Genomic DNA, 72,089 nt, shown 5'->3' with positions numbered 1-72,089 from the left:
TTGAATGAAATATTCTATCATTAGAATTATTGTGGTAAACGTTAATACCTATACCACAGTTAGGAGAGTCGGGAGATTTGGATCCATCAGTAAATAAAAGAGAAAAGTTGGGCCATTTAGATAAAATAATGTCATTGAACATATTATTGACAGTTCGGGCCGGGAGATTGGAATGACTTTTAAAGATTCCGATCCCTTCTAATATTGTTGGGGATAGGGTGACGTGACTATATTTTAGTTTGTATAAGGGAAGTAGATCATTTTGGATGATGTGGAGCTCTGAGAGAGACTTAAAATTTTTACAGATGTCAGGAATAGGTTTAGTTGAAGCTCTGATTGTAGATGAATGGTTTGAGTCAATGAACAACGAGACGCTGGGGATAACCTGATGACATTTAGAATTTAAACATTTAAGAACAAATTTGTCAGCAAATAGTTGACGCCTTAAATAAAGAGGAGGATCAGAACATTCTACTTGAAGGGAATTGATGGGTGACGATTGCATCGCTCCAGTTATTATTCGCAAAGATTTAGATTGAATTTTGTCTAATTTATTAAGTACATTTTTTGAGGCAGTACTAAAAAGTGGGCAGGCATAGTCGAGATGGCTTCGAATAAGTGCATTGTAAAGCAACTTAATGCAAGTAGGGTGAGCTCCCCACCAAACGCCAGATAATGATCTGATGATATTTAAATTTTTTTCGCATTTAGTAACTAAATTATTAATATGGGAAGACCATTTAAGTTTCCTATCAAATGTTACTCCCAAAAATTTTACTTCAGAAGCGTTGGAGATTGGAGAATTTTTAAATAAAATTTGAACGGGGGGGTTTTTATGGCGGTTTGAGAAGGTGACACACTGAGTCTTTTGGATTGAAAGTTCAAGACCATGTAACGTGAGCCATGTGCAAAGGGCATTCATGGCTTCGTTAAGATATTTGACGGCAAGAGGGATGATTTTGGATGATAAGAAGAAAGCTATGTCATCTGCGAACTCGATAATTTTTATTTGTGGGGGAATAGTGGCATGCATATCATATGTGTATATATTATACAGTAAGGGGGACAATACATCGCCTTGTGGTAAACCCTTCCAAATAGACCTACTTTGAGGAGAAATATCTGGAAGTTCAATGAAAATTTTTCTATCTAGAAATAGATTAATAATTGATTGGACAAACATGGGGGGAAGGCCAAGGCCTAGAAGTTTTTTTTTCAGGATTGGGATGGAAACATTGTCAAAGGCGCCTTCTATATCTATAAAGACGGCAAGACAAACTTCCTGTTTGGAAATTGATAAATTAATATCAGTGCTGATGATGGCAAGGTTATCCTGAGTGGATTTTTTTTTCCTAAACCCAAATTGAGATGGAGAGAGAAGCTGTTTACTCTCGACAAAAAATTCTAATCGGTTTTTAATTAATTTTTCATAAAGTTTACTGAGGGTGGATGAAAGAGCGATTGGCCTGTAGTTGGATCCAAAATTTGGAGATTTGTTTGTTTTTAAAATAGGGATGATTATTTGAGAACTCCAGTCATCAGGCATTATACCAGTCTGGAAGATTTTATTTAAGATGCTTAAGAAGTGGTTTAGAACATTATCATTACTATTTTTGATTATGCTGTAAGGTATACCATCTCTGCCTGGAGATGAGTCCTTGACTGTTGATAAACCATTTTTTAGCTCAATTAAGGTGAATGGAGAGTCTAGCCAATGATTAGACATGGGAGTATTATAGATGGGCGTTATTTCATCTAAGTTAGGAACAGAAGGGGGGGCAATTTTGTCCAAAAATTCATCTATCCATTTAGAATGGGACGCTCGAGGAGATGGTGAACTGAAGGAGGATCGAAATCTTCGGATCATAGACCAAACTTCCGAAATTGGAGTGTTCGGAGATACTGAACTGCAAAAGTTGTACCACCCGGATCTTTTTTTTGACCTCAATACCCTTTTGGCATTGGATTCAGCGTTTTTGTATATAAGATAGTTCTCCATAGTCATATTGTAACGATAGGAAAGAGATTTAGCTTTCCGAATTCTTACTACTTTGGAACATTCCTCATCCCACCAGGGAGTTGGAGGGAGTTTTTTGAGAGATTTAGTTTTAGGGGGAGGATTTGATTTATTTATTGCAGTTATGAGCATTGATTTGAAGTTATTATAATCATCTTTGACGGAAAATATATCGGTGGCGGGTGAATTTAGTAGGAACTTGTCCATATGAGAGTTAAATTCATCCCATTTGGTGTGTTTCGTTTTAATCTTTGTCGAAATATGAGACTTGTCCGATTGGAAAGAAGTTTGATAAGTAATGATGATCGGGAAATGATCACTGGAGCAAGGGTCGGGGGACACCACCCACGAGGAGAGAGAAGCCAGACTAGTAGAACATATCGATAGATCCACTGCACTGGGGTTTGTGCTGGGGCGTGAGATCCTAGTAGGAGATCCGTCATTCAAAAGGAAAAGGTTGGATTGATCTAGGAAATCCATCACACTTCGACCATCTCGGTCGGAGAAAGCAGAACCCCAGACGGGGGAATGGGCATTAAAATCGCCTAATATAAAGAAAGGAGGGCTTAGTTGACTTACAATTTGCAACCAAGTTTGTTTATTGAAGTGGGCTGTTGGGGGAAGATAGACTGAAATAAAGGATGTGTCCTTTATTTTAGCTGCAACCATTTGGAAGTCAGCATTGGGGGGTTTGATATTATTTATTGGGGAAAATGATATGGATTTTTTAATAAAAAGGGCAGCACCGCCGCCCGAACCTTCCGGGCGATCGTCGCGGAGACAGGAATACCCTCCCACATTAAAGTGGGTGGATGGAGTAAACCAAGTCTCCGAGATAGCAGCCAAAGAAATAAAGTTGGAATTTAATAGGTTAAGGAGATCAGATTTGTTAGAAATAGCACTTCGGCTATTCCACTGAAGTATTCTGACATCCTGAAGAGCCATTTTGAATAAATGATTTTAATGTGGAAATAATAGTAGCAGCGTTGGACGGTAGATTAGTTTGAGAAGATATAAGGTCAATTAGAAGAATAATAAGAGTTTGGATAAACGAAGAATTGTCTTGGGAGAGTTTTTCAGAAAGTTTAAGAGAGTTCATTGAGGACGGATTATAATTATTTGCACACCCATTTGTGGCATTTGAAAGAGGTGAACCATTGGGATTTAAGAGCAGTGAGTTGTGTTGTTGCTGATCGTATCCAGGAGCCGGTTTAGAGATAGCGTTTTTGTATGTGAATTTAGTTGAACGAGAAGAAGTTGTTGTAGTGGAGGGAAGAGGGTTGGATGAGGAGTTGCTGGATAAAGCCTCAGCAAATGATTTTTTGACAGGCGGGAATAATTTAGAAGCCTGCAGAAAAGACAAGTTCTGAGAGGCCATAGAAATTTTAATATTTTTTTGGCGAGATTGTTCTGGGCAAGATGTGTTGATAGCTGTATGTGAGCCTGAGCAGTTAAAACATTTAGGTGAGGAGGAAGAAGGACATTGGTCAGCTGCGTGGTTTTCTCCACATTTAAAACATCTGGGTTGAGATCTGCATGCAGCTTTGGTATGACCAAAACGGCAGCAATTGAAACATTGAGTGGTGGGATATGTATACATTTCAACTGGTAATGAGTTGAAGAATAAATATATATGGGAGGGAAGAGATTGACCTTCAAAGGTGATAACAACAGATTGGGAGGGCTTCCAGGTAATTATACCCTCAGAGGAGTCCTTGTAATTTAGCCTCCTGGCTTTTATGGGATTGCCAATGTGTTGGGGGGTTGAAAGTGAAGACAGAATTTCTTCGATGGACAGATCGGTCGAGATACCTCTGACCAGGCCCATGCGAGTGACATTGAAAGTAGGGATATATGCCTTGAACTTTGAATTAGATGAAATGAAGATATTTTTGATGAAACTGTTGGCAGCTGGCCCTGAGAGGAATTCGACGGAGATTCGGAAGCGACCCTCGGCTTTTACACCTCCAGGTTTGATTGAAAGATTCTTGCTATTTGATAGGAATTTGCCAAATTCAAGAGGGTGGATGGTTTTTCCTTGCTCAGTTTTTTGGGCGTATGCTATGAATGGGCCACGGGAATGAGGAGAATAAAAGTTTGTTGGAGGAAGTTGAGAAAGTGCTGGTGGGGACAGTGAAGTCGAAGGCGAGTCAAGTTTTATTGGGGAAGAAGGAGTAAATTTCCTTTTTTTGGTAGAAGTCAAGATGACAGAATCACTGTCAGAAATTTCTACATTTTCCCCGTCTGGGGGGTCTGGAGAGGGATCTGGGGGCTTTGTAGGGGGTCCAGGAGGGAAATCTTCCTCCATTATTCACAACAGTAAACAACTACAATAATAGTATGAAAAATGACAGAAGTAAAAAAGTTTATAAATATCTGGAAATCAGCAGCGAAAAGTGACTCCTGGAAGATCAGGAGGGAGAAGAAACCTCAAGGCACAACACACTACACTTTTTTTTGCCAGAAAACAAAAAAGAATGGTAAAAAATTAATTTTAGATGGAGCAAAACAAAACAACTGATGACAGCCAAATGTTATTGTTGCAATCTTGAAATGTTCTTGAATTACACAAAAATAAGTCAATATTATCATTAAAATTCTTATGATATTAGTTACACATTCTGATTATAAAAGCGATTTGTCAGTTATTAGTAGAGCAATTTATAAAGCTGAAAAATTGATTTATTTCTAGTTCTCGAGCCTGGGACTATGAAATTAATCTCAGACAAAAGGGGCGAACTATCAATAAAGCCATTAATAATTTTATGGAGATATATTATATCTGCGGAGTCACTTCTAGTTTTTAACGGCTTTAGTCCATCGGGCTGTTTATATCACGATTACCAATTGATGGACAAATTTTCTTTGGATGGCTTCAAAGCTTTCTATGTAAATATTATAATGAGGATTCCGTATGGGAGAAGCAAATTCAAGATGATTGCGAATATTAGAAAAATATTTTAAGTGTTTGAATATTATTGAATTCTTTTCCAACACGGAATAAGAATCCTAACATTCTAAGGGCTTTCTTTACAATCATATCAACATGCGCCTCATATGTAGGTTTACTGTCGAGCAGAATACCTAGGACACGAATTTGTGTAACCTTTTTAAGTAATTGACTGGCTATATGGTAGTTATGGTCAAATTTAATTTTGTTACTAGTGAAGGTAATCACATAACATTTAGAGGTGTTCATATTGAGATGATTGATGGTACAGTAGTCTGCACAGATCTTCTTGTAATTTATAGCAGTCAATAATAGAATTAATATGAAGGATTATTTTCATATCATCGGCGAAAAGTATTTGCATAGTTAAAAAATTTTATAATGTAATTTGAAATCACGAACGCCTCTATGTATCTTCGTTTTAACATACTTATTTTAGCTAGTCTTAAATCCTATATTTGTCTAGGATAACTTGAAACCTGTAAATTTGACTGTCCTGAAACGGGAATCATTCCTAGTTGGACAGTCAAAATCATAAAATGTAATCAATGTTATAAAAAATAAATAAATTGCCTAACTAAAAAAAAAAAAAAAAAAAAATTGTAAACAGCAATGGTCTCAGATGAGATCCTTGGGGCAAACCTGAAGGCATATTTACAATCTCAGAGATGAAGCCATTAATTGTTACTCCTTGAGCGAGGAGTCTGGTCATCGATACAATTCCTGTATGAATTCCTGGAGCTAGTAGATTGGATAAAAGAAGACTGATCAATTTTATCAAAAGCTTTCGAGAAGTCTGTATAGATTACGTCAACTTGGATTTGATCATCCATTGAATTAGAAATATTTTCAATTAAAACTGAAAGATTAGAGACAACCAATCTTTTTTTCATGAAGCCATGTTGGTTCGCAATTATTACACCCTGGGAGCAGTCATATAGTTGTTCACGAATGATTTTTTCAAATATCTTACCGAAAATCGGTAATCTAGATATTGGACGATAGTAAGAGCACACTTAAACACAAACCCCTCCACGAGTTACAATTTTCGTACCAGCCAGGCAAGTCGGTCGACACGGCACTGCACAGGTTAGTGTACAAACTGGCGCAGGCGCAGGCGACTGGGAAATTCGCGGTAGGATTCTTCCTGGATATAGAGGGAGCATTCAATTCCACCACTATTAAATCCATCGATGAAGCGGCAGAAAGACATGGACTCGACAAAACCACCAGAAGGTGGCTGAAGAACATGCTCTCAGGCCGGATACTTACGGTAAGAAGGGGTGAGGTGAATATCAGAGTACTGGTGACACGGGGGTGTCATACAGAGATCGGAACAAGACTGAGGGCAATTAGCCCTACAGCTGGAATGAAGCAGGACGGCAAACAGGCCGAATACTTCTTCAGACAGAAGTTTGGGGTGATCTACCCCACAAGGGAGGAATGGGACACGGTTCCAGATCCTACCTCCAAACAGGAACTAATCTGGTTCACAGATGGGTCCAAGATGGAGGAGGGAACAGGGCCCGGTGTCTGTCTGTCGGAACTCAGTATACCTCTAGGAACGCACTGTACTGTGTTTCAAGCTGAGATAGAAGCCATCTTGGCCTGCGCACAGGATAATATAGGTACAGGAATAAGAACATAAGTATATGTTCTGATAGCCAGGCAGCCCCAATGGCACTGGGAAGTAACCTGGACATAAAGGTATTGAGGGCAACGAGCGCGCTGACGAACTAGCAAAGAAAGGGTCGAAAGCACCACTTGTAGGATCCGAGCCGACCGTAGGAGTAGCAGCTTGCCACACAAAATTACATATTGATAGGTGGGTCAAATCCCAGGACTGCAAAGAATGGGAGAGGGCACCTGGAATGAGACAATCCAAAGTACTCATAAAAGGACCAGACCCTAGACGAACCAAGAAACTTTAATAACTTTTAGAAAATATTAAAATATAGCTGAGTAGGAGAGTTGTGTTTGAAGGGCGGCAATAAATTATTCAATTTCTGTAAGGTCTATTGAAACTATTCAATACATATTTTAAAAATTTTATTTGAACGTATCGATAGTAAAAGGAAGATGGAAAAATCTGTCTTTCTACTCGTAAAATAGTAAAAAAAATTTCTGTAGTCACTTCACATTCACACAACAAAAAATTATTTATTTTAAAATAATTATTTACCGTTCACAAAACTGTTCAGTTTAAATCATTTGTATTAATTTTAGCTCCGTCCTGACTTACAGAGGCGTGCGACGCATGACCTAGACAAGTGTGCAAGTATCAAGTAATCGTTGAACATTAGTTCAAAGGCCTGAAATATTATTAACATTTACATACGTGAAGGTAAAAATCACGTATCACCAGAAGGGGGTGACTAGGGTCCCCCATATATCGCGGAGTGATCATTTCTTTTAATATCCTTTTGCCCTTTCCATTCAACACTCAGATATAAGTTACTAATCACCGTATATGGCCCAGCAGTCAATCATTAAGTAATTAAATAAGGGGGCGTGGCTATCAAGTTTTTGATAACCTCACCTGAATTTCGAATTGAATACTGTTTTCTGGGATGGCCCCCGAAAGAAAACAACAATTTTGCCCGAAAAAGCTTGGTTCCGAAATTACAACTGCACTTCGAATTTCTACCTTGTACTGGACACCTACGCCAGTGACATCGACTGTAAATGCCGGTTTCTTCTGGGAGGTACCTTGGGTAAGGGTTTACAAAGAAACACAACTTGCGAATGTCGTCGGACAACTGACTGGTTGTGCCAGTTGTTTGCATATTTATTGAGTTCAAATCCAACACGTGTTAATGTACAGCAATTATATTACTTATCTCTAAACAGGATGCACGAGAGCATTAAGGAACCAAGAAAAATAACCAAATTTTAATTACTATGGTTAAATCCCATTTGACACATGATACGTGTCCGGTGATAAGCTTCAAAAGGGATTCGGCGTCGTTAAATGCGTGATAACAGTAAATATTCATTTCCTTAATTATTTTAATAATCATGTACATCCACCTGCTGTCCGGTACATACCTCATTCATTCGCCTAATTTATAAGATTTGCCACTATTTATTTACCACATACTGGTCCGATTGACGATTTAGTATTTTTGGTCATTTATCCACAGGCGACTTGCTTTCCGCAACATATATAAGAGCCAACCGCCGTCTGAGACGGTCGTTTCGTTCATTCGTACAACTCTGTCGGGCTTGTGTTTTATAACACGGCCGGGCGCCGTTACTTTGTGGGGGGTTTATACATGCCGGCAATAAAACTGCCCTTTATTTCTGGCGAAACACTCTTGAAAAATACAAATAATATCGAATTTAAACTGGCCCCACCGACTCTAAATATAAAAATTCGACTACTGCTGAAGAAAGGGCGTAACGGAATCCCCACCGGTGCCTATCAACTCTAGAGGAGGACCAAGCCCGGCACGGTGATATTCACAAAACCCGCAACCGGAACAACAGACAAAACAGGAGCCCGATGCGCCCACAACTCCAATGAACGCCCCCGAGATGCCCCAGCCGACAGCTGGGCCTAGTGGCTCCCCAGCAGGCCCAGCTTCGGCCTACAAGCCCCCCGTAAGACCCCAGCTGCATATTTTTTCAATACACTAAAATAAAACAAAAAAGAAAAGATCTAGAAAAAAAAGTAGTTTGCAGAAAAATGATTAAATTATGTTATACAATGTTATGTTTTCCATGGTTTACCCATATACCGTGAATGTGGTAATAATTTTTATTAATAAACTAGATAATAAATAAGAAACCACCAAACTTTAGTTTTTCTGATGCCTCCAGTTTTCTGATTGCTCTGAAAAGCTGCAAAATTAGTTACTTTCCAAACACATCTGTTACATGAACTTCAAACTACTTTCTCCGGGGTATGAACCTCTGATGACCTAAATGATTTTAACGCTATTTTGGGTACGTAAGTAGTTTGCTTATTACTTATTTTTACCATTTTGTATTGAATGGGGGATAGGGATACCAAATGTTTCGCAATCTTATGACATACTCTAGTTGGGATGCCATACTCCAATTGGCTTTGGGAGTCATACTTCAATACATTTACCAAATACTGGTCCGGATGTCATTCCGCCCATATGTCTCGGCGGAGTCAATCTCAAAATCTGCAGCAAAACAAAATATTTGGGGCATGTCGTCACTGATGACCTAAATGATAAAAATGACATAGAACGCCAAAGAAGGGTACTAAGAGTGCGAGCTAACATGCTCGCCAGGAGATTCAACAAGTGCAGTCTGGTGAAGAAGCAACTATTCCAAAGATACTGCATGAGCTTTTACACTAGCGAACTATGGACAAGGCGTCATGAACACACTCCGAGTACAGTATAACCACGCATGCATTTCGTTGTTCGGTCTCCCTTGGCGATGCAGTGCCTCACAGATGTTCGCAGAGGGAAGGGTGCATGGGTATGCTGCCTTAATGCACCAGAGTAGCCGGGACAAGTTAGCGCTATCGGAGATCGGAATACACTATTGTCCAGGCTGTCGCCCAGTGGTAGGGTGCACCCCTGCACCATAGATGGAGAATTTCCCTCAAGCCACCATAGTACAAGTGCTAAATATGTTTTATTTTTAACTTAATATCATATAATTTATTTATATTGCAGACAGAGTGCTGACCTCACCTCTCTGTTCATGAAATAAACAAATAATATTATTATTTCAAAACCTAAAAAAAAATTTTATGTCAAATAGTTTTCAATATCAGGGTTTTCCAATAAGAGGTGTTATTTTGAATAGCCCGCTATTTCGGTAGATGTTACTTTTGAAGCTGTCATTTTTTGACATTTGACAAGTAGAAACTACGCCATTAATAAAAATGGAACGATACACGCTTCAACAACGCATTGAAATTATTAAAATTCACTTGAGTGAATCAAATGCAAATCATCTTGAGTGATGAGGCCCATTTCCCGCTCGGTGGCTTCGTCAACAAGCAAAATTGTCGCATCTGGGGCTCGGAAAACCCAAGAGTTATTGTTAAAAAGCCTCTCTATCCTCAACGTGTGACTGTTTGGTGCGGTTTATGGTCCGGCGGAGTCATTGGACCTTACTTTTTCGAAAATGAGGCTGGAGCAACAGTTATGGTGAATGGATTGCGCTATCGCGAGATGATTAATGATTTTTTTATGGCCGGAATTGGATGGTATTGATCTGGACAACGTTTACTTTCAACAAGACGGCGCTACGTGCCACACAAGCAATGAAACCATTGATCTCTTACGTTTGAATATCAAAATAACACCTCTTATTGGAAAACCCTAGAAACAAAGATAATTTAACATAACTACCAGATGCATAAACGCGTAAGGCAATGCAGACTTCAGGGTGGTAGTACCTGGAAATTAGAACATTAGGAACAACAAAATCGACTGGAGTTCCTTGTAATTTTTGCAAATAATCATGTATTAGTGTATAACAATAATAATAATGTATCTATTAATGTATAAAAAAATATAAATATAGTTATAAAAAATGATTATAAATACTTATCTATTTTTAAGTGTAAAATAAAGCATTTTTTTACCATAATTGCAGTGGGCAAGCAATGCTTACATGGAGTGATCGTCCAAGTCGTGTTTTTGGGCTTAATATTAAAAATAAACATGTACTTTAGCAGAAAGTATCTAAAATCAGATTCATTTAATTTAATATGCTGAATATCTATCACTTATCATTATCACTGCCCCCCGTTGCCGGTTGTACCCCATTATCACTGCCCCCCGTTGCCGGTTGTGCGACATTATCACTGCCTCCTGTTGCCCATTGTAAGCCATTAATATATAAAATAAAGGAATGCCGGTAATTCAATAAATAAATATACATAATACAGTTTCATACTTTTCCTTCTCGTGTACTTTCTGGTGTTGCCACTCATCATGTACGAGTAGATCGGATTGGGACAGAGGGAGAAAGCTTTATTGAAAGGTCTATTTGTGGAATTGTATTAACATACTTATTAATTTGGTAACATACTTACAGAAATCATAACACATTCACAGACAAAACGTCTATTGAAGTCGTTTTAGATGTCATGACAACGTAGATATTATATACAGTGTCTGAAAGCTCGTAGTACAAGCAGGAAACTGGAGAATCTACATCATATTTGGAGTCGATTTTGTGGTATAACTTTTTTGATTTGAGCTTTCTTTTTCGAGTAAATCAAGTTTGGAGTTGGAATTTTTTAAATCAAATTTTTTAGGTCAAATTTGAAAAGTCCGTTGTAGGGGATCAATATCAGCTATAATGTCTTTTAAAACACGTTGGAAGCGTAGACCTAGCTCTAAAAGTTTTTTAATGCTTTAGTTGCCGATAAAATGGAAAAAAGTATAAAAAAAAATTTACTGCTCAAATTTGCTCGAGTTTCCAGACACTGTATACGTCTGTGTACGTCTTTTAGTTAGAGATGCGATACGACACAATGAAAAGGGAAATTTCGTATTGTATGTAGTGTCTACTCATATCAGACCCAAAATTTTTATTGCTAACTGACCATATTTTCATTGACCATATGTGACAATAAAACATATGTGACTGCGTGAGTTGGATCACAAAACCATGTTTTCCAGTCAATGTATTAATTATACTTTCTAGACCAGTCATTCACAAAGTGGTCTATAGCGACCCCAGGGGTCCGAACTGCAGGGGGTCGATGAAAGAAAAAATTGTTGGTGCACGAGATGTAAATGGGGGTTCACGAGAGTGTTACTTGCGCATTTAATACCAGTAGTAATGCATTGCGCCCATACGCTCAATAGCAATGTTTTATTAAACTTGTATAATTCTCTATTCATAAATGAATGCACAATACGAAAATACTGTTCCTCAAAATTATCCACGGATTGAAAATTATTGTGGGAAATCAAGTACTGAGCAATCAAGATACCTCATACAAACCCATCCTTAAATCTAAAGAAATTTTGGCCTGAAATCGACGGAAATAAAAAAAAATTATCACAGGGGTCTACCCAAAACAGAAAAAATCAGCATGTGGTCTACGAAACAAAAAAGTTTTGTGACCTCTGTTAGACCTTCCTTTTAATCTTATTAATATTAGTAAAAAATAATTATAAGATTGAGAAATATGAAACTTAATTTTTTTTGGCAGATTTCATATTGTAAATAAACTAAACTAGAATTATGCAAAAAAATCCGAAACATATTCCGAAAAATTTAAATAAAATTAATACTTAGATAATTTAAACACATTTTTTATTGTTCTTTATTAACAAATAATTTAATATTTCAACATTCACCTATTTAATCATCAAATTGTGGAATTATTATCTATATTTTTATTTCTCAAGGAATAAATAGATCAATTTTTAAAAAGTTATAATTAAGAGATATTTTTGAAAATAGAATTACATTCAAATCTCTTTATAAAACTGTTCAGTTGAAAAATACAAATCAAATTAATGACAATAGTAAAAGTGCACCATTATTAAACTTGTGCATTCACAATCAGCATGTAAGTAGTTATTTTAAAGAAAGCTTTTGGGGCTCCTCTGATCACAAGTGCAATCGCACATCTTACGATTCATTGATTTATGGCTACGACTAGGCCTTTGGAAACTGGCACTTATCTTGTATCATGAATTTTAATTCAAATATGAACGTCAGATTATATCAACTATGTGCGAGATACAAGAAACTTAAGCTAATGAGATACATATTACACTAGTGTTTACAACTAAAGTTTGGTTTGTACTTTTGAGGGACCAGTTAAATTCTTCAAGTGATTACTATTTTATACAATTATTAGAAAGCTAGGACACATTTAAGACTGTTTATCGTATTCATTTAAGTCAGTTGTATAATATAAAAATACAGGCAGAGTAAGAAAGAATTTGTTCAAAGACACAGATTGGATATTTAAATTAAATTGTTTCCTGAAACCATTCAATAAGGAAACAACATATTGAAACTTAGTTTATATTTATTTATTATACAAAATAATAATCAAGGATCTTATCTAATAAATAATTTAATAAACTAAACCAAAAGTTATGTAGTTCGAATACTTGTTTCCGAACAAACTCTGTGACCGTTTAGCCATAATTTTGGTCTAAGCCACATCCAAATATGTATACAACTTCACCGTTTCCATAGTGGCCTAAAGTAACTTACGCCAGTAGGTAACATGTAAGTTACAGAATCTATTGGCAATGACCCATGTATAATTTACAAAAACTGAATGTGAGATGTCAGGGAAAATGAATTTGTTTCGTATTGTAATAAAAATCATTTGACTACATTCAGGAGAAACGGGCGACACTTTCATCCATTTGAAGAGGAAACGGAGGTTTGTGGTGATACTATATTGCTGTAGGAACATTCCTATACTTTACAGAAATCATACTTCTATGGATGTAGAACTATGTATTACCACAGTCAAATGGCATTTCATTAGGATGACAATTTGGAGCAATATTATGAACATCATTATTTGTACCAATGACCGGGATTAAAAATATCAATATAGAATACAGTAGAAATAAGTCAAAATATTTCATCCATTACTTTGAACTTATAATAATGTTAGGAATAATTTTTTTATAGATAAAAAAAAGCATATACTTGTAATCACTTCTTTTCTGTGCTTTTGGAAAAATAATTCAGCAGGGTGGTGCTGACTTTGCATCTTACTGGCGTTTTGGTCGGATCGGGATTACTCTTAGAAAGGGAATTTCTTCTATTGGGAATGGCGGCTCCCTGATGATTACCTGTCGGAGAATAAATGGTACTTGGTTTGACATTCTTCTCAATGCTGAGCCGCGTCAGCCAGTCTATATTCTTACATATCTTCTTTGGAGGAGACATCAGCCCCAGGTGGGGGGCATCCCCGCTCATTACGTAGTTGGGGAAGTCAAAGCATATGCCGGGGGAAGGCATCTTCCTCTTCCTGGGACTAGGAGATATAACTAGTTTCTTAGGGGACTTGGTGGGAGTTCTCATTCCGTTGTATTTAGTCATGTTACTGCGGGAGGATTGCTGCTGCTCTTCGTCACTGAACATCCCCGCATCCAACTTCATGCATCCCTCGACCAGATCATTGGAAAAGTGGCTTTTGGATGTGGAAGCCTCGCAAGGAAAAGAAATAGGAGTGTCTTCACTGTAGACGTTCAGTTGATTTGGTTCATTCTCCACATTCTCCTCCTTAACTGTGGGGAGAGTACCATTTAACATGTCAATGAGGCTTCTTTTAGAATTTCTTTTAACTGACAAAGATCCAGATCGCGGGCTAGGAGAAGGAGTTTGCCCCAAACATTTTTTCTTAGAGGACAATTGAAGTAAATCGGTTGCCTTTCTCTTGATGGATTGCGGTGTTTGATCTAAGGTTCTTCTAATTTTTCCCGACGGAGGAAATCGCTTAGCAGAACCGCGCATATTCTGTATATCATCAGAATCAGGCCACTCTTTTCCTATTCTCCATATCTTGTGTCTAGCATCGTCACTGCAAGTTATTAGTTTAATGTCTCCAGTTTGGCACCAGCTGGCGCAGGTCACTTCGGCGGAGTGCCCCTCGAGCTGCAGAATGGGTTCGGAGTACTTTGTATTCCAAATGTAGGCCTTTTCATCACTGCTGCCACTGAGAAGGTAATTTCCTTCCGGACTCAAACTTGATTTAATATAAAATGTGCTATTCTCGTGACCTATGTATCTCTGCAGCGGGATGAAACTGTGCGACGTAATGTTGAACGAGTATATAACGCTATCCATACAGTTAGCAAAGAGTACATATCTAGATTTGTCAAAGATGAGATTTGTGTAACCGTTCTTGGAAGAGCTTCCGCAGTAGGGGATGGACTGCTTGGGCAGGGGGTCCTTTGTGTAAACTGAATAGTTCTTCCTTAAATCCCATATCTTGATGTTCCCGTCTCCGTCAGCGCAGGAAATAAGAGTCTCATCGTTCTGGAATATAAGTCCCGTGATGCTGTTTGCTCGCGTCTCTGGAACTAGCCGGGATGATCTTTTGGAGGCAGAAGTAGGAGTTTTGTTACAATGTATGGGATGGCAGTTGTTGATGGAGTTATCGGGTCTGTTGACGATGTCCACCCCGAGGTTAGCGCGGATGTCCCACACAAGCACCTTGCCGTCGCGGGCCCCGGTGGCGAACACGGAGCAGTCGTCCGGCCTGAAGGCCACCGTCTTCACGGACTTTGTGTGGCCGTAGAACACCTGGCTTTGTTTCACCGAGCCAGAACCCACATCCCAAAGTCTGGCAGAATGATCTCCTGAAAATTTATTTAATATTGATGAATTTTCAAGAGAATAAGAATGGAAGATGAAATTAAGTAGAGTAGAGAGATGAAAAGTGGGTACAAATATTTTAGACCTGCTTAACAAATTTTTGAATAAATACCTGAAACAGTGACAAATTTCATTTGCCCCGACATCCATGCGAGGTCAAACACCGCATTCTGGTGACACTGGAACCCTTCCACTGGAGGATGGTCACCACTATTTTTGGCAGCAAACAGAGTATCCTAAAAATAAAATAAAAAAACACTTTTGAGAGAAAATAAAAATGGACATATTAATACCATGTTCACACGAGGACAATATTGTCCTGTCCCAGCTCTGTGAACAGTCTCGACAGGATAGGACAATGGGACAATACAACAATTTGACTGTAGTTCAAAAGGATGTATAGGAATTGTTGGAGGACGAACTAAATAATAAAAATGGAGTGCAGATCTTCACTGGAATTGAATTAAATTATAAGAAGATCCTCAGGAGATTATTTCCATAGAAGAAAAAGTTGCCCTATTTTTCTCTATTTGTTATGCAATCGATGGTATACCTAGGTAAATAGTTATAAATTTAGTAATGGGAAATCGAAATGTTGGGAATCCACTAGCTGCCTGAGTGCGCAGCACCTATGAGATTTGTTATACCTTTTGTTTCCCTTTTTAATCTCCAATTGAACTCCCAATGAGGTAGGCCACGAACCGCCACTGATCTCTAGGACAATGTCTTGGTCCATTCTCCTGACCTTCAAACTTCTTTTATACTAGGACAATAGTTCCGAAGTTGGACAATAGGTCCGAAGTTGGACAATAGGTTCGATGTAGGACAATAGGTCTGAAGTTGGACAGTAGGTCCGATGTAGGACAATAGGTCTGAAGTTGGACATTACAATATTTTCCTGTCTCGTGTGAACTAGGCATTACTGTGTTTTCTTTTCTCTGCCACCGTTAAGGTAGTACAAAAGTTGCCATTAAAATTTGCCAATGATTATTATGAATGAGAGAATAGTGGAACATTGGTAATTCTTTTACAATATTCACTGTCTGTCATTAGTTTTTAGTAACCAGTATTTTTTCATAATATAAAATTTTTAGCCTCATGAAAATAGATTCAATTTGTAGTGTTAAGAGCTCCACGCGTGTCAGGAATATTCTATGTGTGATAAATATAATGAGAGCATGAAGCAAATTAAAGTCAGGATTCGTGGATCAAGTCAATACTGTTTTCAGTCAAGAACGACGATTTCATCTCCTTGATTTATGAAAGAATAAAACAAGAACAAAGGCTTCTAACATCTATCAATATATTGAGTCTTTGTAGATTACCCCTCTGGAAGGACACAATACATTAATAATAATATTTGGAAAAATCACCGCAAGGGACTGAAACATAACATAGTTATCACGCAAAAAGTATTTTACTTACTTGAATAGCCACACCGCCATCTTCGTTGGCAATGGCTACAAAGTGTTCAAAGCCGGGGGTTTCAGCAAACCTGCAGGCGAAGATGGGCGGCTCCGGGTTGAAGTCGGGGCCGACGCACGGCGCGATCCCGTGGTACGAGTCATGCCACGTCACCCCCAAGCGCTGCAGCACATTATCATAGTGACGAGGATTGTCTGTAAACGCAAATATAACACATTTTACTAAAACTGATTCATGCATTTCCCCATCAACAGTTTGAAGGTCATTTGCTTGGAATGTTTATTTCTATATTCACTCGACACAGAAGGTCTCGAGGTTTATCTCATAGCCTACGTTATCTTTACTGATGATGTGTAGAGGTGGACTTGTTAAGGAAAGGAAAGAGTTAATGTGGGTCTTGAAGAGATCCATGTTGTAGGAGAAAGGAAACACAAGAACAAGAACAACGAGCCCTAGAAATGTTCATTTTGTGTTTAGACGTTTCATTTTTCTTTCATTCCAAGGGTGAGTGAAAGAAGCCGAATGCCAAAATCGACTACAACATCGACGGATCGGTTCACTAAAGCATTCATTCGGCACCTTTGTTTCATTTTATGTTTAGACGTTTCGAAGAGGAAAATTGAAAGACAGTAATGAACGAAATGTGAACCGTCTGATTCCCGCTTAAGGGTTGAATTACTTCATACATAAAGTATTGCGAAAACCAAACCTGGATTCCTTATCACTTTGAAGAGAAGTTTAAGTCTTGAACTCTATGAAATAAAGTCAGCAACTCAGCATGCGGATTAATAAGCTTGGCTAGTGTTCATTCAGCAATGGAAGACTAGTATTAAAAGAGGAATATTATTGCTAGGAATATATGTTATAACGATAAGATTTCATTTTTAAATTTGACGGCCTTGATCTAAAAAACTTTTCAATGTTAGATCTTAAAAGTTAGGGATGAAGTTAATACTCACACAATCCTATTTCTCGTTCAATGAGGGTTTGTACGTCGCTCATTTTGAAAATACACCGTTATTGTTAACTTATCACATATAACATTACACTAAACAAAGTATTATTAGAAGTTGAGATATTTTTGGTATGAAATATTTAGTTAAACGTCAAACTAGCGCGAAGTTAATTGGTAAAAATGTCACCGTTCTATGGTAACGTCAAAAAAATGCGCGGGAGACGGCCATGTTTATTTATAAACTAAAATACGCAGTGTTGCCCGATGTGAATAAAGAGACCGCACACCTGCTCACGCATAAATAAACCACTCTCTGCTCACGCTTCCGATACACTGGGGACACCAATGATCACCAATTAAAAATGTGTTTTTTTTCGGTACATAACATGTGAAAATCAATATTTTTTGTTGCGTGTACGTGAATTGTAGACTAAAAAAAGAATAAAAACCTCTATAGAAAGAAATTTTTTTCATCGTCCATAACATTAAAATGTTCAAATGAAACCTTTAAAGTATATATATTTGCATCCTCGCACTATTTTTTTCACATTCATCAAAATCTTCATTAGTAATATAAGAATATTATTAATTTAGTAAGAGAAAATGTTATCCATTTAGAAAAAAATGTATTAACCTAGTACACGTAGTAATCTATTAAAATACCATAATTCGGGCATGAGCCTAGTGTGGTAGTTGAGAAAGTCACCAAAATTGTAATCTTTTAATATTTATAAAATAAAACAAAAAAAATTATAACAATATGTAAGATTAATAGTAAGGGGTCATTCAGGCAAACAATTTTTTATTTGTTTTACTTTGCAGAGACAGTTCGCTATTTTAGAACACATTTGGTGAAGAATTAGTTCGAGGGAAAGAAGAGAAAAAAATTCAGAGAGCTTAACTGGGTATAATATTAATTTCAAGTAAAATTTAAAGTCTACATGTTTGTCGATTCTACAATAAGCCAGGTCGAAACTGCTATTATTTTTTATTCGAAATAATCCAAATAAATAACATTAAAATACGAGTGTATCCCAGAAAATCATTTTTGACAAGTGGCAGCACTTTTGATCATAGACAAAAAACAAAATGTACATTTTGAATGATTGTCAACAGTTGTCAGTTAATTCATGTTTTGTTCAAAATTTCTTAAAATAATGTGTTTTCTAAGATGAAGAAGTTCACAATTGTGTTAAGTGACGATGAAGATGAATTCAGAGTAGGCACAAATCGAAGTTCCGTGTTTCCTTCATCTAGCTTGGCTAGAGATATTCTCTCAGCACCGCCTACTGAGCTGATCTCAACCAACAGTCAGATGAACAATATATCTCAGGAGATCAGTTTTGTCTCCACCAATCAAAGATGTAATAATATATTGGACAAAATAAACACTGAATATGTAGCTCCAGCTCGTAGCCCCGTCCCCAAGAGCGATGAAGAGATAAGGTTCTGGGTATTGACCTCCCGCCCCCCTTGTCTCTACGATCCCGAAGAGGACGATCCATTCTCCGGAAGTGTCAAGAAAACAAACGACTCCCATATTTTTGACACTCACCAAAATTCAATCAACAGCTCCACCGGTCATTTTAACACTGGTTATAACACCAACAGTTTGGGACTAAAATTTTCCCCAAACAAGAAAAGTCATTTAACATGCGAAAACCAACAAATTATTGAAAAGTCTTCGCCAGTCACAGAAGACTATTTTATTGATAAAGAAATTCATGGAAACAATAATTCTTGGAAGAGAATGTCGTCGACATTTGAAAACGCAGATACAATGAAAAAATCCTCACCATCACCCAGAAATACATTTCTGCCAGCATCTAATGGTCACCATCACTTACTAGAGAAAATACAAAACAAAAGTAATAAAAGGTCAAATACTCTTTTAGCCGAATGTCCTAAACAAAAGTTTTTCAAAGATAGTAATCTGGGAGGACAGGGACCCTTGAATGATTATGACAGTGAGAGTTCTGTATTAACCATCAATTACATCCAATATGTCAATGATAAAGCTAAAATCAATAGAAAATCTAAGAGTTTTAATATGGCTAAAAGACATACTGATATAGCGGCAAGTCCCAGAATTCAAAGTTCTCCTTTTAAGTTTAAATCTAAGAATGCTTGCAACAAATCAACCTTTTTCAGAAATAATATAGCCAATGTTTATAGAAACACATCCTCCAACCTCAATTCAGCGAACTTAAATCAGTCTTTGGTTGACATTGCTAATTACGAATCAGAAAATATTCCTAAAAGAAATAAAACACTAATAAAAAAGAAGCACTTCTTCAAGCAGTCCAGTGAAGAAATCAAACGCAAGAATGAGTCAGCGTTGAATACAAGCAAAACCAGTTCTTCTTCAATTGAAAACAGCTTCAGCGATAAGCAGAGGCTGTCCAAGAAGTCTTTCTTCAAGTCTTGTACAGACCCTGATGGTATAATCTGTGCACCTCTGAGTAAGATAGAGAACAAGGCCGGTTTCTCCGATTGCGGCAGTTCCGACAGCAGCGGCCTGGCTGCGCAGAGAGGGCAGAATGTGTCAGTGGTGTACACTAAAGTTGAAACTCACTATATATCCAGTAGTACCCACAACACAGATTCCACTTACTCCTCAAGGATTCAATTTAAACAAACCACTTCATTTTTATCTGAAGGTCATTAATTAGTTAACAAATCTATTGTCTTCCGGAAGTAACATCGCCCCACTCTCTTTTAAATTTATCTCTGTTTCTTTGCAAAACATTTTCCTAATATGAGTATGTATTTTTGCACGTTGACCGTCTTCCTTATTAGATTCTTACGCACCGGTTCAGCGTTGATATAGTTAACACGGCCTTAAGCCTGGCTTAATGCCATTTTAAGTATATCTATGCTTTTGTAATAAGTCAAGTTTTTCACTCTTCAGACCTTATGTGGTGTGTAATATCTACACTGGGGTTATTATAAGGGGATTAGCTTTAACATGCATAATATAAATTATGAAATAACTCATTTAAAACATTTCGTAGGCTCCATGTTAAACTTTCTGAGAAATTTGGTCCCTTATATTGTAAATGTTATTTTTTATATTCCATAAGTAAATGTTACAATATGATATGTTATATGTATGATAAGCTAGATAATTATCTTTTTCCAAAGTGCTCTTAGTAATCTGGTTTCTCTTTTATATGAACATCGGCTATATTAAACTATGTCATTTATGAATAGTTTGTGTGCCATATTAACTCTTCAATCCTCAGACATATTCTATGAGAAGGTCCGAGTATTTCCACTTTGCAATAAAAACCAAAAAAATTGAATATCTGAATATATCCGTAAACTGAAAACAGTTTTTGAAAGTTGATGAAATACGCTTTCAAGTTTTATTATTAGAAATAAACATACATTTTTTGAAATATAAAATTTTTTAATGCAAACATAATATTTTTTTTTTTAATCACATACGTTTTTTGTAACTAAAATTACCAAAGATGAAAAAATATATAAAAACACATGCATTTTATTATACAAATGTATTATAAATGTTAACGTCATTTCAATTTTTTGTCGTTTTATACAAAAGTAATTTAAAAAAAATTCACAAAGTCTCATAAGTTTTTTTTAAATTGCTGTCGTAACCTTTAGTTTCATAAAGGTGTACATTTTAATTCTTGTGTGGTTAACTTCTAGATTTGAATATAAAGCGTGGTGTTTACTCATTATAACACCGTTTAGTTTAAACTATATTTCTCACCACAACAGAAATAATGGTTTCTGTGAGACCATAATTGATTGTTCCCAAAAGCGAACAAATTAGCCTGAAGGGTTTATATCTGAACATGAATAAATATTTTTCTCTCTTTTGTATTTGTTGTTCTATTGATTATGAATTAAATTTAATGTTTTTCTCATTAGTTGTTTTTAATTATGTTTAAAATGTTGGATTCGAAAAAAATAAGTTTATTATGAACTAACTGTGATGCAAACAAATAATATCAAAGGGATTTCACATTTGAACAGTGAAATCCATTTCATTAAAACCAAATGAGATAAAATGTGATTGTTCCTCCTTTTTGCATAAATTTTGCTATTGTGAATATATTTTTGTAACGTTTTTTAATACTTATTTATCGCTTAAAATTGTCTGTTTTATTTTACAAAATTTTAATCTGTGTCATGAATATTTTCAGATGGATAAAAGTTTAGAATCTCAGAATCTGTTTTAATTGCTTGGATGATAACATAGTGGTTAAAATAAAATATATATGGAGTAATTTGAGAATTGTGTATGCGTGTTTTATTTATCAGACCAGACCCGGTTGTTAGAATGTGGTGTGGTGCAGACTACCAAATACATACTCAACAATATTGCCTGCACCTTTAACTCTTCCGCACCTGAGGGGGGTAATACTCATCCACCAAACAACAGATTTCTGCGATATCTAAGTTGTTTTTTACATCTCACGCTCTATAGTTAGGGTAATTTTAGAAAAAGTATTCAGTAATCGATCTCAATTAAAAAAATTTATCAACTGTTTTTTTGTTAAGATATTATCTATACAATTCTGACAAAATTACTCTCCTCTCCACCCCAATACTGGGGATCCGGGAAAAAAATTCCTTGCCAATAGATGCCAAAAACGAGAGATGAGTGCAGACATAAAATGTGCACTTTACTCGAAAGGGCTTCAATACTGTATACAAATTTGAGTTACGCTCAATTTTGTAACTTTTTTACCTTTTTGAGTTACTTAATAATTGACTTTTGGTCGAAGATGGGCGCGAAGTCCGGTTAAAATGGTAAATATGAAAGAAAATGGTAACTAATATCTGAGTTTTACTGGAAAGGCAAAAAGGTATACTCTTCGCGATATACATATATATGGGGACTAGTGACCCCTCTTTGGGCGATACGTGAATTTTACCTTCAGGTATGTACCAGGTTAATTCCCCAGCGGAATAGGTTGAGGCTTGATGTCCCCTTTTGGCCCCACACCATACTATAGAAGAAGATAGTAATTTTATTATGCCTAAATTAAAATTATTAATTAGTAAAATGAAATTATTTTGAAAGTAAGATACATAGATAATATTTTGTGTTGTTAAAATTTGGTGAAACCGTCATATTATTAATTTGGCATATCTACTAATGTTATGCTTGGGTTATGAGTTATGACTTAAGCCTGTGACAGATCAAATTCCCATTTGGATTGTATGGCGAGCGATATGCTGAAATAGGCCAAGCCATGATGCGTATAGCATTATCTGTCGGCCCTATTATGAAGATGTAGAAGATTAAGAATACAAATAATACATAGACACAAACCTTGAAGTATGGGAGAGAAAAGATAACAGATATTTGACCGAGTGCAGTAGACACAGAATAAATAATAAAACCGATGGGCGTGTTTCACGATCCAAAAGTCTGGCCAATCGGGCCTTAAATTTTAAAATACAGAACTGTCTGAAATCATGAAATTCAAATGGGATGGTGATAAACAATGTCAGGCAAGTCTAAGGACGGGTTGTTTTGGAGAATTTGAACAATTCATCAAATTTCAACGTTCGTTTTCGGGTTCTGTGAAAGTCCTATTCAAGTTCTGTTATTATATCATTATAAGCCAGTTGCTTGACAGAACTGAATAAAAACAGAACTTGAAAAAATCTTTCACACAACTTGAAAATGAACGTTGAAATTTGATGAATTGTTCAAATTCTCCAAAACAACCCGTCCTAAGAGAGCGCATGCTAAATGGGTTAGAACTAAAACGTATTAAGTCAGCAGCGACATTGGTTTCCATTCGAATTTACATGGAGTACCAATATGTTATTATCTATTCGGTAGCAATGGAAATGAAATCATTGTAGTATAAGTGAGAATGAAAGGCTGATAATAATTATGTGTATCGTTAAGAAAGAGACCTGTTATTCTTTAGACGCTAGCGGATGGACAAGGATGAAGAAAGAGGGGCTTAAGTAGCGTGTACAGTTGGCAAGCAGATGGAAGAAGTTGGATTCATTATAGGAAGATATGGTATATGAATTATATAGTTGGGTTCTGTCTAGGGTTGCCATCCGTCCCGATATATCAGGACTGTCACCTTTATTGAGGTATCTGTCCCGACGTCCCGACAAAAGCCTTAAATGTCCCGATTGAAATTACGCAATGCAAATGTCCCGATTGAGAGTGCGTCCCATAGCCCGTACGTGCCGTGAAGTGCCGTTGGACGGGCGCAGGCGGCCGGTGGATGGCAGTTAGGGGTGAAAGAGAGAGATGAGAGCGCCGCTTCGACAACTATGGACACCACTCAAAAGTTTTTTTGATTCGGAATAAAATCCACCTAAAATTATTTCAGATTTCTTTAAAAGTCCGATCAGTGAAATTTATTTCCTCTTTCTGCATTCCAACTTGAGTTTGTGTCAAAATAATATAAAAAGCGTTGAAAAGAACAAGGTGTCTATAGTTGAAATCAGAAAAATATTAAACGAAACGCATCTGCCAAATTTATTGGCATGCAAACTAAAATCCAAATGAACAAACTTAAAAATGAGAATCCAACTCCTGAAACAACAGTTTTGATTTCAAGATTTGAAGAGGAAGCTGTAGCATTTTATAATACAGCTTCTGAGAGTATCTGAAAAAGTGGTCTGTTTCGTTTGATAAATATGAAGTGTTCGATTGGATGACACTATCTGAAATCCCAGAATGGGGAAAAATCGAAAACACTATTTTATACCTGAATAGTAATGGTGTGAAGACTTTCAGCGATAATCTCTTTGAGCAACATTATTATCTTAAGAGCTTTCTAGAGGCTAAGCTTGGTTCGGAAGAATGGAATTCGATCGATTCGGTTGCAGAGAAGTGGCTTTACTTTTTCAAAGAAACTGAAAATCCGGAAAGAAAATGCCTTCTTTTGAAATTATGCGAGTATTTATTTTCTATTCCTGCTCGCAACGCCACAGTAGAAAGAGTTTTTTCATTAATGTCGGTCCAGTGGACTCATGAACGAAATCGCCTGCTCCCAGAGACTGTGGAGTCGATTTTACAGTGTCAAGTCAATTATAACATGACTTGTACAGAGTTCTACAATTATGTTAAAAGGTACCCAGAATTGTTGAGAAAAGCGAAATCTTCTGAAAAGTATGGCCAGCCAAGTACTTCTGCTAGTACCAATCAAAGTAACCTATAAAACAAACATATTTACTTACTTATTATAAAATAAAGAAATTGTTTAAGTATTACAAAATTTTTATTTGCTCCATCCTGAAACGTCCCGACGAGACCCTGGCCGAATATGGCGATCCTAGTTCTGTCAAAAGTAAAAAAAAAAAAAAAAAATCTGCATGCAAAGATATGAATGTGGGTGTGTTAACTATGCCTATAATAATATGATTATAATAAAATGTATTTATAAATGATTAAAAGTTTATAAAATAGTAACCGTTTTCTTCGTAATTTGTGTTCTGTGTTACAACCACCTGCAACAACTGTAAAAAGAGACAATGTTTTTAATAAAACTACTGCCATCTTTTATTATGGCGTGATATAACTCATGTATCATAGATTTCTTCCTTTTTGTAATTTAGTTATAGAGAAAGCCGTTAGATGTCACTGCTTAGATTTTTACCATCCCCTATTTTAAAATATATAATTTATAAAATATCAAAATATATAAGTGAGTCCTCGGAGCACACGTCCGAAATAATTTATAGAAATTTTCACATAGTGCCCGTCCTTCTCATTTCTGTTCTCAACATAAATTATAAATCTGCTTTTCATACCAGTCGACCAGAAACCTTTTTATGTGAATACCGCAGAAGAGTCCCGACTGCTCCCAGCCATACATAAAGCTACCCAACCAAGATATAGGTAGGTACTTTCGGAATATAGGCACACGAAGGCGGATAAAAAACGGATATAGAAAGGCGGATATGGAGAAAGAATGTATGCAATAGCTCCTATGCGATGCTCCTAAATAATTTTAAGATTTTCTTTCAAATATTCAATAATATTACTATTCAATCTAAATAATTGTTCTGCTGTGCAATTATTGAAGGTTAATTTTTAATATTTTACTCACATATAATGGCATAGGTAATAAAAATGAAATCAATTTGTTCTTCATAATAAGTAGGAACCTATATGGAATATATCGTCCGTATGTGGCTTCACCACAGTTTGATAATACCTTCAGAAGGCGAAATAGCTGTTGCGCAGAAAAATAATTACACAGCAGGCTTACAAACTGTTTTTGTTTTTTTGTAAATTGAACAGTAATTGAATTTGAATAAAAAAGAGAAAATTTAAAATTAAAATCGAGTTCTACAAATTAGTATTAAGATATTTCCTGACTGTTCACTGTTCAGTGCCTTCTAGGCGACATTGCACAAGAAGTATGGTTATTTATTATGAAGCGAGTAATTCCCAATGACTTTACAATACTTGGTCATTATTCCAGTCTACACGCATCACACTGTTTAAATGAAAAGATGTGTAAAGATATGAATATTGATGGAACAATAGTGTTTGCCGATGTTTTATCCGCAGTATTCTGGAATATTGGCCTATTATTTGTGTCCCTTCTGAACAAAACCATATTCTAGAAATAGAAAAAGTTCAAAAGAGGTTGATGCGTTATCTATATATGAAAAAATATACCTACTAATTATTCCTGCATCCATCCTTGTTTTTAACAGGAATGCTCGATTTCAACACCTTAGAAGCACGCTGAAAAATACATTTAAGTAAACATGTTTTTGAACTGATCTCTGAAACTTTTTTTTTTTTTATATGAATACCTCACAAGAGTCCCAACTGCTCCCGTCTGGAGCCAGTGAGACTATGGCATCCCCGATTGGGGGATGTTGTGAGGCTGAAGGTAAGTGGGTATACTATACTTAATTCACTTATACTGAAAGAGGTTTATGTGCCTCTATGGTTAGTATTCTCGTGGGAGATCCCACGTACTCTTTTATACTCAGAAAGCGTATAAAATGCTGCCAATCAGAACGCGCCAATCAACAGAGCGACTCAACTACTCAAGGCCCCGTAGTAAGCTGGTTTGAAAGGGAGATATGTGAATACGAATGTTAGAGGGAGCGCGCTAATATTAAAAAAATGATAGTAATTAAGGCCATGCACTGCGTAGTAATATGTGTTTTTGGTTTAAAAATTTGGTCGCCTAGAAATGTTTCAGATGCTTTAATTAAATACTACTAGTAGAATACATCCTGGCCTTTGAAATAATCGAGTATTTTTTAGATAAATCTTTTTATAAGCCCAAAAAAAAATAATGTATAGGCCTATGAAAACTGCTTTAAAGTTCAAAATCTCCTACTTACGAACCCATTTTCGGTTATGGTTTTATTGTATAATGTGGCAAATTAAGATATTTATAAAATGATCGTAAAATATTTAAATATTTGTGCCTGAACATCCACAAAATAAAATAAAAGGCACTTTTTGGCCATGTTTTTTTCTTGCATAAATCAAAACAGCTGGATGGTGTTAAGCGGGAATTTAAGCCTTATAGCCATCTACGTAAGGTGTGTTATTGATAGCGGCTCGATTCAAAATATTACCCGACGTAGTGAATCGCGAAAATGGTGAAAATATTTAATAAAAAACGACTCGCATTGCATGCATTAGTCGCATTTAAAGATACACTGTGAATTTTTTCATGCCTATAACATATTAAATAACGGAACAAAACGTGTTTTTCCTAATTTTCGGAGCTTACTATGCGATTTTTTGTACCTAGGGAATTTCATATAATTAACTTTTCGGCATAACAAATGTTTAGATATTATCATAAAAAATAAAAAAAGATAACGGTGACAACTAGGAATTGAACCCAGGATCTCTTGTCTTACCGGAACAGCGTATTAATCACTCGATCATTGGGACCTAGTTATCATTGTAGTCATATTTTTCGATCTCATATTTCAAATTCAGAATCTTGAAAATAATGTTTCCCATATTTAGGCAACTATCTTTTTAACTATCTTTTTCTCGTCGGGTAGGTATGCTGTCCTTGTTCTATCGGTATTACAATGGAAGATGCTCTGAGGAACTAGCGTCATTGATCCCTTCGGCACCGGTGCGTAGTCGGGATACACGCCAAAAGCGCACCCAACATTTGTACACGGTTGACATTTGTCACATGAGAACGGGTCGCTTCTACGATTCGTTCTTAAGTTCAACAGCTCGGCTGTGGAACGAACTGCCGGCCTCTGTGTTTCCTCCCTCCTACAACATGGGACTCTTCAAGACCCATGTTCACTCCTTCCTCTCCACAAAAAGACCCTCCACACAGCATCCCCAAAGATGACATAGGCCCTGAGGGAAATTATTTTCTTCAGGGCCTCCTTTGTGGAGTTAATATAAAAAAATAAAATAAAAAAAAATGATCACAAAGATCTAATGAAATTGTTAGATAGTGTCTCAGATAAACATGTTCGATTTTTATTTATATGCGATACCTATTGATCAATGACGGTTATCCGGTAAGACCCTGGTCCCAGATCCTGGGTTCGGTTCCAAGATGATTCCTTTTTATTTTTTGTATCTCGTTCTGTTTCATGATTCGTTTAGATTTGTTAGTATTATCTTATTCTTCAATGATATATTGCATTTATGGGTTATAACCTTCAAAAAAGAAAAGTTGTTCCTAGATAAATGAGTGTCCAGTAGTTTGAGAATCTCTGATTTAGAGTTTTGAAATGTGGTATTATTATTGGCGAGACCATAATGTGGCATGTGGCTGCGCCAATCGGCAATCGGCAACTTCACAAGTGTTTTCTAAAGTTATGGGTACGCTCCGTACCTCTATACTCTGTATTTGTAGGCTGTTCTGGCTGTTTTTGTTGTCAAACCGACTCAAATAATTCAATAGAGAGATGATCAGCGTCCGTGGAAAATGGTCTCTTTCACCACGGCCACGGTGCTGGCACTGGTGCTAGTGCTGGTGCTAGTGCTGGCGGTGTAGAGTGTAGTGAAGTCGGATAATGTGTGTATTGGTGCATTATTTGTATGGTAAACCTGGGCCATACAAAGCGGCGACATCGACTCTGTTATGCTTTTTATATTATTATTCCATAATATATTGTGGCTTTTTGACTACGGTGACTGCGATATGTTGTGTTTAGTCGTGTGTGTAGAGAATACACAGTAAAAATACGCCAATCTAAAAATGAATATTACCTAAATTTGCAATAATTTACCTATTTATATAATAATAACAATAACCCAATATTAAAAAAAAAATCTACCGATGAAAATAATAATATCATTTTACCGGAACTTTTGTACCGCGCGAAACTTAATTTCTTCACTGTTTTATGAAACCTACTAAACAAGCAATATTATATTATTTGTGGTTATTAAATAGTTACTTAGTAACTGGAGTGATTGGCGTCATACAAATACATTTACCATATTATTTAATTAATACCATTCTGCTTACTACGGCTTAAAGCCAATGAATCCACCAAGATTTCGCCGTTTATCCCGTTCTATAAATATCGCACATTATCAAACGATCACTCAAAACGTTTTTGCAAAATGGCAAAATATGCCAAAGGATCACTACAGTGGTTATGTCCTAATTCAATCCTTATGGATAATTTATTCTTAAAAACATTTTTTTTATTATGAATCAATCACATGTTTACGCAATGATTGAATTTAAAAAAAATATTTTCTACTAATTTTATTTCCTTTGGTAATTCGTCAAATATCTTAGTACATCAAGGTCTTTTTGGATTTTTTTTTCTGAGGTATAGTCTTATTTCATTTCTTTTCCCCGTCTCATGTGTTGTACTATTGGTGTTCAATCAATTCTTGAACTTCAATTGATATTTAATTATTTTTTAGATTAAAAATATAGTATTGAATTAAATAAATGACAAGATATTTAACTTCTCAACATTTACCTGTTTTTAGAATACTATTATGGTGATTAGTTTTTGGGTTACTATGCCTTTTTGCGATTCCTGCTTCTACAGTAACAGTGTTCATCATCAGGATCAGATGTGTAGATTGTGGTGATGTATGTAGAGGTGTTACCATATTGCGTGCGTTAATCCTCTTAGGGCCGGTAAAATAATTAGTTAAATTAATGTGGTTTTCGGCGTTTCGTTTTGGTGTAGCCGAAAATATCTGATACCAAGGACTAGCTTAGATCCGTCGCCTCTATTAATAGTTTTAGTGGATTTCAATTGCCTTTGTAATTAGGTATGTTCTTCCTAGTTTTTGAGTCTTCTTAGGACTTCAGGAACAAATTCAAGTACCTAATACTGATACTGTTCTGAGATTCTTGCAGGAGCCGAGTTTATAAACTCCATAATTTTCTATACGCGTTGTGCCCCAGGTTTACGTCTTATTTTTGCATGACCTCTAAGTTTAGAAGATTTAATCTTGGTTTTCCAGCTCCACTGTGAATATCGCTGTGGAGTGAATTAAGATGATCACTATGATCAGTGTAGTTTTTCTGCTCCATGAGGTCAAATCCGAAGATCCTCTTATGCCTCCACAATAAGCAATCTCTCATGATAATATGTGTGAGGTAACAGCCCAGCACACAGTCACGCTGAGCTCACAATAGCGACGGGGTACCTACCTACCTAGTACCTCGCCGTGTATACACACTGAATAATCCGTGTGGCGAATGCGACATGTCACTAACGCCGGCCAATGGTTTCAGATAAATGACTTCATTTGTTGGGAGACTCCGGGTCGGGCCTTTGAAGCAAGCCGACACAGTTGATGTACCAACGTTATAATACGCTCCTGCCGCTGTCACCTCTCTGTCTGATACGCGCTTCGTTCGTGAGAATGAGGGAGATGTTACAAACTAGCTTTCAGCGGTACACCTTTAGTGATATTGAGTGCTAAAGTGTCCAGGTATAATCTACCTGCTAATATAATCATGTTTATCAGTTTCACACGCTATTAGGCTTGATAAAGAGATTTATACCTTTGTGAGATGCGGCGCTGGTTGTTGTTCGCCTCTGACTCTGATACTGATTTTGATACTAATCGGCATCGCGCGACATTATTAATCGAGATGTTCAATCTTTAAAATATTTTTGACTTCTAATAATAGTAATTGAGGAATTCGTAAGGTGGGCGGTACCTTATTAGGAACTTTCTAGATAGATTCGTCATTTACCTACTTAACTACCTCCCAATAAACAATTTTCTTGTGCGTCCGTGAGTGATATAATGATGCGTATAGACATGTGATAAAACACGTAGGCCGAGCCACGAACGAACACTTGCGGTTGCTTCGTTCCTTTCCCATAATATTGTTATTCAGCTCGGCAGTTCGGCTTGCGTATTTATACGCACCCTTATATTCAAGTGTGTGGTGAAAATTATCAAATGTAAAAAAATAATCTTTTTAAATCCGGACAAGCAATAATGTTCCTACTTACTTACGAGCAATATATTTTATAAAAAGATTAGTTTTACTCCATAATATCAGAAGTCCCCAGCGTTGCCCGGGCTTTCCGCAGACTTTATCAAATCAGGTGTAGATACTAATTTTACTCTTTAAACGTGCAAGATTTCATCAAGAATTAACAACATCCTGCTTTAAGGGGTAGGAAAAGGCGATAGGGGTGGTTTTTCCAAATCTCATTTAGACAGTGACATTCTTCTTGTTTTGAAAGTCAAGTGTGCAATCTAGGATTAAAACTATATATTTGTTTAATAATCAAATCAACGTAGCCCTCCACAAACACCCTGCTTTTTAAAAATAAATAAATATAATATTTGAAAAAAAAATCTGTTTTCACCTCGGCAAGTTGGGTTACTGGAAGTTATGGTAGAAACTAGTTAGATATTAAAAATACTGAGGCAAATCAATCAGTTTTCAGAATGTTAAATATATACTCTCAGTATCACCCTGATGAAAGAACATAATTCAGAATCGAAATGTCGATTTAAATGGCAGTAGCCGTGTTAAGTGACCAGATCTGAAAAGCCAGTTACTTTTCAACCTTCGTCTTTTCCATCTCTTTTCATCCCCACATCTTTCAGATTCTCAACATACCTACAGCCACCGAATAGATAATACACAACAAAAATGATTCCACACAGATTTAAATAGAAACCAATGTCTCCACTGACTTAATACTAATACCATTTGGCTCTAGCCCATTTTGCACGTGGTCTGTCTCCCTTATACTAGCCTGACATCGTATATCGTCATCTCATTTGAATTTCATAATAATGATGAAACTCGGGTTTGTATTGGATATTTAAGAGCATTTTAGCGAAGATTTGAATAATATTCGGGGTGAGAGGAATGAGGCAACTAGTAACAGGGAAGCTCAACGCTTGACCTGTAGAGTTAAGAAAGAAATACTGTATAGTGTACCCTCTAGTAATGGAAAAGACAAAAATAATTATGTTTTAATCTCTATATCGCCATAAAATCGGAAATGTATAAATTGAATACCCTATATGAAATAAAAAAGGTAAATAAAATATACGGTTCATATTAGTAGCCAAGTTATTAAATATTTTTATTTGAACTGTTTTGACACACAAGTTGACCGTAAGTAGGTAGTAATAATTTATCGCAGTTTTTTTCCTATTTTTTCTATGACGCTATAAAAATGCACCATTATGCAAGAAAGCTTTGGAGTAAAGTGCTCTATTTTCAGGAGGTGATAATAAAAGTAAAAAAGATGAATATTTTTTTTTTCAAAAATCTAAAAGAAGTTTCAAGTAAAAAAAAAAATTTAATGAAAAAAAAATTCAAACATATGTAGAAATTAGTGTACTTTACCCACGGACATTCTGTATATATGGCTATTTTCCACGTATACCCATTAGGTATACCTAGCTTTTGCCAGTGGTGACATTTTGCTAATAAAGATATTATTATTATTATTATTTACGAACCCTTTTTGAGATATTTCACAACACAAATATAGTATTAAACTTCTTGTATGTCACATTCTTTTGTATGTTTTTATATAGTTATAAAAATACATTTTATATCTTGTGTAAAACTTTTAACAACTTATTTCTATGACATTTACAATACATCTAAAACTTATTTTATTAGTTTAATCTAACTATTTATACTCGTATATCACATTTGATCGTACAAACTACTTGTATATCACATTTAATCGTACAAACTTCTTGTACATCACATTTAATCATATAAACTTCTTGTATATCACATTCAATCGTACAAACTACTTGTATATCACATTTAATCGTATAAACTTCTTGTATATCACATTCAATCGTACAAACTTCTTGTATATCACATTTAATCGTACGTAGGTAAAATTATACAAATTGTCGTCACTGTTAACCACTTGTTTTTAGCAGGTTTCCCCTCACAAAATAAATAACACATTCTAAAGATGTATACATTTATATCTTAAAAAAATAATGTTTTGTTCTGTTATTATTTTCCATTATTATTATTAGAAATTTCCAACCTTAATAATTTAGATAATTTCAAAGGCGGTGAATACTGATTTAAATATATTTTTCACACAAAGAAAGAATTAGACACAATGCCAGATTTTCGTGGAAATATACTAACATACTTACAGGACCCAAAAGTTACAGATAATTTAATTTCACTGTCAAAAGAAAATAATACCTCACTCATGTTTTATAGTGATTTAATTTCCGTTGATTGTTGGACTTACACCCATACCTAAGGTGTTTTGTATGCCAGCTTACCAGATCACTTGCATATATTGAGAACATACGGTAGTAATAAAGAAAGAATGTATGATAATTCTCAAATCATTTTTGCATTGAAAAGACAAAATCCGATTAACTTGTCAATATTATATTCATGCGAGTATATACATTCGAAGATATTCATTTGTTGTTGATTTCATAAATAAAGAAAGTACATTATTGACGCGGATGGCAATTCCAGGAATAAAATAGTGTTAAGTTATCCTCTCTACACGCAGTCTCCCACAAAATACAATCAATAATCCGATTTTGAAAGTAAATTACAAGTACAATAGTGTATACATTCATGTTATCGGTATGGATGCCCTGATCATTAAAATGAAGTGATTCATTTTAGTTTTACTGAAAAGAGACGTGTTTTTTTCTCTCCGGGCAAGATGACAAGTCAATGGTGAAAAGACAGAAGTCGACCTATTTGAAAAGGATCTTCTATTGATGCTGTGCTCTGGACCGGTGTAATCTTGTTTGGGGCGTCCATTTTAATATTTTGTCAGGGATTTGAATGAGGATGTTGATTGCCATTTACATTTCAGTCCAACTTCTGTTAATATTTTCTATGATTGATTCATGCTGCAAGAAATATAAACATCACGAGTCGGCGCTCAGGTATATTTAAAAATAAATCAAACAATAGTGTAAAGCAAACGTTATAATATATATGTTTAGTTATTTTACTTTACTAAAAATGATTATAAAATTCGGCTGATAGAAAAATGCTGATAAACAGTAATGGTGCTGCCAGACGCAAAGCTCACATCAAAAGTTAATGTACAGCGCATCATCTTTTCTACCGACACACGACGCTATCAAATATTTCTTCCTATGGTAGGAGAGGGGGTCAGTTGAATTCGAGAGCGGCCGAGGAACATAATTTCATCTGTCAAAGTGACAACTTTACTTACTGACAGCTTGAGCACGTTTTCGAAATGGATGATACTTGTCGCCTATTGCTGGATCTGTTGGACAGCTCATCCTCAGATGATGATGCCGCCAACTATATAATTATAAATGCTATTTATAAACTTTTTAGATTTTAAACAATCTGCGCGTAAATAGCGCATTTTCACATAACCTCTCCGTCGAATCAGGAAATTCGCAGTTCGCACGCCGATCGACGAAAGCGACATATAATAAATTATTGTAAAATAAGCTCAAGTCGATTTCCAAAAATGTCAAAGGCAAAGGCGGCAAGGACCAACACCAGGGCAGGGAACGAGAAGAGAGCACGAGAGCTGACGAGAGCAAACCAGATTACCCAGGAAAACAATTGAAAACAATCAACAAACGAACAAACTAGAAGCTTCTCTATGTAGGTATCAGGCCGTCCAACTTTATCAAAAAACCGAATGATATTACCATATAAACATACTGAGTTAAAAATATGATTAATTTTGAAAGGGCAAAAATTTGTTTACTTCAAATTCAAATATTGATTATATTTATATTTTAAATATATGTTAAGTATGTTTGCCAAATAAAGTTTTTTTTATGTTTCTAAATTTACTAGCACACATGACGATATGAGCTAAAATAATAAATAAGAAATGCATTATTAGGCTGCTTATGTCATGGCTGTCAAAGGGAACACGGAACTTAGTCGGTAGCTCCGCAATTAAAATGACCCCCTCTCCTTTTTACGGCGGAGAGGGGGACGCATAACTTTTCAAATATCGCGTCGGGAGCGGTTACGTAAAATAAATTCGGTTAGCGAAGTTCAGAACCACACTTATAGCGCGTTATCTTTTTACGTGTGTCGGGTCTGTATGGGATTGTATGGCGAGCGCTATTGTGCTTTATATTATCTGTTGATGTGAGCTTTGCGTGTGGCAGCACCATTACTGGGAACTAAGCTTTATTTTATAAATGGAGACAATAAGTTTCTAATTCAAATGCCTAAATTATGTTTCCAATTAGTGAGTGTTAGTTGGTCGTGTAGTTTTGGCAGAAAAATGTCGCAATTTGTCTCGTGTTCCTTGTCGGCATAATATGCTAATTATTTATAGTTGAGAGAATAGCAGGGCTGCCATAACGTGAAGTTGAAACAATATCAGGCCACAAACATTATCATTTCTAATTATTTTTTTGTTGGTTATAACCTCCAATGTAATATATCACTGAAAAATAATATAATACTAATATATATGAACGAAACATGAAATAGAACAAGACGCAGAAAAATATAAAGATAATGGTATCGACTCGGAATCGAGCCCAGAATCTCTGTCTTACCCGGGACAACATCTTTAACCACTTAACCATTCTCAAAGAGCGATTTAATATCCTTTGAATTGTTTTATAATTAATATTAATTCCTGGTAAATCATTTAGAGATTCTTGCTAATGTAGTAAATCTACAGGTGAACAACAAAAAATAGTTTTTATCAGGAAGCTCATAGAATGAAACAAAAAAAAAAACACTGTCTTGTTGATATTAAATTAATGGTACATCATGGTACTTATAATTATTAATCTTAAACGGACGGTTTTTTTTAACTATACTCAATAAATGGGCTGTCAGGAGTCCAATAGCAACTTGACAAACGTAAATACCTCTTAAGCCGAGCTTGAAAATCGACTGAAATACCGGCTATAAGAAAAATTACGAATTCGTAAACCGCAACAAATTACGATTAACGTCGGTAACCGAACAACTCGAAACAATATAAAAGTGGGTGTGTCAAGCCTACGCAAGACAGAAGTGAAACTTCTAGTATTCCTCTCTCTCTCAAATTTTTATTTTGCTGCTGCCTTATTGAATTCTGGTGAATATTGTCGGGTTTTGGCATGGAATGTTGGTTATGTATTTGTGCTGCATGTAGGACGTATTCTGGACCATCATTGGGACTCAATAAATTCGCAGTACACGTAGAATTTGGAACGATTTTCCGTTTTTTTGATGGAACTGGAGCAGGTGTTATAGCTTCAGCTACCGCAGATTGCCGAAGTTTTTGACGGTCTCTGTATGCTTTACAACGTTCTGCTGCCGTTTTAGCTTGAGGTTTGGGAGGCTTTAATTCTTTTTTCCGCTGTCTGTACCGCCTGTTGGCCATTGCTTTGATTGTAACGACATTCCTACATCATATTTCACTGTTAATATAATCTCGCCAATATATTAAACAATCCTATTCCAACAATACTACTATATTGTGAAATATTTATCAACTCTTATAGGTTATATTTACCTTATGTTAATGTCATCACTGTGTGAATCAGACTCTCCTCTTCTTTGGTGATTCTCAGGGGATATTTCCTCTTGTGCCACTGATGTGTTCATCACCTCTATCTCGTCACTACTCATTTTTAACACTGAAATTCTGTACCAAACCGTATGAACCACAATCAATTACGTATTTCACTCGTATTACACTCACGACGCAGTATACTAACCAAGCAGCTGATGCTTGGCGTGGCGCAGTTCGCTGGTGTCTGAGAGAGAGGAAAGAAGAGAAGAGAGAGAACGTTCGTGAGCGGCTCCCCCACCTCAACAAGCGCATATGGTGAGAGAGGGACAGTGAACGGTGAGCGGTGGTGGGGGTACCCGCATTTTCGTGTCGATCCTGACTCGGTTTTACTCCGTCCCCGAATACGCGCCTAAAGAAGTTTCACTTCAAAAAAATTAATCGATAGTCCAAATTTAAACGGAATTGATAAAATTTTCTACGCATTCAGTATCTTTGGGCATTTGCGGGGTAAGAGGGGACTGTGGGAAGATGTTACATACTTCTCCCGTCTGCACGGTTGATTCAATATTATGTTTTTTTATTTATTTGGAATCTTTAGAAGGATGTTCAGATTCCAACCTACAGTATAATAATAATAATAATATCATCTTTATTTAGGAAAGTTTACACATTACAACTATACATACATATTATGGTGTACATTTTATATTTAAGGTTATTAAATTAACGAAAATGAAGAACTATTAATACAAACATAATATTGTGAAGGTAAGAAGAAAATAAAAGTACAGTTGAGGTTTCTCAAATACCGCCTCACTAGGCTAGCCTGTGTTGAGGCAGAATTTTTAGTGTTAGTTCCTAATACCATTGAACATACCTATATTTGTATTAAGAAGTATTCGCTCAATAATGTGGTGGTAATGTGGTGACTTCAATAATTGCGAATTTGGGTGAATGCACCGGTAAAGGTACAATTTACAAAGGTACAACAGTACAAAGGTACAACAGTACAATTTGATTATGAAAAAACTAGCTACATTGTCCGGACTCCGAACCCTACCCAAATCACTCGAATGTACTCGTTTTTCGAAATCAAATGTACACAGTCAATTTCCTCTTATTAAATGGTAAATAAGTGTGCAAAATTTCATCAAGAAGTTTAAAAATTCGGCTTTAAGGGGAGGGAAAAGGGGATGGGGTGGTTTATTGACATATGTGTCCTTATTCTTCTTTTGTAGGTCAAGTGTGCAAAATTTCATCATTCTCGGAACAAAACTGTACTATTAAATAGATTATAATACAAACAAAAAATAATAAATAATACAATCACGTCGACACTCACATAGTTACTAAAATATATATATAAAAATAAATTCTTGTAAATATGACAAATCTGCTATTTCCTTAAAAACTAAAATATATGTTAAATTGAGTAGAGCACCTCTTTTAGTTACTCGATATCCGTTGGCCACATGCACAAAGTATCACAGTCTCAACCTTTCGTCGTGGACATGATTCTGAATACTTAAGAAATGTATTATTTCCACTCCCTATTGATGAAATAAGATGTGTAGTTAATTTGAAACGTCGTACCTACCTTTGCCTGCTGCCTACAGACGGATTTATAATTCCAAAACATGACGGAGTGAATAGCGAAACAAACATGTTTTGTTGTGAACACATTTACAACAATGTCCAACGTGAGGAGATTACAAAACACAATGACATCGTGAACTATTAGAATTATTATTATTTGGTTTCATTACATTTTCTGTGTTGATCGATTTTTTTCGAATAGGTATCATCTAATTTGAAATACAATAACCTACGCCTACGAGCTGCCAAAATTTAAATACATGTAGTTACCTAACTATGGCCCGGTACATCAGTCGGTCCGTATCCTCGCTATGTGCCACATTCCTTGCTCAAATTTAAGCGGGTTAAATCAAAACCTCCTAGATCACAAGGCCGTTAATTAAAATAAATAATAAATAGGTATAGGTACATTTTGTTGGAGTTTCTCATATAAGTTAGGAGGCTGATTTGATTCAATGTCCCGGCTTTGTGATCTAGGAGGTTTTGGTTAAATTAACCGCTTACATTTTAGCCATTCATATTGTATCAAAAACACAAGAACACCTTAGCACAGCTTCTCTTAGTGAGGTGTTCACGAAACACTATAATATATATTTTAAATCATTTAGGCTAGGTACTAGGTATATATATCGTTCCTACTTGTCAATATGTAAATACTATTATAGACATTCCATATATTATATTATGTTTATAATGAAATATTATTAAATCAAATTATATTGTAGTTGCATTAATTTAACTATAAAAGAAATTGGAAATTTAAAAAAGTTTGTAATTTTGTGAATAACATGGGACTATTTATGATATTTTGGAAATATAGATTCTCCATATTATATTGGTAGGTAAGGAGCCTAACTATTAAACCAGTGATTCCCAACGGGGGTGGTTCCATTCCCCTGGGGGCGTTGGTAAGATCCAGGGGTCGGTGAAAGACTAAAATGGAGGACAGGAATTAAAGAACTACTTTTGGCTGCCATAAGAATCTCGACATTGAACCGTTCAATTCGTGATTAGTTAATATTGAGCGATAAATAGTTTTAATTTTATTTTAATAATATTGTCTTAAAAACACTTTTTAAAATTTAGATAGCAACATTTCCGGGTTACAAATAATCTCACGATATTGAAAATCCACGCATCGTTATAAGTGGAAAATGTGTGCTTGTGCAATGATGAAGGTCTAATCTAGTAGAGCATCGAACCCGCAACGCCTGAATAGGAACCAAAAACTACCACGCAACCAACCGGTTGGTCGTTATATTTAAAAACAAGTAGTTTTGTTGGCGGTAAGTTTGATAAGTTTGGGAACCTCTGTTTTCAACGAATAAGTCAGCACCGCTCCTGCTTCAATTGAAACATAAAATAGGTGACGGGAGAATGGTGGAAAGTGTAATGGTATGGTGTAAGGGTGTGGTGTATGGTGTATGGAGATTGGAGAATATCGGGTAAAGGGTGTCTTGTTTCCAGCGTAAACCTTATTATAACCCCTCACATCCGCTGGCGATTTACGACTGTTTTTATATCATATTATTGGTTCCATTGGGACAGTAAATATTTGATACTGGCGGATTGGATACACGTAAGGAAGCTATAATTGAAACCCGAGCTCCTTCGAGCGAAGGCATCGTAAGCCATATTTATTATAATCCTGCTAATACGCAAAACCACCATAATTCGCCAGAAGTAGGTGGATTCTGTCGAGAAAATAATATTTATCCAACATATTTGGTTTCGAATTTCAAACGGTTTCGTAATTAACTTATTATTATACAATGGTTCGAATATTCATAGGTACAAGACATGAATAATCAGGTTGTCCTAAACATAGGTAATCTATTATTTAAATTTAAATAAGCAACTTTGTTTGAGGCAAGAACAAATAATTTATCGCCAAAAATGTGTATATTCTTGGTATACCTTATATTGTAGGTAATAGGCATTAAAATCGCTTTACAAACGGGGTCTAGAAACTTTCGACTTCAAGCACAAAACATGTTTTAAATTATTTTGTAAATAATTTTATAAGAAAGCAAAAAAGTTAATCAAGTGAAACTGTCACAGACAATCTAAGCTATAATACTGTATTTCTTAAAAGTTGTTTTCTTTACGCGTTCATACATTTCTATTGAAAAAAAAAAAATTTCAGTAGCTTACATTTATATTTTTTATTGAGTTATTATTTTATTGTATTCTACTCAAGCAAAACGAAAGGAAAACCTTCAATTTATCTAAAGCCCATTTTTTGGAATTCATAATGCGTACCAATTCGTTATAAAGAATAATCAAAATAGTGATTTAGCATTAAGCTTCGCCATAATATTTTAAAGGATAACTTGCAACAGTGTATTTTATAAATTTCAATAGTAAACGCGTACGTTTATCCTTAAGGTTAAACGCGAGGCTCATTATATTGTACCTGTTCATAGATGGCGTTAATTATTTTATTTTATTTAAATGCGCTTTTTGTATAAACGCAATATGAATAAAGAGTTTTGTTCGTTTAAAAACTCAATTCTTTCGAGAAAGGCATACAAATACAATATTGTACCGATGATTCAATCCCATACTGTATTTGTATGCTTTTCTTAAAATAATTGATCTGTTTTACGGACAAAACCGTTTATTCATATTACTTATGTACGGGCGCAAACAAATAATATATCGTAATATTATTATTTATTAATTAACGCCCCTTTTCAGGGTTTTTAAATGTGAATATTAAGAAATGTACATTATTTATTGTAAATAACTGAATTGCTTCATTAACAACATTTTATATTTGTTTGAAGATAAACTGAAGATGTCCACTGACTTGGTGTAATTGTTTCCCTCCAATAGTATTCTGGGCAAAGAGAAATACATATGGTAGTTAGTCCCAGAATTTCTGCACTGAAATAAATCCTTATTTACAGTATTACGTAGTGGAATCAGGAAACTTATCAATTCTAGCAATACCGGACTATCAACTAAATCATTTAGAATTTTATATAGAAATATCAGTGAAAAATTTTCTGTCTGACAATTTGAGCATATTCATATAATTTAACAGAGTGTTGAAGTTCAACATAATTGCTGGAATACCTATATTAAAATTTATGAAACCTAAGAATTTGTTTTGTATTCTTTCAACAGCTTGTACATGTATGTTATAATGTGGGTTCCAGACAGGAGAATTGTATTAAAGTTGACTTCTTAAATAGGCAAAATGTAACAATTTAATACACTTTATATTGTTAAAATTTCTGGTTAGCCTAGTAAAAATCCCAACATTTTTAAGCCCTTATTATAGATTTCTGTTATGTGGTTAACAAATGAGAGATTTGATTGAAAAAAATAATATTATCAATTATATCTTACAAAAAATGTAGTTTAATAAAATAAATTAATTAATGCCAACTATGAACATTAACACTATTAACCTTAATAATATTTATTCTGAAGTAGATTTTTTTCCGCCTTGTGATTTGGTAGGTCTGAAACGTCATGGCGACTAGAATGCACAAATATTTATGAATATAAATAAAGTCTGATCAAGCGATCAATTAACATAAAGAATTTATCTGAACACAACCATTTATTACATTATGATAAAGACATGTTGGTCCATTTATTAAAGCTATCATTAATCTTCTCGCCTCTTCACCTGAAAATAATGTTCGGCGAAATTAGCTTTGATTGATGCGGCGTAAGTTGTTGTTATTTGATGAGAGGACTTTTGTTAATCCGATTAATATTGATTATACGCCTTGACAGACTAAGAAATACCAAATACCTTCATCAAATAATTAAGACAAGGAAAAATTAGCCTGTAAATGTGTTTAAGTACTGAGATACGTCAATGTAATCCCACGGTTTCGATGTACTCGTATAACCTTTCAGGTTATGTTTTGCCGTCTTCGCAGTTCACACTGCAGAAACTGAATTCATTTAGGTAACATTTTTTATGTGAATAATGTACAACAGTTCTAACTGGAGCTAGTGGGACTACGCCTTCACTAAGTGGTGGGGTATGTTATGCGGCTGAAGGGCGTGGGGAAGGGAATGAGATGAGTAGGAGAACCTCGTTAGTCAGTTCTGGTCGCCAAAAACCGATAAATCCATTTCAAGCAAGAATTTGATTACGAATGATTAAATACGACTGTATTTGACCTGGGTTGCACTTAGATTAACTGCCACTTTACACAGTTAAGGTTAAAATCGACGCTTGTTATATTATACCCATTCATAGATGAAGTTAATTAATTTATTTGATTAAAATACGGCTTTTGCAAGGAATTTCTTTTAATAAAATAAAGACATATTTTTATTGAAGAAGAAGACGATACTAATACATCCAAACGAAACATGAAACAGAACAAAAGATAAACGGTCACAACTAGGAATTAAACCCATGATCTTTTGTCTTACCGGGACAGGCGTCTTAAACCACTCGGCCATTGGTACCTACCTATTTATTATATTTTTATACAAAACAATAACATAATATATTACTATATATCATTGAAACTTATAATAATACAAACCCTTTTGAATTTTTAGGAATCATTGAAAGAAAAGAAAATACATCATTATAAGAATAAACGTAACACCCATTATATGGGATTTTATCATTATTAAAAACTGTAAATATTATATAATACTGAATCTATGTAAAACCGACTTATATACTAACGGAAAATACAGTAGGTATACTAATTTCGGTTGTGGGTATGTCTGTGCGTAATTGTAACTCCAATTTGCTTTGAATCTAACTGTCATTTTCAGAACTGGAACTGATGTGTTATTACTTCACTAGGTACTTCTAAATAGGTACCTGCCTATAATACAATATTTTTTTACCTAAAAATTATTTTAATTAATAAGTCTTTGAAATTTAATTTCTTTTGTTTAAAATTTTGGGTTAATTTCGACAGGAAATCTCAGATTTCGTGATTTTCTATGGTCTACGCTTTTTCCATTTTCAAGAAAGCGCTCTTTTAGTTTTTCTTTTATATATTGTAGAATATTATTATAAATTTACAAAAAACATATACAAGATCTGCTGCGTAGTTATTATTACGCGTGACAGCTGTTTAGCCCACTGAAGGCATTATCAGACTGTACAATAAATTATAATATAATATAGTAAATAAATGAATATTTAAAATGGATGTCAACAAATTAGATAACAATAAATAACAAAAAAGCGCGCTTTAATAAATAACTTAATATCCCATGATTTTTCACGGATCTGCGCTAGCTTACATTAAAATATAAGATGTTAGGTAGAATAGATAAATGTTGGTAATATTAATAATTATCGGTACCTATTCCTATTGTAGGTACTTTACTAAGAATCTTTTCATATTATTGGTAATCCGGTTAAAATGGAATTAGTAGTTCCAGTAAAACTTTTAGTTAAATACCAATGTAATATAATCACGATGTTGGAGTTCATAAAAATCGTAATAATTTCGAATTTCATCAAGATATATTTTCAAGAGAAATTCAGTCGCATGAATTTATCAGGAAACGGCTTGTGATCCCGTTTTAACCGGATTACCAAAAAATTGAAGTAATATTTAATAAATTAGCGATTCTCATTTTTCTCCGTGTACTTTTTAGTAGGTTAGGTAAAATAAAATTGAAGTTTGTTTCGTGGGCGTAGGTCGAGTCGAGTCGGGTCGAGTCGACAGGATTGGCTGGGTGTTAACTTACTGCGAAGGTGTTTGTTGCCAGTTGCCAGGAGCGCAGGTGTTGTTCGCGGCATTAACGAAGCTCTTATAGACAGTTTTCCAGCAACCATCAGCCTATCAATTGTTCGTATTGTCGCCAGTACAGCGGCGTTACGTCTTTGTTTGTTTATTCCATGTCCTGAATTTATCGACAGCTACAAATAAACCAGCACTTAAAAATGTATTGAAAAACAAGGCACGCTTTCAAATTGGAGCATGGAGGGTTTTTATGTTTAATTTCGAGTAGGTACCAGCCTACCAGCTGTATGTAGAAGAATAATTGAACGATTTTTGGAATCCTATGTATTGGTAATATAAAGGGACATTTGCACATGGCTCCTGTCTTTTGTTTAACGATTTGAAAAATGACTGTGAATGCCTACTTCAAGAAAATATTTTATAAAATTTGCAATCAAGAGGGAGAACAAAAAAGGACTGAAACTAGGGTGCTGTAACCTACTGTGCCTAGATGTTCTTTTAGAAGATAAATTATGTAAAATTAAATTATTAAAAAAAAAACAATAAAGTTGCAAAAAATAAAGTTAATATGATATTATATTTTCTTACCGAAATGATAAAAAAAGGAGTTTTGACAATAGCAAAACATTTGTTACCTTTATTGGATATATCTTCCCATATTTTTCCTTGAGTTGCAGTATCGTAGGCAAACTAGAAAATTTACAAGGTATATCAATATTACAAATTTCATATTGTTTTTAAAGAATGAAAAACATTCCCGAGTCACGAATAACCTGACAATATTTGAAAGCTCCTACTAGCACCACAGTAAGCGGAAAATTATGCTTGTATTTTGATGGAGGACTTAGCCAGCCAAGGAATTGAACACACTACGCCTGGGTGGGACTCAAACGCGATGCCATCGATATATACACTAGATTTATATACACTAGAAAGAGTAGAGGCCCCAATACAGTTCCTTGTGGGACACCATATTTAACAATTTCAAAACTGCTCAAGCGTTCTCCAAATTTTGTGCATTGTTGGCGATTTAGCAAGTAGTTTTGTGGGTTCATCTACAAAGGTATATATTGTTTTTTCTTAATTCAAATTTCGTGAAAATTCTCGAACATGATGCTATTTTAGTTTTAGACAGGTGGCAACTGAATTTAATAGTCTTAAAAACATGACATTACTTCATAAAGCGAGGTAAAATATATTATTATCTGTTTATTTTGTGTGTGACTTTATCCAAATTGAAGTCTTGACAACTCAATTCTCTAGTTACAGAACAGAGCAGACTGAGGTGTCACACAATAATGGTGCCGTCTAATAAATCTCCTTTTGTGCCGTCGCTTCCGTTGCCTTTACCTGCGATGGGAGATGCTGTGACAATGGTACTAGGAATCTGCTACACATAATAAGATGTATAACACTCTGATTTGGATGTCGCTCGTTACTTCGCAAAACTGATTGCAGGGGGTGAGGTGATGAAATATTTATGGAGGTTATGTAGTGGCGACAAGTTACCATTTCACTTACGCGATCAGTCCTCTAATTAGTCACGGACTAATTGTTTTTGAAAAAGTCACTGTGAAAGTAGTTGCGATACCAAGTTAATGTAACCATTTTTTTTGACCTTCCGTCAATAAGGCACGTTTCTAATTTCCCCTTATATAAATCAAAAACAAAATTTCCTCTGAAAAATTTGCACGAAAATGTATTTTATATAAAATTATAAAAATTTCATAAAACGAATAATATAATTTGTCCAACAAAACATCACTATTTCAATGCACTTTTTTCAACCATAATAACCTTACCATAATAATTTAGTTGAAGTTAGCCATCTAGTTAAAGTAAGACCTGCTTGAATAATTAAGTTGATGTAACAGATTTTCGAAACCGGAAACGGAACGTACAAACAAATTTACAGACAAATGAAATGCCAAATGGTCTAGTTAAAACAACACTATGCTGATCAGACCTACTCTAGCTTATTATGAAGGGACTTAAAATATTAAGTAAGACCGCAGAAGAAATACTTGTTTTCTAACTATGTGAAGACATTTCATACCAATATACGCTGTATATTTACCAACAGAATTTCTATCCTGATCATGACGAATATTAAGATCCCATTATAAGACTTCTTGCAGTTATACAGTCCTAGACGATGAGATCATCCTCTGAGATAGGGCTCGTTAGGTACCCAACAAAGGCGCTGGTGACCATTCAGTGTTGACTGATGGTCACTTTGTGGACGGGCCGAAACGACCGGTGACCAGTGACCACTGAGCAAAGACCATAGTGACCTTCTGCCCATTGTTCCGCAAAGTGTTACATTTTATTTATTTGACTCCTTTAGCCCACTTCCTCACCTTAGCGGAATTCAACACCGGCCGGCAGAGGTGACCAAATATTCATATTATCTATTAATAATTTAATTTCCTGAAGTATTACCACGAAGATACAAACAAACCTGAACTTTTTCAAAGTTTTGAATGGAAACTGCAGTGTGAGATGCAAATAGTTGCGTTATCCTGGTAGTTTATAGTGGAATGTTTCATAAATAAATCATCATATTTATTTATGAAACATTCAGAACAGATTCAAACAGATTTTCAGTTCTATAGAAATAATGTTTGTCATTCGGTCATTCGAGGTTAACCTTGTAAAGCAAAGAGGTTGACTGTACCCATATTAAATTTTCGGTATCGCTGCATAAGGAATTGGGATGGAAAAGGTTAGGAAGTCTTATTGTAATAAATTGAAAGAATATCAATAAGTTATTACCTACCTTGGCTTAGCACTAAACATCATATGAGACCCCTAGAATCAAAAGAGGCAGTGTCCACCACCAGTCAAAAATGAGATGAATATGCAGTTTTATATAAATATCTTCATTCTTTCTCGATAACATGTCTATTTGTAACTTAAACGCAGTCAATCAGGCTTTAAAGTTTTGCTATTTTAACAAAAACTATAGTGTTCATCTTCGTCCGAAACAAAGGGGTCAGTTTTTAAAGTAACCAATCAGGACGCTCACTTCGTAATGGCCGCCATACCTTAATTTAAACAACCTCGTGCAGTAGTGTCAGGTGAATCGTGCAATATTTAGTGATGGTTTATGTTAAAATAAAAATTAATTTTGAGTTTATTTTCAATTTTCATTCATAATTATTGATTTCAAAAATAATCTAAAACCTCACATTCCGAAACGGTTTTAAGTAGCTACAATCTCATTGTGACGTAAAAAACGCAACTGGCTGGTAAGACGGCTGTCACCAACGTTGCCCGGCGTGACGTCAAAGCCGCCATATTCACGAATAAAACCAACATGTCGTTTTGGAGTCAAATAGAAAATGGCACATTTTAAATTTTTTATTTTTATTTATTTTTGAATTTTTTTTTTTTTTTTTTTTTTTTTTTTTTTTTTTTTTTTTTTTTTTTTTTTTTTTTTTTTTTTTTTTTTTTTTTTTTTTTTTTTTTTTTTTTTATAAATATTTAATACATATCAAAAAACAAGTCCTGCTAAGCCAATTGAATTGGCTTGTCAACAGGTGCTTAAAGTTTTGTTTCATATACATTTTTATAAGTTATAATTTACATCTTATATCTACAGAATCAACAATTTATACAAAATGTATTTATCGACATAAAAATGCCGTCATTATCGTATTTTTTTCATAAAATAAAAACAGTGAAAATAACTTATTAATAATTTATCTTCGATAGTATTTTGTGACGTTTCAGTTATTTTACGGACACTCTTCCTCAGGAAGATGCACCGCATGAAACGGCCATGGCTTTTATGGCTATGGACGCTTCTGAACATGAGATTGGTTCCGGAACTGGTTAGTTTGGAATTTTTAAAGGAGGATGATAAGAATCAGAAAAATAAACTTTAAATCTGCCACATACTCTTTTTAATTTGTTTATTAATGCCAGGCTGGGCATTTACATATACATTATAAATTAAATTGAATTCAAAAGTACAACATAAATAAAACAAAAGATCAAAAAAATGAAGCATAAAATCAATATACTTGTTGAGATATTATCACATTAACTTACTTACGAGTAATAAAATAAAAATACATACATACATTTCTGTTTCCTTTTTCGTTCTTTCTTATTTGTTTTACTTAACTTCCCATTTTCTATTTGTGTACTGTTTCGTATGTGAAACTTATAATTTTGACATCAAAATATCAATTTAAAATTTAACCTATGTATTGTGAATACTTGCGTAATCATTAATTATAATTTATCTTTATTTGGCTTTGAGTGCGTCAAGATTTTAATCGAAAACATCAATGACAGTCGACAACGAGCTCGACAATTTTAACCGTATTCATAGTTTGTAAAAATACCCTATTCCATAGCCTACTAGGTACCATTACCTATATCCAGATGTATTATTCCGTAGAAGCTGGCAATCTTAATTTTTACACTACCTACTATCATTTTGCATTAGAAAATAACTATTAATTTGTAACATTAAATATGGGTGTTGATTATCAATGTTTCCAACGTCTGCCATGATGTAGCAAATCTTCAATCTCCCGTTGATACCTTAATAAAGGGATACAAAGTATTTCTACCTTTACACCATTAACAACAGGCTCGTGCTGCCAGGGCCTGTCACCGTTGTTGGTTGCTAGGACCTAGGGACCTAGGGACCAAGGGGGGCGTTGGATGAATATAGCACGGACTACAGAAGGATATTGCACAATGCCCATTTTTATAACAGATCAGCCAATATGTTTTGTCAATAAGTTGGAATTGTGCGGAAAGGTGTGTACAGTTTGGGGACATTGAAGTAATACAGCTGATGTCACTGGCTTTTGGAAGTTGTGAGTTTCAAAGCATTTTTTAATTGGCTAACACCTTTTTTCTACAGGTTACTTATATTACTAAGAAGGAATGTAAGGCAGAAATAAAATGTAATACAAAGTAGAAAATTACGCGCTGAAAGAGTAAAATCTCTCAATTGGTGAGCACTGAAATTCATCTACAGTATCGATGCATATTCAACTATTACCATAGTGAGGTATGGCGCTTTCAAGTAACTATTTAACTCTCAAATACTCGTAACAGACGAGCAGCCACATAATCTGTTTTCAAATGTCCGATAACATAAAGAAGTGTAAAAACATATTAAATAAAAAGAAATCACGAACGTAGCTAAACTATAATCTAATATAATATTGTACATTTTCCCAATTACAATATAATGTTGACACTGACAAAGAAACATACGATCGATAGTAAACACTCGTTTGATCTTTCTAATGATTGTCACTCGGCAGAAAATATCCATAATCCATTTGTTCCGCCAACTAAACTGGAATTGGATAGTTGCAGTGTAGGGTTTGGGGCACAGGACGTTGGGTGTAATTGCTAAAAAATAATACCGAAGGGGCTTAGCGGCGCACCGTGAGACTCTAATGAGGGCGGAGCCCCGGGGGGCCCATAGAACATCAGTGGGGCCCTTTGTTGGGAGGAATAAACCAGCGCATTGTGCTTCAGGTCGCTTATTTATTTATCGGTTCGTGGAACGGAATTATTCTAAATATTTTGAAATCGGCTCTGTTTTTGTAGGGTAAGGAGTGTGCGTTGTCTTTTATTATTTTAAAATAGGACTGCAGATAAAAATGTACGGTATCTTAGGTCATTATTCGTACTATTAGTGTACAATTTATATAATTGCTATTTATTTAATTAAGTTAAGTACTCTCTCTTTTATAAATTATGTTAACTTTATCTAAAATTCAAATGGTCCACAAAACTAAACAAATAATGATTCAAATTCAAATATCTAAAATTTGACCCAACCTCAGAAATATAAAAAAATAGTAGCTACCTAGCTTATGACAATCATGATATACGGAGGATTTCTACAGCGCCAATTTTGTGAAAAATCACTTCAAGGGTGCTGTACAATTTTTTTATTAATTTTCAATTTGTATTTGTAAGGCTTTATGCTGATTCTAACCATAGATAATTTATGACCTCGCCGATAATTTTTTTCTGAGGAGGAAATAATAATTTCTTGTTGTGACTTCGGCGAAGTCCTTGACCATATCAATCAATGCAGATCGTCATCTGGAAAAAGTATGAGAAAAAAAAAGTATAAATTTTTTCGGCGCACACTCCCTAGCTTGAAAAACAACAATAATAGCTGATGGCACACGTCACCCTCCCACCAAAACAACACATTAATGAGGCAACAACTAACCCCTGCATCCCCCTCTAACCTCTAACCCACCGACCCAGTTAAATCCACCATCCCTCTTTCCCCAAGCCACGTTCACCCTTTAGCTCGGAACACGGGAGGTCTTGGAGTGTCGCCTATCTCTTTATTCAAATATCTGCGCTTTGTGCTTTTCAATAAACATTAGTGGGAATCGCAAGAACCTTTCTGTTTTCAATTCTTTTGGCAGAAGGAGTTTATTGGGGAGTGTGGGAAATGGCCGCGGGTGGGATATCAACTATTATTCCTAATACCTCCCACTATTGTGCTGCATTGCTTGGTTTTAACCACAGGTCGGGAAAACAATGCAGGATGAAATAATTGCGATGAGAAAATTCACACATGTCAGGAAGCTGGGTGTCACCCATTCTAACGTTCACAATGGACAAACATAATCAATTCTATCATTATCATCAAACTTCCTAAGGTCTTACTATCGGATAGGATTTACATTCAGGGTGAAGTTAGAAACAGTAAATATTCAGATACGTTGGGCATCCTTAATAAGTACAAAGTATTTTTTAAACATTTTGTATTAGTTTAATTGCAATGAGGAGCATATATTCCAGTTTCAGAAGACGCAATATAATGCATTTTAGAAGCCGTGTTCTTTTGGCGTTGGCGGCCATTATTATGTGACATAATGTTTAAAAAAAAACTGTTCACTTTTAGGTTAGTTTTTTCTTCTTTTATTTAATTCAAACTAAGAACCTAAATCAGGTTCATAGTTCTTCTTATTTTGAAAACGGAAAACAAACTAGCCTAAAAAATCTATTTTCTTAATTATATTATTCTTTAAATCTATTTTATGTGTCAAAACATGGCGTGAAAGAAATGTATTATTTTGATCCTATGGAGATTGAAATGGATAGTATTTTAGAAATAATTTGTGCGTATTAGAGATAACTCACGTATCTGTATATTTAACCAAGTATTTTTTGTATTTAATTCATCAGAATAAGATAATACAGAGAAATGAAATAAACCACAGAAAAGTAAATAATTACGTTTATGAGTAGAAGATTCACCCCCCAATCTCTGAACAAACTCAGAACCGATTAATTTCACTCAACTCAAAACACGAAAGAGATTTGTGGTTTATTTTCATTGAACCGTATTTGTTTCGAGTGGGAGATGCCACAGAATAACAATCGCATAACGACCAACGGATTAACAAAACATAAAAAACCTGCAATAGCTTTGTTATTGTGACGGACCCCTATTTGATAAAGAACTGCGAGCGTCACTGCTCGAAGCGAGTGCCGTGGACAATCGGACACGTGACAAAAAATAGCGAAACTGCAAGTAAAACTAATCGGGAAGTATAAATACATCCACGCTTAGTACTTTAGAATATGTAGGTATCTAATATTTTTCATATTAGGCACAGTAAGCAAAATAGAGCAATAAATGAGCACTATAATCGGCAAATTTAGGAAATTATGAAGTAAAACATTGGACTTGGTTAAATTTTCTATATTCACAGTTTTATAGGTCCGAATGGAATGAAATTTGAAAATGAATACTATGGTCTGAAGAGGATTCATATAGAAATATGCACACAACACACTTAAAGAAGACAAAATAAAGGATAAAAAATAATGCTTATGGAATGTCGTGGAAGTTTAGCATCGTGCTAAAACAGGTATCCTATTTTGACGGCCTCCATTGGTCCGAAAACATATTTTTGTCTGTCTAAATCAGAGGTTCCCAAACTTTTTTGCCCCGTAGACCACTTGCCAATTTTTTTCCGTTGACCCCTGCCTACCGAATATTGAATTTTTCTAAAACTATTAACGTCCCATGTGATAATCATTTATTTTTTTAGTAAAAATATTCCCTTCCCTTGCCTGCCCAACAAGTGGGTGGCGGTATAGTTGCTCTGTCTTTACATTGTGCAGACAGGGGCACCCTTTTAAGGTATTGTACCAAATGAAAATGAAGCAGAATAAGCAACGGGAATTTCTTTCTGTAGCTAGCCCTACAGAACTGCCCTTATGTTCTTTGGCAATGCTTATTCCGCTGACATAAACCCAGCATGCCGATATCGACCCCTGGGGGTCCATATAGACCACTTTGGGAACCTCTGGTCTAAATCATCACCATCATCTATATACATATCTGTATACCTATCATCTATCTAGATATATACCTATTATATTAATATATATGTATACCTTTCATAAATCTATATTTATTTGCCCATCATCTATGTATATCTGCATAATACCCCAAAAATAAATCACGATAACAGATTTGGCCGTGGAAATCTCAAATCATACAATAAAATTACTGTCTGCATCTGATTTCGAAAAAAGATACGTAAAGCCCGGGTCAAAGTTATCAAAATTATCTTTATATTTTCTCTTGATTCTGAATCTGTACGGTAGGTATAGATTGGTTTTATGCAATAATGTCTTGAATATTAAGGATTATCGCTCATTATTTGATAACAAAAGCATTCATTAAGTACAAATAGAACACAAGCGGAAGGTGGGTCGACGTCGGGTGCACGTATGAAAATCAGGGCTGAACCGGCGCCCCGCGGTGAACGCCAGCCGCCACGACGCTGCCGACGCCGTTCGGCCAACCTACCTACCCTTCCAGTGTTATGCATCTCTGGTAGCTATTATTAAAAAACTACTTCAATCAGTATATTTAAAATGATTTCATCGTAATTTTTCTGTAAGTTAAGTTTTCTGGTTAAGCTCCTAGTTCTTTACAGGGAGAGAAATGAATCTTGCTAATTTATTAAGAATCTCTTAAAATGATTGGTAATCCGGTTTAAAACGGCATTGCAGGCCTTTAACGAATGAATTAACAGGATTCCTGATAAACTTTTAGTCAACTGCGAATATATTATCACGATGTGGGAACACATGTTACAAAATTTGACTGATGTGAAAATTTTTATCCGAATGAGTCCTAAATAATAAATTTTCTCCCATGGTTTCACAATCAATCAATTAATAACGTAATAAGTTCAATGATTTTTGATTCCACAGAAATGTTATTGGGAACAATGCATTGTCGTTCTTGTGGAAACTGAACGATTTTTTATTTTTTTAATTATAAACAAAGGACTCCCCCAAGGCGGTTTGTTTTGACATGGGGAGGGATATATAAAACAAATTTAAAGAAATTGGTGGTGTATACGTAGGAATATCAAATAAAACCCAATGTACACTTTACCCGAAATATTTGTTAGAAGAAAACCTATCTCCTATGTCTTACTAAGATGAAACTAGTTTCGTTGTACTGATGTGAATTCCATAGTATAAATTTCAAGATGACAGAATTCACTGGTCAAGAGATTTCTCCGCATCAGATAAACATTTTTTTTAGTTTATAGTTAAGGTACAACAGCCTACCATGATTTTTCAAGATTTCAGAGATTTTTTTTTGTATAGGAGTTGATAGTGAAAGGGAAAGAAGAGCAATATCCGCTAGAGCAGGTATGCTGTCTAGGCGTTTCCACTCTTGCAGTACAAACGTGAAAAATATACTTATCAACGCATTTTGCACTTCGCTGTAAACGCCAGAACTGTGGGTGGATTACACTGCATCCCAATGGCATAAGCTAAAAGTCGCTTACAGTAATGCTAGTAGCCAACTATTCCGCCTACCAAGATACTGCAGCGCCACGGAAATGTTCCTGGAGGGACGAGTACCCTTTCAGAGCGCTTCTCCGCTACCACATAGGAAGCTTATGACGCCCCCCTTTGGCTGATGGAGTCCCCCCTGACGGCCCTCTGGAGACGGGAGATTTCCAAATATCCTCCATAAACGGCTGCTTACACTCATTTTTGTGTATCCTTTTTCACTTAAATTCCGCTTTTTTTATGCCTATCGGAATCACCTTTGTATTATTATTTTTCTTATTCTAATTATATTATATTATTTCAAAATATGGAATGTATTGCATTGCACTACCCCTGCATACATTCTGGAATAAATTATTATTATTTTTATTACTGATTAGGATTAGCAGAGGTACTTACCCAAAATCTCTAGAAAATTACAGGTAACTTTAGTTGTAACTCAGTGGATACGACACAAACGCTCGTTTGGGAGGTGGGAGGTAAGAGATGTGTTGGAAACAAAGCCCGGTACACGTGTTTGTACTTTGTAATTCATTGTCCAAAACCAAAATAATGGCCGATAGCAAAATATCCGCTGCAAACTGCCGCGGCGCCCGAACGTGTTCTGCAGCAATTGAAGCAATTAGGTGTCGCTACTGGCTGCCATCGGAGCAAAGCAAACAAGGCCGCCAACAAAACGACACAAACAGAACAAGCGGGAAAAGGCGGCGCCCGGGGCGGGAAAACGGGAAATACAATCTGACAGATTGTGCTCTAATGGTTTCGTTGCTTTATTATTACATTCTTCTACAATCTGTATGGACTTTTTATTGCAAAAATAAAGGAATTCGGAATATTTACTAATTGATAAATATAGCACAAACATCTAATGGGGTCTTCCAGCCTAATTTTTGTACTTCATTACAACACCCGCTAAACTGACAAAGCAGTTTGTTAGAATGTAAATTTCACAAACTTATAACACTAAAGCACACATAAAACTGGACGCTACAATATATATAAAAAAAACAATATTCACTATTCTGCCTAAATACTAACCAACTAACCATCTCGCCGTTTCCCAGGGGTAGGCAGAGAGGATAAACCGCCAAACAACTCCGTCTTGGCATACACTCCTTGCCTCATTCATACATGCATACATCGTCTCATATATACTCTTCTATTATTCTGACTTTTGAAATGACCCGACTCAAGTATATGATTCACTTGCCAGTGCCATGACTTCTTCAACTATTCTCATTTGCATCATTGATTTTCCTTACACTCCTTTCTTCGTTCATTCGCTCTACATGCCTAAACCATCTAAGCTTCCATTTCTTAATGTTACGCATTATGCTTACATCAGCCTTGCATTCTTTGCGGATCTCCACATTTCTCACAAGATCATATATATAGATTTACCACACATACGACTCAGTATTTACAGATTTACAGTATTCGGTCTACTTTAATCATTCCTCTTCTAGTTCAATGCCTTACTTCCATACATCAGGGTAGGTACCAGCACTTCATTGTGGACTGCTAGCTTTGCTTCTTTGGAGAGTTTTTTGTAAGCGCCAACTGCGTTCAGTCCTACATTAATGGAGTTACCTGCATTTACCCTTCTTTCAATATCTCTGTCAGCCTTTCCATCTCTCGTAAACATACTTCCCAAATACACAAACTCATCCAATTGCTTCAAGTATTCATCAATCACAACTATATTGCAGAATAACTTTACATACAAGCAGTAAAGAAATACATAATGGCCACAATTAATATCATAAGTCACTCTAACTGTCGAAGCTATTTGCTAAATAAACCAATTTTTTTAAAGTTATTAGAAATATTTATCACTTGATTTCTTTATTGTGGCACTAGAAAATAATTTTCAGTTGGTTTGCACGAATTTTCGCATATTTCTTCATATAAGGTAAAAAGTAATCTGTATTTACTGTGTCAAAATATTCTCATTCATAATAACAATGTGCGTGTTTTATTAAACTACTGGTACGTTTGCAGTACTCGTATCAAAAAACTCTGATAGGTACCTACCTACTTATTAATAACAATTTGCGTGTAAACTAAAGGTTCGTTTGCAGTACTCGTTTCGAAAAAACTCTGATAGGTACCTACTTATTAATTTGACTTATTGTGAGATGTTGTGAGAAATGCCCTTATTTCCACAAATATTTATTCATTTGTTGTCCTGGCAACATCTAAGGTGGAAATACAAATTGGGATCGCACAATGCCCTATCGTTAACACCGCCATTAATTCACACAAAGGAACCTAACGCTGGAATCGGCGGGACGCTGGCGGTACTTGGATGGGTGTGGGCAACCTTTTTGCTTGTGATATTGCGATACTTATTTTATTAAATATATTATATTTTTTAGTCATTTGGTGTAGATACATTTTAACAAGTTAGGGATGTTAAGATGGTTTGAATAATAACATTGAATTAATGGAATAAAAAACACATTTTATTAATGTAAAATAATATTTTCATCTCTTCCAAGTCTGAACTGGACTCCAATCTTCCACATAATTATGAAATCTTTAAATAAAATTAATATGCAAATTAACCTCCCCTCTCTCCATAATTTGAAATGATGGCCTAGAACACCCTTGAAAGGTGAAAGCCAGAATCATTTGGAAAAAAAAAAACAATTAAAGTGCACTTTCCAGAGTGGAAGATACTCTCATAGTATCACCCTAGTGTAAAATATCACCATTTAGAATTGAAATGTTACTTGAAATGGCTTTAGCGGTGTTTGATGACCAGTTCTGAATATCCAGATAATTCCTCACCTTTTTCTTCCCATATATTTTCCCTCCCACTACCTCCAGTCTTAAATAATTCCCAAATTGACAAGGTTAAATGAAAATGAAAACTACGACTATTAAAAAAAACTGTATTAAGCTGTCAAAAACTTACTGTAACTTGCTATAAATTACGGTAAGAGACATTCAGTGTCGTTTGCATTGGTAATTTTGCCATAAGTCACTTACGTGAGCGACTTACGGGAAAAAAAACTAGTAAATAAAGGCAGCCTTATATTACAAAATTTAAAAAAAGAAAATCAATAAAAAAAACTTATTTGAATTCCTATTTAGTGATCAAACAAGATTTGGGGACCCGATCCAACGATGCAAGGAGTTTCGTTTTGTTTCTGTCTTCTCCTCTTCATATTGCATCGCTTACACCCTTTGCCTAATAAAGTTTTCATGTTGTTCTTTAGAAATTTCTATATTTTTATCCTTCAGTGTTGTAACTTCCACATCATCTTATTTGTTGATTTTGGTACAGTATTGCAGTACTGCGTTTTGATTAAACGCAGCAAAAAATACTAATATGTTTCCAATAGCACTGGTTATAATAGAAATTGTGTTAACGTACGATTTTCATTCAAGTATGAATAAAACTGATATTCTTAAAGCCAGATAATTAATAATAATAAAAACAGCAAATAGTTAATAAATTTCTCTAAGAAAGGATGAACGGTGTTAATCTCAAGTGACCCCCACCAGGTTATATGGTACTGTATATTATCTGTCTGTACAAAATATAAATATGTAAATAATGATAATAACATATATTATTGAGAGATCAGTAGGATTTATAGGTCCAGTTAGAAGTTCTACCGAGGCGAACCCTCTGATATGAAAATATCTGTAGTCGGTGAATTATTTTCCCATTTGATCTCTGGTGAGTTGGAGTGTTGTTCTTGTATTTATTTTGCTTATATAATGCACTTGCATAGTGCGGATTGACTAGATGATCATTTGTGGAAAAGTGTGTGGAAGGAAAGTTTTTCCTGAGGGGGAAGGTTTAACCCGGACATAAAATAGAAAAAAAAATCTAGCATCACGTTTATAAATCAAATGCAATTTACATAATATAGTTTTGTATTGATGATCGACGAACTGGTGGATGTAATCATAAATTGACAATAGTTTGACTAGTCTATAGATAGTAATAAGATAGATAAATGTAGAAATGTATCATATATTTGGAAAAAAAGCACCATAAAAAGCATCCAAATATTATTATTTCTGCACTTACTTCACTGGGCCTAGTAACTAATTAAGACCCCGAATTCCAAATGCCTACCGACCATAGACATATGAATATTAGTAGACCTGCCCTAAGTGATTAAAAACGTATTATCCCCACTCCCCATACCGGTTCCATTGGAGCCGGATGTGCTCGCGTATGGCCTCAAGTGAAATTTGAAAACGTGACGTCATCATTCTTGTGCGAACTATGGTCGAGGCATCATCGGTTCATTTTACGAAATAACACGGCAAAATGTTGACTTGTACTATGAAAACTTGTAAAAATAGATGTGAAAAAGAGAATAAACCCAATTGTCGTATTACATTCCATATATAAGCATTATTTTACTTTATTTTAAGCATATTCACATCGTATAATATGAATCAGTTGGCATGAAGCTGGTTGGTTGCTGGGAAGTAAATTATGAACATTTATAAAAGTGTCTTAACTAAATACTTAAACGAAATATTCGACTCTGAAAATAGAACCGAATTTTTTTGCCGAATTTGGACTTCGCAAATTTGTTCATAACGTGGCGAGTAAATTGCGCTCCCATGTAAAAATGTCTATTCATTCAAAAGCAGATTTTACTTTTAAGAAGTAAATGGTGATATTATAATGCGAGATGCCTATTTACTGTCAGATTGATTTATTGACGAATCACAGTCAGCTTCACTCCCTTCGTTCTTCAACAGTTGATTTTACCCCTCGCCATTATCTTCTCGTCTATTAATTCCTATGTCTGTGCTACCGACGTATAAATTAGGTGCTTTCCTTGAAGACTAAGCTAAGGCTTTTAAAAAATTTATGATAATTTTTATTCAGACGCCGAGTTGTAAAAGTTATAACAATAAAATTACAAAATCGCAAAGTTTGCTTCGAAATATAATAAAAAAACACATCTCGTTCTGTTCTTTACTATGCTATAGGCTTGAAAATATCACAGTTTTTCTTTAAATCTACTTTATTCATAAAAAGGGATTTTTATTTCTTTAATAAATATGTCATGTTTTATTAAAATTTTCACAAAGTGGCTTACACCTTTTGATAGTTTTATTTTTTGCCCTTCCTCTATCATCCGTATTCACATATCTCCCTTTCAAACCATCTTTAGTAATATTATTCTTCTTTTTGAAAGCTTATAATGAATATGCTTATTTCGCGAAATGGTTGTTAAAATTTAAAAAAAAGTGTGTCAAACAAATCTAACAAATGTTGGTGATGTCTGCTTTAAGGAGAAATATCTTGTACCACCCCATCCAGCCTACAAATTGAAATAACGCTTTATCCTAAACGCAAAAAACAACTTAATACATGTCGGTAATGCCCCTTTGTTAAAATTCTTTGATATTTGTGCAATTTGCAGGAAAACTCGGCACTCTGAATACGTAATCAATACCCCACGGTTTAAATGAAATGTCTAATGGTCAAATACAATGCGTCCTCGCATTAGCTCCAGGCAAGTTGCGTATTGTGCATTTTTTTTACTATTATTTTGAAATATGCACTCAGTTGCTCGATCAACCCAGTGCACTCCTGGTCAAATCAAATTTCTACTTTGGAAATTTATAAGGGGGCATTTATTATTATTGAGAGCGTTAGCCGTTATTTAAAAATATTTAAATACATTCAATGTGTTATGTTGAAGAGGTTTCAAAAGATATTCAAGAATTTTACAGAATTTATTTTTTGCATAATATTATATAGCCTAACAAACTAATACCTGATATATTACAATATTACCAAAAGTAATAATTTAATAACTGAAACAATATCAATTATATTCAAATAGTATAATAATAATGGGATAATTTGTATATCGCCGTTTTTGTGCAGATAAAACATGGCTTCTTATGACCTATTTAATTATATACAAAGACGGAGAAAAATGAGAATCTATTCAATTTATTGGGAATCCGATTAAAAACGGGATAGAAGACCCTTAACGAATGAATTAAAAGGTTTCCGGAAAAAAAGTAAAATACGAATATATATATATTATCACGATGTCGGAACACGTATTCTTAAAAATCCTAATATTTTCACATTTCGTCTATATATATTAAAGGCAAATGCAGGTGCATTTGCACGTGTTCTGAAATATTAGAAATTTATTAAAAGTTTATCAGGAAACGGCCTTCAATCCCGTTTTTAACCGGATTACCAATAATTTGAAGAGATTCTTAATTAATTAGCATTACTCATTTTTTCCGTGTGCATTTACCAACATTATTATAGTAATCCTTTGTATCCTGAAATTGAATATTATTATTATTATATATATTTATATAATATATACATATTTATATCCTAAAACTATTTGCGTCACGTTCCAGAGTCGAAGATCCTCTCAGTATTGCCCTTGTGTAAGACCACCATTCAGAATTGAAAAGTTGCTTGAAATGGCTTAAACCGTGTTTGATGACCAGATCTGAATACACAGGTACTTCCCCACCTTCGTCTTCCTCACCTCAATCCCCTCACTACTACCTTCAGCTTCGGAACATACATTGGGGATGCCAAAGTCTCACTGGCTCTAGACGGTTGTGAGCAGTTAAGACTATTGTGCGGTTTCATATAAAAAATAATTATTGCAATCTCCAATTTTAATTTGATTGAATTTAAAAGAAGATCACAATTAAGAAAAAAATTGCAAGGAAAATGTGTCATTTCGTATATTTTCCGAAAATGATTTTGTTTCAAATTTCGTTGTTACTAACATTGTTATCGCCACACAGGGTGATTTAAATTGCTGATAAAACACCTGAACCAAGAAGCAACTTGATCGGCATCATGTGACGTCACGTCTGGGCGATGCACGTCAGATCCGTGCGGGCGGCACAATGGCCAACAATGGTTATTGTGTAATATCTGTTAGATAAACGCCAGATAATCCCGTGTCATTACGTCATTAGGGAGAAGACACGTGCTGAGTATACGTCAGACTAGGGGTAAATCTACCCTACATCGGAACCGGTGATCTCATAATGATAAGCACATTTGTTCAGATACGCGTTGTGATAGGTGTTTTATCTTTTAAAAGTACACAAATTGTTTCAATGTATTTATTCAACTACAGGATCATTCGGAATTCAGATATTTATTCCTAATAATAACTATTAATTATGTATTTCTTTAATTTTTTCTTTGTGTTTGTGAACAGCACACAAGAGAGTCGTACTATCTGTAGACTGTTGAACCTTCTATTTCCGACTGGAGAGTTTTGCAGAGGTGGTTCGAACTAAGGGCGGTGAAGTGGATATCAAAAGAGAAAAGTTGAGAAGAGAATAATCTAATGATTATTCTACCAAAATATATAAACGAAAAAAGGCAAAATTTAGATTATAAGTAGTGGCTGCTCTCTAGGACGATGCTAAGAGTGTTTTCCATTCAAAGAAATGCAAAAAATATGCTATCATAAGAAGTTTTTGGATTTGTTATAAAATTGCGTCCTCTAGAGTCCAAGCTACGACTTGGCCATTCTGCCACGGAGGCTATCAATTATTGAATGAATTAAAACATCTTTTTATTGGATGTAGTGAGGGTATTTGTAAGGAATGGCATGCGGGGTAAGAATCCAAAGAAGGAAGCAGGCTCAATGTGTTCAGGAGTGACGGATGTATGAATCCATCCCTCTCACTGCGTTGTGAGGTAATGGCTGGAGAGAGTCCTGCTGAACAGTGGAGACAGATCAAAAGGTCTCACTCAACCAGTCTCTTCCGAACCAGTCCTCCACGCAGTACATAGACAAACGTCATCGTATAAATATGCCACGGCTTGGTCACTAAACGTAGCGATTTCTTGCAGTTATCTATGACAAAGGTTTTCTTCTTAACGTACGGCATGATTTGCCAGTACACACTTACCTACCAATTATAATTCAAAGGAGCAGGTGAAGAGGTGATCTCTCCCTCTAGATCTGTTACTCTGTAAGGGTGCGAGGTCCTCCCCAGGCAGGGGTTGAGAGCAGCGGGGCCGCAGACAGTAGACACCTCCCTAAAGATCGGTGATATCACACGTCGTTATTATTTGCAGATTAACCGATTTGCTCGTTGAGGCGCCTTTGTTGGGCCGCCAGCACAAGCGCCCTGATTAAACATGAACACGAACTCTTTATCTACTCTGTTATAATCAGAGAATCCATCATTTTGTTAATTCATATAGATGTACAGGTACTAGTAGCACATGTGTTTAGGTGTAATTGGGATATTAAAACCGTTGAAGTGAAATAATTGATTTAGGATTTTAATATACTAATAATAATAATAATAATAATAATACTTGGATGACTTGTATAGCGCCGTTTTTGTATATGCCTACAGGTAGCTGCATGTTGTTTGTTGGTAACACCTATATAGTCACGAAACTGTCACAAAATCAAGGGATAAGTTTGTATGAAAAATCACTAGCAATTTAAAAAATGGAAATCAAAATATTTTTATCGCTTGTCTGAATTCTTCACAAAATCAGTTGATTTTTTTTTGAATTACACTAAAATTAGAAACCAATTTGAGTTAATTGAAACAGATTTCACGCAGAACTAACTCACAGACAACCGAAATTCGTATGCGCCCTTGAGGTGTTTTTGCACAAAAACGGCGCTATAAAAGTCATCCAGGTATTATTATTTCTGATTATAGGTAGGTAGGTACCTACCTAGTTTTTATTACTTTTCTGAATTCTTTACACAATCAGTTCTAATTTTGAAAATGACACTTAAATTCAATAACAATATCACGATGTCGCAACATGTGTTCATGAAAATTCCAATATTTTCGCATTTCGTCATTATTAATTATCAAAGCAAATGTAAACACGTGTTCAGATGTATTAGGAATTGACTAAAATTTTATCAGAAAACGGCCTGCAATCCCGTTTTTAATCGGATTATCAATAATTTAAAGAGATTCGTAATAATCGTTTTCCAATATTTTAGTCGAGTAATTTATGAATACGTCTCTGTCTGCTTCAATGCAAGGTTAACTTGACGTATTTGTCTTTGATCTAAAAATAAAGTTACTAAAATGGTGAATAAGTCTGTTTTGAATAAAAAGCGTTTCCTCTAAGTGGCTGAAGAGGATACATATCCGACAGGGAATGATATTCCTCGTATAATCAGATGTTTGTGTTCGTAGCCACACAAACAGTGTGAAACTTGATGCGTTCATACAAAAAAATAATAAAAAGCTACAATCCTTACACCCTGAAGGTTGCCTGTTTATTCTGGGTAACCAAAAACAAGCCATCGCCTGTTGATGTAACAACATACTCAACGGAAGCAGATTTATCCAAACAAGCGAAGAGAGATACTTACGTTTCATCAAAGGGCCTAATTCTTGTAGATAATATGGATGTTTTCTTGTTTTTTGGAAGCGATTTCCTAATTAAGGCACCAAAAAAGTCCGCAATAAACAAGTTAGGTTATATATTTTAGGTTAGGTAAGTATTATATATTTTTCTAAAAAAATTAACTCTAGGACTCGAATTTCACATTGTTTTCGTGAGTGATTGCAAATCTTGGAAGTGAAAGTTGACCCACTTCGAGACATCCGATCGAGCTGAAATTCAGCAAACAGACTGGTTGTTGATGACAGTGCTTTCTATAATATTAACTTTTTTGGTAGCAATCACGCACACTCAAGCAGATAAGCATTTATCTTAAATTCGATGATAATGCAGCCGTAAATGACAGTCTTATCCAATCGGGATTTGGTTCGGTTTGTAGAGTTGTCGACCCCAGTTCAATCGTCAGTCAAATCAATTTTTTTTTCAAGTTAAAACTTAACAAGTTGAAGAAGTTTAAGAAATGTATTCTGTTAATATTTTTTTACGAAATCGAGTTGATGAAAATATGTTGAAAAACTTAACAAGTTGAAACTTAAGCTTGAATCAAGTATTCGAAATCAGAGTGGAAGTTTTTTTTATTGTTTCAGTATCTCCCCGGTAAAATACTTCCGTCAAGAGTAATGTCTCCGTATTTGCGATTATTTCATATAAAACGAAACAAAATATGTTTCGTGTAACGTCGAAAATAAAGTTAATTGCAAATAGTAAATTGCATATGACAGTATGTAATATTAAAATCTGCTTTCAAAAACAGGATTTCATCTTCGGATACGTTAGAAAACACAAACAGTCGACCGGGAATATTCATCTTGGGATACGTTCGAAAATAGAAACAGTCGACCGGGAATATTTATCTTGGGATATGTTAGAAAATAGAAACAGTCGACCGCGAATATTTATCTTGGGATATGTTCGAAAATAGAAACAGTCGACCGGGAATATTTATTTTGGGATATGTTCGAAAATAGAAACAGTCGACCGGGAATATTCATCTTGGGATACGTTTGAAAATAGAAACAGTCGACCGGGAATATTTATTTTGGGATATGTTCGAAAATAGAAACAGTCGACCGGGAATATTCGACAAGATTTTATTTTCACCTAGACTCGAGGTGTTATAGTCATAGTCAAGATTAGAGGTAAATAAATAATAAAAGTCATGAAAAAAACTTTCTGATTTGAAATACCGTAAATTTTTAAAGAATTTGTTATAATTATTCGTTTTCCTATTAAAAACGGGACTGCAGGCCTATAGCGAATGAAGTAAAAGAGTTCATTACAAAGTATCACTCAAAAGCGAATGTCTTTGAGGACGGCGGAACACGTGTTCATACAAATACTGATATTGATATCGACATACTGATATTATAGCATCCCGTGATGATATGAATTAGGAAAATAACACGTATTCTCGATATATTCTGAATGACTAATATATTTTCAGGATGTTGGCATTCTCTCACTTTTTTAAACAGGATCATTTTTCTCCGTACAGGGATTATGATTCAACCATGAAACCGTAGTTACTTAAGTCGTAGCTATTGTCCTAAGTTTCTCTTAGGCCATGCATGCTACCTCGTTTACGAGAAAAATGAGACGTTGCAATTAAGCTCAGTGGTATGCCTTATAACTTATAACCTCACTCTTTTGCTAAGTTGAATCGGTAACAGTCTGAGAAAATCTTCCGGTAGATAGATTTCGCTGACGGCTAATCACCGATCTCGTGAACTGTTGGATGGTGATTTTGGACCATTCATTAATAATTGTGAAGGCATGCGCTGCCTCGGAACACATCTCTACAAGGGACTTGTTGTTCCTGTAAGCTGATATCATCGCCCAATAATTAAACGTGTGTCAGCAGCTGTTGGACTGTTAACAACAACTGCGTATTGAGTACATAGATACTTTAAAAATAAATGGTTAAGCTATGTAAACTTAAATACTTGTAGTTATTCGAATTATTCGTTACACACTAGTAGGACACCTTATTATACACCTAGCTGTAAGTTAAAAGGTGAGCTACCTGAACTTAATGTACAGATCCATGAAAAATACCGGAGATCCTGAATTTTTGACAGTTTACTTTTATTTTAAAAATAGAAACAAAAATAATTTTCCATTTTAATGACACTTAACTTCAAAGCAAATAAAATTTAATTGAATTAGAGTTACAAAGTCAGACACAAACTCAACCGTATTTACTATTTTTGATTTCTACTTCTCTGAAAATATGTCAAAATATCTCCTTATTCTTTCTCACTTGATTCCTTAATATTATAATTTATTTATTACGTTTGTTTACTTTTAGGATTTATCCAATAATAACACAACATATAACGTGAACAGAGAAATATAACACACATCAACAAGATAATTTCTGAATAAGGTTCTGATGGAATCATATAATAATTTCATGCATTAAAGTGGTTACATAGTACCTACCTATTAATCTTTATTATGTTTAATCTAAAGGAGTGTTTTTCAACCTTCTCGAATACGCGACCCCTTTACAAGTTAAAAAATTCTGTCGACCCCCATGGTCATATTAAATCTACGTCAGTGATTTTTAAAACTGCCCATTCAATTTTCTTTCTGTTGAGACCTAAATATCGATCGAAAAACAATTTTACTGTTAAATAATGACGCAAGATCGACTCCACTCCCCCTCTGCCAGACTTTGCGACCTCCCTGGGGGTCGAGACCCACAGGTTGACAAACACTGATCTAAAGTAACGAATTTTCAATATCGTGCAAAATGCGTTTTATTTTATTATAAAATGTGTATTATGTCTTGTCCGGTCGATATTAGTTCTTAGCTACTAGGTATGATGCATGTTCTAAGAAACCAAATGCTTCAGTTATGCGTTGTGTATATCTGTAAAATGTACTCAAGCCAAAATGTTACATTCCTCTGAAATAAACAATAGGATGCACGATTAAGGCAACAGGTTTGAGGTTAGTTAATTAATTAATTTATTTATACTGGGTTTTTACAGACGATCTCACTTACGTGAAAACAATCCAGTTAAAAAAACTCAGTAAATATACAAATAGGTACAATAATTACCAAAATCTACTCAGCCATAGGACGCATTAATTTTCATATACCTAAATAAAGATTAAAATATAAAGGATATAAAAATTCAAAATTAAAAATACATATAAAACACAAATATTACAGAAAAGTTAGAGACGCAAGTAATACATAATATAATCAGTGCAACATATTTTTTAACAATAGCAGAATTTTTTTTATGAATCCATATAAATTATCGACAAAAATACCTACTTCAGCACACTCAATCATATTATACAGTCGACACATTTGGGTCAGAGGGCTAAAATAGGCGATATTAATTTTCTAAATATTCAGGTGAAAAATGCTACGGTGTCTTAAATAATGGGAATTGGGGACATTTATTTAAATATTGCTAAGACATAATGAGGTATCAAGATGGCCGTGGATAATTTTATGCAAACATATTAGGTCAGTCAATTGTCTTCTTATTTTAAGTGTATTAATCTTTAAGTATTCACGACGTGCGTCGTATGATCTAAGAGATGGTCATGTAGTCCACATTTGAAAGATAATAGTCTAAGCATTTTTTTGAACCAATTCTATAATGTTTTCATACTTGCAATAATATAGATTCCAAATAGTGCTTCCATATAATAAGGGATAGGGATATAATAAAATTTTGAACCCACTTAAAGTAGTTCAAAGATTGGTAATCAAAGTAATTTTGAAAAAACCGTCAAAATTTTCTACCGAAATTCTTTTTTCAATTTTCAAAGTACCTACAGTAGACAAAATGTATCAAAAATATTCAATACTTCAAATTACAAATACAGTCAAATACTCATAACTTGAAATTCAATACATCAGCAAGATACCAGAAAACTATTAAAATCCCAAAATTTAACACTAAGCTCATTCAAAATACCTATCTTTATCTAGGCATAATTTATTTTAATAACCTTCCATTAAATTTTAAAAATATCGAAAATATTCAGGAATTTCACCTTAAATTAAAAAATTACCTTATACTATTATAAGTCCAAAATACGTTCACTACTTACATCTAGAAGTAATATTGTTTAAATCTTGTGTTGTTTCTTAATAATTTATTAACCTTAATACTAACATTTATATAATTGAACTAGAATTCCCTCACCAAACACAAGAGCATTGTCTCTTTATGGTGAGGAAAGGCTACTTTAATTTCTATTGTTTTATACCTTGTTTATATCCTGTATACTTATATATGTAAAAAAATATTTTTTTCAAATATTAAATAAAAAAAAAATAAAAAAATTCAAGTTTATTTCTAATTAAGGCATATATTGATATATTTAATCACACCATTTATAGAATTAAGCGTAATCTATACCAGCACTTTGTTGAATCCTACAAATTATAGTAGCGTTGGTAAAGTAGTTTTAGTGATTTGTCTTATATGTAGTACTGTTATAGTTTATATTTTATACTAAGGAACTGTTACGTTTTACTATTATTGGTTCATAATTAATTAATTTTTTTCATTATATTCTCATAATTTTTAGGGAGTTAAATCCAAATCTTACATACAAATAGTGTTACTTTACATCCCACCGCTCAACCAACCGAGCTATCGAAGGTGTAAAACACTCAATTAAATAAATATCTTCATAACCAATCTATAATAAATCCGTAATAAAAATTATGGAGTTATGCATTTTCTCGTGCTTTAAAAACAAATACATTTAATACATGTACTCGTATTAAACACAAGGATACAAAGATTTAAAAAAAATTATTAGTGACACACCCCTTTCTTCTGAACTGCAGGAAGAGGAACGAACAAAACCCAGAAGAAAGTCAAGCTTTAAGCCATCGAAATGCATCACAGCTGTTTTTATATATCAATGCCGCAATACGCAATTTATAAAATCTTAATCATCTCATCCATCGAATGAAAAACTGCATAGCCTTGTGTTTTGTGGATATTGTGGATCTGCAATAACCATAAAAAAACACAAGGGCGATGTTACTACAAACCACCCACGAAATATTTCCCTTTCAAATATTCAAATTCAAGTGCTTAAAACCTTAATAATTACGAACTAATAAGCTTGTAAGTTATTAGATCTGGTAAGTTGGGCTTCCACCTGCTTGTAAGAAAAACGCTTGAATTTCAGAGTTTTTTGGTATAAGTTAATAAGTGGCTTATGCCCCCCACGGCCTTCTTCCTTGTGCCGTGTACCTCGTATCTTGTATCGGGTTTCTCGACTAAAACACGAAAAAAACACAGATCTGTGTAACGTTACGAGAGTTGCTGCATTTGCTTGTTTAGCGGCAGCGTGAACATCAAGTAACGGAGACTTCAAAGGGGATTTTCAAAGAGAAACCAAGAAAACAAAATCATCTAAGTTGATACAACATCTAAGTATACAACAATGTGAGCATTATCGTTGCTTAAGTCAGATTAGCAGTTGCTTTGGTATTTTTTAAAACCTGTTAATGAAAAACATGAACAAATAATAAGCAGGCACTTTTGGTGCTTGGGTTAGGTTGGGTCCTTTATGATTCTTTAATATTAACAAATGTGATTTATTCAACTTGTGATCAAATACGTGGGCAAGTCATATTTTTTTATAACCTTGTACTTGTGAGATTTTTGTAGATAATTAATTTTATAGATAAAAAATTAAATTATATTTATATATTTTTATTTTTCTTCTTGGGAATTGCGGAACTATAGTAATTCCCTCGACTCAGAATCGGGGGCCGAGCCGTTTTGGTATGAAGATTCAAACGAGATTCCTCTATCAACAGACTGATTGCAATCTTTAAAGCACAGCTGTCAGGTGGGAATGCTGTCCTTGGTCCTATAGTATCTAGTATAGGTCCTATGTATACCTTCGGCACCGGTGCGTAGTCGGGAAACACTGAGAAAAATGAGTATTCCTAATCTATTAAGAATTAAAGTAGTCCGATTAAAACGGGATTGCAGGCCGTTCCCTGATAAAATTTTAGTAAATTCTCAACGTATCGGAATACGTGTTGAGATATTGTATGTGATAATATACAAAGATGATTTTTATGAACATGTGTTCCGACATCGTGATAATACGTTCGTATTTTACTAAAAGTTTATTAGAAAACCGATCAAAACATTCGTTAAGGGCTTGAAACCCCGTTTTTAACCGGATTAAAAATAAATTGAAGAGATTCTTAATAAATTGGCATATATTTTTGATCGGTCAACATTTTTGTTAACATTTTTCACATGATAACTGGTCATTTCTACGACTCGTTCCTCCGCAGTTGACGATTTGCCGGCCAATGTGTTTTCTCGGTCCTAAAACATGGGTCTCTTTAAGACCTATTCACACCTTCCTCTCCTCAAAAGACCCTCCACCCAGCGACCCCAAAAATGACCCGAACAAATAATTTCTGATAACCCGAGGAGATACTTTCCTTCGGGGCCCGCTGTGTGGAATTAATGTAAAAATTTTGTAAAATTTTATGAGAGTGAAAGAAGTGGGGTGGAGTTAGCTGGAATTTTAGATCTGAATACTATACATAGCTATAGCCATTTCGAGCAATGATTCAATTCTGACTGATGATACGAGGTACCTGCGAGGTATAGATTACTATTTGATATTACTAATAAACGTGAAAATCAAAGTAAATGTTCATGTGCTCTTGTCAAGATGTGAACCCGCAAACTTATAGGATAGAGATTCCAGCATCATACCAATCTGTCATAGAGGTCCTAGAAAAACAAACATGAATTTTTCAAAAAATAAAGTAGGTAATTTAAGTGTAATATTTAACTGTAGAATATGGGAGTAAATATTATCTACCGAAATATTACCACTATCCGAAACAATACCTTCTCTTTCCTCTTTAATAACAATGAAAACAAGATGGGGTGTCAATTCTCACTTCTTGTGGCCTTACGGAAGTTGCAATATAAACCCGATCTATTAAAACCGCCGGAAACAAAAGAGTCCTTGTGAAGATCCGGCGGAAGTGGAGGCTCAGCCGCCATCACAGGGAGGCTGCGAGCAAGTAGCAAGTAGCAAGTCGGGCTCCTCTCGGGCTCCTTTCATCTCGGGCCCGGAGACAATGGCAGGGGGCACTTCACAAATATTGCTACAATATTAATCAATATTTCAAAAACACGCTCGTGGCGACGCGAGCACAAAAGGATCAGGCCCTCGCTAAGGTAGGAAGAAGGGCTTTTCATAAATGCCCATGTTGAAGGTAATATTCATATTTGAAAATTTATATCAAAATCAGATTTAATTTTCGTTATTTATTTGAATACCACAAGAGTGCCAACTGCTCCAAACCGTCTGGAGACTATGGTATCACCAATTGGGGTATATTTTGAGGCTGAATGTAGTGCAGGGAGGGGAAGGAGCTGGGGAAGAGGAAGGTGAGGAAATACCTGGCTATTCAGATCCGGTCAGCAAACACGGCCAAAGCCATTTCATGCAACTTTTATTTATAAATGGTTGTCTTCCACCAGGGCAATACTGAGAGTATCTTCCACTCTGGAACGTGCCGCAAATATGATATATATTATATTTAAATTGTAAATTGTGAAATAAGGTGATCGAATTGATTTTATTTATTATCTTATTATTACTTATAAATAACTACATTAACGCACCGTACAATCCTCTTCCAAACACAAGCTAACGCTTCCATGGAAGAGTAGAATACAAATATCATAATATGTAGAAAACTTAGAAAATATTATTTTTTTCTGCCTTTATTTCTTTAATAAAATCAATAATAATAATTTTAGTTGATTTTTTAATTTAAAAAAAAAATCGAAAAACTACCTATTTTTCACACTCCAAGCAGAATAAAGCCCTGGCGGCCGAGGTTTTCAGCTAGTAAGTGATAACAAAACAAAGCTTTTATTTTTCATTCAGTGTTGGTGTAATTAAAAAAATTGCACTCAAAATGTACTTATTTTGGATGTAAAGGCGTATTTTAACACAGAGTCAATTTTAATCAGTAATAATTATTTTGTCTTGGGATTTTTTTATGAAAAACAGATAAGTTAACAGTCCCAGCAACGTAAAAACTTAACTTCTGAAAGTTAGGATTTGTGACTTGAAGAAAGACGATGAAATTGATGATGTTCAGGATCTCTCGAGTGTAGAAGATGGCATCATCAAATAACAGATCCGGAGCAATCCATGATTGTTTTTGGATTACTAATGGAAAAGAAAAATTACAATATTGTATAAATTTCACCGGTCCAAAATCAAAATCAATTTTGGCCCTCACGATAAATTAACAGGACTTGTTAAGGCCCCGTAGTAAGCGTTCAAATATGGTTTGAAAGAGATATATGTAAATACGAATGTTAGAGGGAGCGCGCTAATATTAAAAAAACGATAATAAGTAAACGATAACGGTGAAAACGTTTTAAATAGACCAGATATCTCTCGATAAATGCTTTAGTTGCATTTAAAGATACAATGTGATTTTTTCATGCTTATAACATATTAAGGCGATCCTATACCAAGTAATGCAAAATCATGTGTTTTTGGTTTGAAAATTTGATTGCTTAGAAATACTACAGATGCTTTAATTAAATACTGCAAGTAGAACACATCTTGGCCTTGTCAGCAAACGATCATTTTTTGATAAGACTTTTTATAAGCCTGGAAAAAAAATAAAGTATCAGGCCTAAAAAAATTTGTCTAGTGCAAAATATCCCATTTACAAATCCGTTTTCGGATATTTTTTATTGTATAATGTGGGAAATTCATTGTTTTATTCGATAATCGAAAGAACATGATAAACACAAATACAACAAACTACAGTCCGCCTCGGAACAGGAATACCTAGTGAGGAGGACTGAGAACAAACTACATCACTTTATATCTTTTTTTACTTAATATTGTATTATTTTTACATTAATGTAATGTTTGTATATATTGCCGATAAAAAAAAAAAAAAAAACAGAACAAAACGTGTTTCAATTCATTTTCGCAGC

General features: G+C 34.8%; 1 protein-coding gene across 1 annotated transcript; it reads right to left on the bottom strand.

Moving 5' to 3' along the window:
- Positions 1-12,280: 12,280 nt before the first annotated feature.
- l(2)dtl (WD40 domain-containing protein denticleless) lies at positions 12,281-17,832 on the bottom strand. Its single transcript, XM_089635468.1, has 4 exons — positions 17,660-17,832; positions 16,701-16,894; positions 15,388-15,511; positions 12,281-15,259 (listed from the first exon to the last, which is right to left on the bottom strand). The coding sequence occupies exons 1-4, from the start codon at positions 17,700-17,702 to the stop codon at positions 13,608-13,610; spliced, it is 2,013 nt and encodes a 670-aa protein (XP_089491594.1). The 5' UTR covers positions 17,703-17,832; the 3' UTR covers positions 12,281-13,607.
- Positions 17,833-72,089: the final 54,257 nt, after the last annotated feature.

The sequence above is a fragment of the Hesperophylax consimilis genome, chromosome 9 (assembly GCF_061612785.1).
Source record: "Hesperophylax consimilis isolate HC1 chromosome 9, BYU_Hcon_1.0, whole genome shotgun sequence".
NCBI lineage: Eukaryota > Metazoa > Arthropoda > Insecta > Trichoptera > Limnephilidae > Hesperophylax > Hesperophylax consimilis.
This window is presented reverse-complemented; position numbering and strand designations above follow the sequence as displayed.